Raw genomic sequence first — 72,089 nt, forward strand, 5'->3', positions numbered from 1 at the left:
TTCGTGCTGTTTAGGTTCTGCTTTAACTTTCACATGATTTCCCCAGAATTATATTGTAAAAGCAGCACTTTGTGTCAAAACGGTCTCACAGTGCGTTGTTTGCAGCTAATAATAAGTATTTTATTTCTTGTTAAATACCTACTTCCAGTTATGCCGTGTGAAAATCATGAACTCCAGCATTAAGCAGTGCTACTCAGCGGAAGTGCGCGTGTCATTATTTAGCGATATTCCAAATTCCATTGCCCTCAACTCAGACAACAATGTTTCATGCGAAACATGAGATGGCCCTCCCATTCCTAAATGATGGTGTGCACTGGTCGGAGCTGATCAAACGGCCCACTCTACCACCTGAGCCACTTGGGCATAGAAGAGTTGTAACCATCTCTTTCTCCACCTGCCTTTCCATGGATCCCTGCCCACGTTGACACACAGACTGGCGCTAACAGCCCGGCCCCCCCACCCGCCACACATTCACGCTTGTACCGCCATCATCAGTCACCGTCGTGGTAGATAGCCGCGGCCCGTCAGACAGATGAGTGAAGACTGGGCCTGCTCGGAGCGCCTGCATCACAATGGGCCTGTAGGCTGAGATAGAGAGACGAAGACCTGCCACAGAGAACAAGTGCTCGAGTAGTGTTGACGCGCATTACAACTTAAAGATGAATTATGTAACTTTGCTTTTGGGGGAATCCCGCACCTACTTGTCTATTGGCTTTTCTATGTTTACACTGGGACCGTATTTTCCGGACTATAAGTCACACTGGAGTATAAGTCGCACAAGTAAAAGAAAAAGCATAATAGAGAAGAAAAAAACATATATAAGTCACACTGGAGTATAAGTCGCACCAGAGTATAAGTTGCACAAGTCAAAAAAATATGCATAATAGAGAAGAAAAAACATATACAAGTCGCACTGGAGTATAAGTCGCACCGGAGTATAAGTTGCACAAGCCAAAAAAATGCATAATAGAGAAGAAAAAAACATGCAGTTGCAAGTGTGAAAATAACAAATAATATCACATATAAGTTGCTCCAGAGTATAAGTATATAAGTATAAATATAAGTATAAGTCGCACCCCGGCCAAAACTATGAAAAAATGTGCGACTTATAGTCCGGAAAATACGGTATTATTATTCCTTTACTGTACAAGATCGACTCTACTATTATGACTACAACATCTACTAAAACAAATACCGCCACTACAACTACATCTAGCGCCTCTACAACAGCTGCTACTATTTTTGATTGATCTGTTTTATCAAATAATACAAGTTACACAAAACGATTTAAATGACAAAAAATTTAAAGTACAAACAAATATCTACTTTCCACCAGTCACTATATCTCCACTTACTATACACACCCATGCTTTTCACTTGACTGTCTGCTTCACAATTAGCTCCTGTGTACGTGCTAAAGACGTGACATATCCTCGCTTACAAATGACTAAACACTGGCACTCTTGGTCTAAGCCAGCGTAATTACTGTACTGCACTGTCACTATGTTTAATGAGAAGACCCGGAACAGCTAAAATGCAGAGTAGTAAAACCGGGGGACTATATATCCATATGTCACCAGCATTAAAGCTTATTAAAATAAAAGCAACCAGCTGACATGATGACTTTATTGTATATGTCTCATCTGACAGCTCTGTGGGGTCAGCAGAATGTTCCCCTCAACTTCCCACAACACAAGAACGCACTCACGGGGGGAATCTTCTGCGCTTGAAGAAGAAAATAACAACAAATATGAATGAAGTGGTAACAGAAATGAATATGTGTGGCCGGGAATCTCACGTGGTTTATGAGGTTTGAGCACACATTGTATATTCAAAGATATACAATTTAAATGAGGAAATCTAGTGTTGTTTTATGAAGAAGTGTGTGTGTGAATTGTCTAGGTGTGATTACTGTTTTCAACCATGCAGGCAACTGTCCACTAATTAAGAGCTTAAGCTTAAGAATGATATTCACCTTATTCTGGACGTTGACTTGTTGGTCACATGAACATTGGACATTTTAGTCAAATCAATCTATTATATAGCATATTTTAGACGTGAGACTTTTCCCTCATTCTCTGTTTAAGTGAAAGGAGTTCCTGCCCGATCGGAAGTGCCAATCCGTGGGAAAAAGAGACAAAAAGAGGCAAAAATGGGCAGGGCAGAATAGTTGGGGTTTGCAGAACCGGCAGAAGAGGTTTTCACTACATCCAGCATTCTACATTTTCACTTTTATCTATATTTCTTGGCAGCTTTAACTTAATTCGCAGTTAGTGTAGAATTATTCTGTGAAGCATTTTATAGTCAAAACATTGTCATAATAAAAAATAGGGTATGTCTATTCTAATTTTATCTTCTTAAATTTCATAAACATGACCATGTCTGATGTGAGTTAAACATGTTAAAACCAAACATACTTTTCCTGAGAACAATTGCAATGTTGGCTTAATATTAATTACAAAAATGTCGTACATGATGGCCAGGTTGTTGTTTTTTATTTGGTGCGGATTGACCAATAAGAAAGCTTGATCTAAAAAACATTTAGGCACAGGCAACTTGCAACCCACCTAGCTTCAGTTGTGAGTGTAGCTCCTTAAATCAATAAAAACACAAGCTTCATGTTGTTGTTGTTTTTTTTCCTTCATCATTCAAGACCCTCAACAACAACAACAACAACAACAACAACAAAAACGCTCTTCAACCTCCAGCTCAACCATCAGTCTTTCCTTCACGTCCATGGCCTCTGACTATAAACTACAACATTGCTGCTCATGTATCCACCTTAAAAAAAACATTGTCCAAATAATTTTCATGCGCCTTTAAAATGAGCAGAACTCATTGGAAACACTCAGTTAGATAGATTCAGATTATTTAGCGTAGCGTAGCCAATAACAGCTCTTCCTATCATACTTGAGCAAATTCTCCTCAAAACTCAAACTGCAGGTCATGGGCCAAGATCTTAAACCTAGCGGGTTTACACAAGCAGATGTTGCATTTGTAGCTCACGTTAGCGCGCGCACACACAAACACACAGTCGCTATATTCGCTGTGCCACAAGATTTATAACAATAAACGTGTCTCCCCCCAAAAGGCAGTGAAACGCACCAACTGTTCCGCGTGCAGCCTTGAACTCTGGCTGATCTGCTATTTGTTACCTCGAGCGCTTGGCAAAACAAAAACAGCCCTAAAACACTTGAAAAAGGGCTTATTGCTCATGTTGCTCGCAAGTTTAGCACTAAAAAGAAATCATCACAGACCCCAAAATGCCGTGATCCAATTACAAGCTCAAGTATACTTGCAGGTGGATGTCAAACTACTTCAACCATGCAGACCCCTGTGGAGTCATTCAAAAGCAAGTGAGCACAATGGAGTAACTCAGTGGAGGGAGATGGAGTAGCTGAAAAAAGTATTTAGGAAATGTGTTGAATATTGGATATGACATATTAAAAAGGATGAATTAATGTGAAATAACAGAAAATATGGGCATTTTATATAGTGATTAGACAATGAACCTGTATATTTTGATGCTGCCTTGTATGGGCAGGAATAAACACCCTAATCAGGCATGTCCAAACTACGGCCCGGGGGCCAAATGCGGCCCGCAGACCAATTCTTGTTGGCCCTCCGACTTCCTGCTAAGTTGGTCCAAATAACAAAAGTAGTACTTTTTACTGTAAAATTGGACAAATTCAATCATTTTTATGTGATAACAACCTATTATTAATGTTCCAAGTATTATTAAAGGTGTGGATGCTCATCGAACAATGCCAAATGCAACATTTTTAAGTATTCACTTTCAAATTCAACATTGTCGACTTGTTTGTTGCCCTCTGCTCCATAGAAGTCTCAAAATGCGGCCTTCGCTGGAAAAAGTTTGGACATCCCTGCCCTAAATGATACAATTACCAATTACAAATGAAATGGTTCACTTTGTAACTCTTCTGGTGCAGGCTGGAATGTTCCATAGGCACTGCATTTATTTAAAGACACATTTTTATTCCTTCAGAAACCTGCATTTTTACTGTGATCAGCTTTCCACTTTAATTTAGACAAGACAAGACAAGTTTATTTGTAGAGCACATTTCATACACAAGGCAATTCAAAGTGCTTCACACAGCAGGACAAAAATGCATAAAAATCACAAAGACATGACAGAAATCACAAAACAGTTTAAGAGAAGAGTGCAAAGAAAATACTTTCAGTCACAAACACAGCTAAATAAAACTGTTTTTATTCTAGATTTGAACATTGTCAGAGTAGAACCTGTCTCACATCTTCAAGAAGACTGTTCCAGGTTTTAGCTGCATAAAACTGAAACACAGATTCCCCATGTTAAGTCCTGACTCTGGCACCAGCAGGAGGCCAGTCCATGTTTAGTCCTGACTCTGGCACCAGCAGGAGGCCGATCCATGTTTAGTCCTGACTCTGGCACCAGCAGGAGGCCGGTCCATGTTTAGTCCTGACTCTGGCACCAGCAGGAGGCCGATCCATGTTTAGTCCTGACTCTGGCACCAGCAGGAGGCCGATCCATGTTTAGTCCTGACTCTGGCACCAGCAGGAGGCCGATCCATGTTTAGTCCTGACTCTGACACCAGCAGGAGGCCGGTCCATGTTTAGTCCTGACTCTGGCACCAGCAGGAGGTCGGTCCATGTTTAGTCCTGACTCTGGCACCAGCAGGAGGCCGGTCCATGTTTAGTCCTGACTATGGCAGCAGCAGGAGGCCAGTCCATGTTTAGTCCGGACTCTGGCACCAGCAGGTGGCCGGTCCCTGAGGTCCCTGAGGTCCTCAGAGTCCGAGATGGTTCATATGGCACTAACATGTCTGAGATGTACTTTGGTGTTAGGCCATGGAGAGACTTGTACACAAACAGAGCTGCTTTAAAGTCTCTTCTCTGAGCCACAGGGGGCGGTACAGAGACCTGAGAACAGTACTAATCGTACTTCCTGGTTCTAGTCAGGACCCGAGCAGCAGCGTTCTGGATGTACTGCAGCTGTTTTACAGCTCGTTTGGAGAGGCCAGTGAGCAGACCGTTACAGTAGTCTAATCTACTGGAGACAAACGCATGGATAAGTCTCTCCAAGTCTGGTTTAGACAATATACTTTTGATTTTGGCAATGTTTCTTAGATGGTAAAAAACTGCTGATGTTAGTCATTTGACTTGGCTGTTGAAATTCAAGTCTGAGTCTGCTATTACCCCCAGATGTCTTAATTGATTTGTAGATTTTTTAAAGGTTTTAGAGCAAGAACACTTTCTCTTTGTTTCTGTGGGCCAAAGACGATGATTTCAGTCTTGTCTGAGCCAACTTGCCATGTGGCGTCTCCTCCTTGTATCCATAGAGATGGATACATTTGATTCTATAGATTAAAATATTAGGCAATAGGCAAAGAAAACCGCAAGGAGAACCCATAACATAACAAATATGAACTGGCGCATGAAATTTAGTTTCAGTAGAGTGTAACATTACACCCAAACTAAATAATTGTCTGTTTTAAATCCGGGTGTGGCTGCATAATTTACATATTCATTTGTGAAAGCAACTGACCTTATAAACCGCTCTAATCCGCCGCTGGGTTGTCTATATAAGTGGCTTACATGTACATTAAAAACACATCTCCACTTTGAGCACTTTAGCAGCCATACCACCTGTTCAACTCCTCTCCATCATATCAACAGAAGCCCCCAAGTCATGTGGACAATTAACTGTTGGCCATAGATCAACAGGAAAGAAATTATAGCAGCGTTTGGGGCAGAGGGGGGCGGTCCCAGTGTGGCGTGCATAAGAAAGCCGTTCTGATTGGTATTAAGTGGTGAGATTAAAAAGCCATCTCTCAGGTCGGGTCAGCTGGTCTACATTTGAATTACTAGGGTCCGAGGCTAGATAATTCTCTCATTAGCGCCAGTCAAACCCGCAGTGACAAGGCGGGTGAGAGGGGAGCATGTTGTACAACACTTAGCTGTAATTAGTTGGAGCGCTGTTGCTCTGTGGACTGCACTTCCGCTCTCGACGCTCCAACTCGTCTTCAAATGGAGATGAGGAATAGAGCGGAGGTGACGTGCCCTCATGGTTAAGAGTCAGGAGAGACTCACAGTATCTATGCATTTGTCTCCAGTAGGTTTACGAGCTGCAGTGCATCCAGAACTTACTTCATGTGGCTCGAAGAATAGACTATAAAAGGAGCTACTTCTGTACAATTCTCTCCATGGCCTAGCATCAAAGTACATCTTGGACATGTTAGTGCCATTTAAGCATCTGAGGACCACAGGGACCGGCCTCCTGCTGGTGCCAGAGTCAGGACTAAACATGGACCGGCCTCCTGCTGGTGCCAGAGTCAGGACTAAACATGGACCGGCCTCCTGCTGGTGCCAGAGTCTAGGACTAAACATGGACCGGCCTCCTGCTGGTGCCAGAGTCAGGACTAAACATGGACCGGCTCCTGCTGGTGCCAGAGTCAGGACTAAACATGGACCGGCCTCCTGCTGGTGCCAGAGTCAGGACTAAACATGGACCGGCCTCCTGCTGGTGCCAGAGTCAGGACTAAACATGGACCGGCTTCCTGCTGGTGCTAGAGTCAGGACTAAACATGGACCGGCTTCCTGCTGGTGCCAGAGTCAGGACTAAACATGGACCGGCCTCCTGCTGGTGCCAGAGTCAGGACTAAACTAAACATGGTCCGGCCTCCTGCTGGTGTTCAGAGTCAGGACTAAACATGGACTGGCCTCCTGCTGGTGCCAGAGTCAGGACTAAACTAAACATGGACCGGCCTCCTGCTGGTGCCAGAGTCAGGACTAAACATGGGGAATCTGCATTTCAGTTTTATGCAGCTAAAAGAAGAGTATTCCGAGACAGGCCTGTTCTCTGACAATGTCCTCATCCATGCTCAAAATAGTTAAGTTGTGCATATTACTCCAGGGATTTCTCTTCTTTAAAAAAAAAAATATATATAATTGTATAATAATGTTCGTTTTTATTGACTCGCTTGTATTGTGATTTTAATGTCTTTTCTTGTTCTGTAAAGCACTTTAAATTACATAATATAGCAATTGAGCGCTAACATACATTTTCCTTGCCAATTGTGCTAACCACTTTGCCGCTGTTATGCTAGATTGGGTCAATAGCTCTGGGCTGTTTATGGCAGTGGTTCTCAACCTGGGGCTCGGGGCACTCATGATTTCTGGGGGTCCCCAAATGATGCAGAGAAAAACTGTAAAATACATGCAATTGGGTCGACATCCTTGAAATGCAGCTGTAAATGGAGATTTTTGGCCCATCAAATGACGTTATTTAGTCCTTTGTCCTGAATATACAATCGAACATTAGATTTATGGGCGATTTCATCTTTTTGAGGGTAGCATTGTTTGTTTTTGGGAGTCGCGGATGCTAATGAGTGCGGCTCTAAAACTACCGGTTAATGGGACACACATTTGCTCCTGAAAACACTCGAGCAGAGCATTAGTGGACAATCAGTAAACATGTTTTCTCGCTGTGTGTGAGTCGAATTATGGACCAATGTGCTATTAAAACAAAATTACAACAACTGTAACTCTGACATGCGCTTGGATTCTACTTTAATCTTGTACAAAATTAGACGTGTATACATGCGTTTGCGGTGACGTCATACAGACTTCTCCATAGCGGCCATTTTAAAAGGGGCACGCGATGTATAAAAACCAACACGACTGCATCCTTTTCTACGGCATAATGAGCTACAAATACTTTGATTCTTTAGACGATAACGGCAAACTAAGTGCACGACAAAGCTATCATATCTTGGTCAGTCAACAGAGCGATGTCCTAACAGATTAAGCAGGTTTTAGGCATTTTGACCTCATATTTCCTGGATTTCGTATGTAGTAGACGTGCTGTTGTGCCCCTTCCAAAATGGCGGACTCGGTTGCCACTGCACAAGTTCCCGGATGTGCGAGCGCATGTAGGCAAGGCAAGGTTATTTGTAGAGCACATTTCATACACAAGGCAATTCAAAGTGCTTCACACGCATTGAAATCACAAAGAAATTACAGAATCAGAAATACAAGAAATACTGATTGTCTAAACTAACAAAATCACAAACAAAAGAGAAGAGTGCAAAGAAAAAATCCTTTCAGTCACAAACACAGCTAAACAAAACTGTTTTTAGCTTAGATTTGAACATTGTCAGAGTAGAACCTGTCTCACATCTTCAGGAAGACTGTTCCAGATTTTAGCTGCATAAAACTGAAACGCAGATTCCCCATGTTTAGTCCTGACTCTGGCACCAGCAGGAGGCCAGTCCATGTTTAGTCCTGACTCTGGCACCAGCAAGAGGCCGGTCCATGTTTAGTCCTGACTCTGGCACCAGCAGGAGGCCGGTCCATGTTTAGTCCTGACTCTGGCACCAGCAAGAGGCCGGTCCATGTTTAGTCCTGACTCTGGCACCAGCAGGAGGCCGGTCCATGTTTAGTCCTGACTCTGGCACCAGCAGGAGGCCGGTCCATGTTTAGTCCTGACTCTGGCACCAGCAGGAGGCCGGTCCATGTTTAGTCCTGACTCTGGCACCAGCAGGAGGCCAGTCCATGTTTAGTCCTAGACTCTGGCACCAGCAGGAGGCCGGTCCATGTTTAGTCCTGACACTGAACACAAGCAGGAGGCCGGTCCATGTTTAGTTTAGTCCTGACTCTGGCACCAGCAGGAGGCCGGACCATGTTTAGTTTAATCCTGACTCTGGCACCAGCAGGAGGCCGGTCCATGTTTAGTCCTGACTCTGGCACCAGCAGGAGGCCAGTCCATGTTTAGTCCTAGACTCTGGCACCAGCAGGAGGCCGGTCCATGTTTAGTCCTGACTCTGGCACCAGCAGGAGGCCGGTCCATGTTTAGTCCTGACTCTGGCACCAGCAGGAGGCCGGTCCATGTTTAGTCCTGACACTGAACACAAGCAGGAGGCCGGTCCATGTTTAGTTTAGTCCTGACTCTGGCACCAGCAGGAGGCCGGACCATGTTTAGTTTAATCCTGACTCTGGCACCAGCAGGAGGCCGGTCCATGTTTAGTCCTGACTCTGGCACCAGCAGGAGGCCAGTCCATGTTTAGTCCTAGACTCTGGCACCAGCAGGAGGCCGGTCCATGTTTAGTCCTGACTCTGGCACCAGCAGGAGGCCGGTCCATGTTTAGTCCTGACTCTGGCACCAGCAGAAGGCCGGTCCATGTTTAGTTTAGTCCTGACTCTGGCACCAGCAGGAGGCCGGTCCATGTTTAGTCTTGACTCTGGCACCAGCAGGAGGCCGATTCATGTTTAGTCCTGACTCTGGCACCAGCAGGAGGCCGGTCCATGTTTAGTCTTGACTCTGGCACCAGCAGGAGGCCGGTTCATGTTTAGTCCTGACTCTGGCACCAGCAGGAGGCCGGTCCATGTTTAGTCCTGACTCTAGCACCAGCAGGAGGCCGGTCCATGTTTAGTCCTGACTCTGGCACCAGCAGGAGGCCGGTCCATGTTTAGTCCTGACTCTGGCACCAGCAGGAGGCCGGTCCCTGAGGTCCTCAGAGTCCGAGATGGTTCATATGGCACTAACATATCCAAGATGTACTTTGGTGCTAGGCCATGGAGAGACTTGTACACAAGCAGAGCTGCTTTAAAGTCTCTTCTCTGAGCCACAGGGGCCAGTGCAGAGACCTGAGAACAGGACTAATGTGATGGTACTTCCTGTATCTATAGATACACTTTACTTGCGCTTTCAATCCTTTTCATGCTCTTGCAAACAGGCACGACCCACAGGTGGACACAGCCATCTGCCTGGAACGCACCTATGGACATCCTGAACCGACCAATTTCCATGTCTTTGTTGATGACATTGTGTTTGCATATTGGGAGTAAAAGGTTATGTCCACGTCATTAGTCTCTCTGCTTGGATCCAGGTCTGCTAAGTGTATTGTCCTTTTCATTCCATCTATTCTTATGGTTTCTATAAATTCCTTGTTTTTCCTTTTTTCCCCGCTCTCCCAGCACCGCTCCCACGAGACGACCGCCTCATTGGCCATCGCACACACTCGCATCGGGGGGTACTTCTCCTCCACCGCTGGGCTACCACACACATGCCAGCCGTGAATACCAATCTCGGCACTGCACGCCGGCACACGGGGTTAGCTGCATATTCGAAACGCTTTCAATTTTTCAGGCAGGTCTGTTAACCCACTCCCCATCAGACGGCGCCGAGGCACTCGCGGGAGCAGGCATCTTGACAGTCGTTAGCGGGGTCATCGCCGGTCCCTCGGGGGAACCAACTTAAAAGAAAAGATTTGAATTGCCTTCATTCCATGGTTCTCTCATAACTCCACTTCCTGTCTTCAAGGCCTTGGCAATATCCACCCTCCTCAATCTCTTTTGCCCGGGCGAAAATCATCAATCAAAGATGAGGCCATTCCGCGGCGCTTTTTATAAGTCCGATGTCACGCTGCTTAGGCCACTGTCAAAAGCAGGGGACAGAGGCTTTGAGAGGAGCTAGTTGTGTTAGCCACGGTAATGCATTTATCCACTTGTATAACGCTCAGGATCAGAAATGTGACCAAAATGACTCCGAGCTGCGAGAAGAGAAAAGGCGTGATGAAGATGGAGGACTGAGAAAACAGCTCTTTCCAATATAAAATGTCTGGCTAAGTAGGTCAACGGGATTTAGAAAGTTTGCTATGTTTTTTTCTTCTTTCTGTCTTGTCAATGGAATATGAGCAATGCGATTAGAAGAAGGGAGCAATTGGGAGATACATAAAGGAAGACAGAAGAGAAGGAACAGTGGTTTGGGGCCTCTCCCGGGTCCCACACCAGCTGACTGAGACACAAAAGACAAAGTTGGAAGGAGACGTGAGAGAGAGAGAAAGATAGATTTGTATCTCGGCTCTTAGGAGCAGCACAGTTGACGCGTTTTCATCTTGATGTAGAGGCAACAGTGTAATTATACCGTTACTCCGGGGAACGCGCATACGAGGGCAATTAGTAAATCGAAAACTGTAACTATTTGCTACAAGTCGGAGCCCCTTTGCACCTGTTTCGACACATAAGAATTTGTATGGCTAATCAATAATTTAGCCATTTTTTAGTGAGTCGATGAATTCCCTGGTTAATATTTCATAGTGCGTGTCAAACTGTAATGAGTCAAGTTGGGTCAAATGGGTCTCTCTTGGTAATTTGCCAGAATGTTCCCGCGGGTGAGTGTGCGTGATTGAGCGTTACAATTAAACGTACTAATTCATTGTCAAAAGCAACTTATCTATACACTTGATAGATTCGGCGCTTAATTGGAATGCACATTTAGAAGCGGTTTTCTTAGCGACTTCCTACATCACGGTCTAATCACAATAAATCCAAGCGCCACAGTAATGAATTGAAGTCGAATATTGGTAGTTGGGCTGTTAGACTGCTCGAGTGAATTATTTAAATGCTAATTAATGTTTTAAAGCTCTCCCAACTTGCAATGGGAACATATTTTCGAGACCTTTTTGACACAGACTTGATCCTCGGTCATATTAAAAGTAGTTGGATCTTTGAAATATGTTGTGGACGACCTCCAGCTTGAAATGTATCAATAAAATGCTCGAAAACCATTAGCGAGATCGACTGTTGGATGGGAATTCACGCTCCCATAGCTGTAAAATGATGAATCATGGGAAACGCAGTTCGGAGCGGTTTTGTCCCCAACACAGGTGGCACATATGTTCCGTAATCCTCAAACCGCAGCCTCACAAACTGCTTGTTGTACAACTTTACTAAGTGTTTAATGGTTTGCGATTTGTCACGAGCCGGCGTGTCAGAAGCAGAGATATTAGATCAACTTCATTAGGGCTGCAAAAGTATAAAATGTGGTTCTGCTTTGCGCTCCGAGCGGCCCAGAGAAGAACGCAAAAGGCAGTGGCATTATTCATGGTTGCACAAAAGCTTGTTATTCATCATAAGACAAAGGGGAATCTCGCCCGGCGTGACATAGATGGAGGAGGGCCGCGAGGGTATTACTCACATCTGTTGAAAACACTATGCACAGCCAACTGGATGGCACCATACACTGTGCTTATAAATGCAAACAAAGTCGCCCAGCACCCAATATAAATGACATTTGCCTTCACATCTCAGCATAAATATTAATTGTGCAAAATGTGTGATGTATTGTGGTCGGCTTGTACCACCAATAGGAGGCGTTTAGGAATCAAAGCAGCACATCATTTTTGCAACACAGTACCACACACAGTACAGTGGAGGTGGGTGTAGTGTTCGATTACACCACAAGATGACAGTGTTGGCCAAGTCTGAACAGAGTCTATTCATCCATTTTTCAGCTCATCCTGTCTGGCATGAACAGTAAATGTGATGTTAACTATTATCATTGCCCTTTTTAATGTTTTAGAGCTAGTTAAATCTTTCCCAGATGTTCACAGCACAGAAAAACAAACTAATCTTACTTTAATAGCAGCTCTAGGGTGGCTTCTCGTTCATTGGCCTCTTTTCTTCAAATAGCAGTTTGCACAGCTGTCCAAGTCATACAAATGGCATTAGCCCGTCTTCCTGTTGCGGGGCATCTGTTGCTTTCTGCCCCATATTTTTGCCATCTACAAAATGTGCTCTCCAAAGTCTGTGCCGAGATGACTTTTGTGCAGTAGTAGTAGTTTTACCGACGTGCGTTCGAGCTAAATGCATCCACTGAACATTAGATGGCCTTTTCTGCTGTAGATTTAGTGTTTTAGCATTGCTTTGTGTATTTCACGTTGGGATTGGTTTAACTTCCAAGTGAAAATAGAACTGCTGAAAATAGAACTGGTTGAAATTGCCTTTATTTGCGGATACGCTGAACAAATTAGCACCCATTTCACACAGTTAACTCGCTGTTGCTGCCTGATCTGGAAGCATTACAGCTACTTTAGGCCTATGACGGAGGAGCCTCACTCTGTACATCTCCAGGGAAGAATCGTGCAGGCTAGAATACTAATTTTACTTCCATTTAGCGGGACTGGAGTTTATCCATGTCCTTAGACGCACTGCTGGAGTTTGGGGAGGGAAACTGAACAAGTAACGCTAACTTTACATCATTTACATATGTAGTGTTTTTTGGAAAGTTGAATTTGGATGTGGACCAACATGTTTAGCACTGCGCCTTTTGAATAAGTTTGGCGTATTCTTTCCCCGAGTGGTAAATGGTGCGCGTTCGCTTCTCGTGGGAAAAGTCGACGTGGAACAGTCCAAATCGTGCGCTGTAGCCGTCGGCCCATTCAAAGTTGTCCATCAGCGACCAGGCAAAATACCCACAAACGTTGACTCCATCTTCTGTGATGGCTGAAAGGCAAAAGATGTTGTTATTTCACATATATGTTCTGTCCATTATACGTCTTGTGCGCCTAGAATGATTTGTACATAATATCTGACATGTTTTGTACCATTTTGACTACAATCTTATGCATTGATAACAGGCAATAAATCAGAATCAGAATAGGTTTATCGCCAATGAACAGAATAAATCACAAATATAGGAACTTGCTTTGGTGATAAAACAATGAACAATGATAAAAAAGGGTATATAAGTCAAAAAGAGAACCTCTGCTCTCATAACATGGCAGCGTTAAGGCCATATTCATGTGCATATAACTGATGTAAATAAGAGTGTTTACTTACCATTAGTATTAGTATTATTTAGTCTTATGCTAGCTATTTTTACTTTACTTTATTTTATTATTATTTACCTTATTTTATCATTATTTTAACATTATTTTATTTTATTTGTATCTTTTTATTGTATTTTATTTATTTACTTTCCTCCATTCCCTATTAAGATATGAGAGGAGTTTTGTTAATAAGAGTTTTTTGGTTTTGTTTATAAGAGTTCTTTTAATAAGAGTGTTTTTTATCTGTCCTTTCCCCCTGTATCTACTGCGTTGTAACACCGAAATTTTCCCATGTGTGGACAATAAAGGATTATCTTATCTTATAGTGCAGATAACTATTAATTCATATTTGTTGATGATAATTTCAGTAATCGGTGACTATAATCAGTTGTAGCAGCCCTAATACATTACCCATGTAGCACTGAAGCAGGCTGCAAGTCAACTGCCATCCATTGTTTTCCCCGACGCCGCTGTTTTTGCTAAACCACGAGCACATTTTCATAAGCGGCCTGATTGGGCACTGATTAAACTTCTTTACCTTTTGCCACCTCGCTGATTGTTTGCTTGTAGAACTCGGCTCGCTGAACATCCCGCATCTCTAACGGCCCCACCTGAGCGAACCCGTTTTCCGTGATGTAGATGGCTGGATCGCCGAAGTTTTTCTGGAAATAAATCAGTGGGACAAATGTTATCAACAAACAAGGCATATCACCTCACCTGCCACCTCCTACGGAAAGAAAGATTGGTCTACAGTGAGCCATTTAGCTCCGATTCAACGGTGGCGAGCTCGAGGTAATGGGCTGTGACAAGGCACAACAGCAGGAAATTGGTCGTTTGCAAAACACTTTTCAGCAAAGTAACTATTTCATTCAATGTGACAGCACTAATGAAGCATCAGTGTGTTTCTGGGGGTGTTAAAAAGGTGTTTGCCGCATACAAAATCAATGCAAGTTGCTAAACAAATGTCAGATGTTTTGCTCGTTTAGCTGAAGGCTACGCGTCTTCCTATTGATCAATGTAGTTTAACTGTGGGTGAGAGAGTGACTTTTAAGGAGAATGAATTTGTCAAATAAAGTGGTTTTGGTTGGATTTTTTTGTTAAAGGCAGTTTAGGACTATCATTTGGGTATTGAGTTTTACAATTAACACTTTAACGGAGGCTCATATGAACATGTATTATAAAACCAGACTTTTTTTGGGAGTATTTTGCACTTCAGACGTGATATACACTATAAATCAATTCTAAATTAGGTACATTTTCTTGAATTCAGGATGTTTGAAATGTTTTGCTGGTAAAGACATATTTATTAGCTTTTTGTTTCTTCATTTCTTCATTTATTCTATTCTATATACAAAAATAATTCAGTCAAAATATTTGGAAACCAGTGAAACACTTAAAAAATGAAATCTAAACCGATCCAACCACTTTATAGTAATATTCAGCATCATTTTAAACCATAGTTAGAATGTTGCAGTGTACCATAAGACCTACTAATTCCACTCATAAAGTTCATACAATGTTTCAAAAGGCTATTATTCAACATAATTCAACATTGATGTATTTGCTGTTCACCTTGATGTAGCTGAGAAGTTTCCTTAACCCGTCTGGCACCACTGCGAGCCAGGACACTCCACAAATCGGCCACGATGGATCCACGACCTCCTGTACGTCTACGTCGCTTTTCACACTCAGCGAATCCAACCGACCGCCCGCCGTCGTGACCTTGCGCGACGTGTAATAGTTGAGGGCGAAAAAGTCGGCCGTCCCCAAAACCGCCGGTTCGTCTTTGGAGAAAAAGGGCAGTCGCGATTCACCGGCGTAATTGTGTTTTCTGCCGTTGGCTTCAATACAGGTCCTCATTACTTCTGGATAGTCCCCGGTTACAAAGACGGGCCACGCGAACCAGCCGAGCGTAAAAGCGATACTGCGTTGGGCGGCGGCGATATCCTCCGCACGATCTCGATCTAACGGCTCTGACCAGTCACTATTGAGTCCGAGTGAGACCAATCCTTTCTGCTTCGGCCTGAAGATGGAGTGGTAGCTGTGCCACGCCGAGGCATGGGCCCTCAGCATGTTGTGGCCCGCTAAATACGCCGCCACGCCCGGTTCTTTCAACCCGGGAGCGTGAACGCCATCCTCGTGACCGAGCTTGGCGCACACGTACGGCTCGTTGATGGTGATCCAAAGTTTGACGCGGTCGCCGAAGGTCTGGAAGCAAAAGCGGGCGTAGCCGTCGAAAAGCGCGGCGATGTCGGGCGATTTCCAGCCGCCCCGGTCTTGGAGGGCTTGAGGCAGGTCGAAGTGGTAAAGCGTGACCATCGGCGTGACGCGAGCGGCCAGTAAACCGTCGATGAGCTTATTGTAGTACTGCACACCTGAAGACGAAAGAAGACACATTGTTATATTTATGAATCTGAAAACATAATAGCAGTTAGATTTTAATCATGTGCAAATAGTTGTGTTTTAAAAATAATGGTGTGTAAATATAGAATGATTATTTATTACATTATTTATTTATCTTTTTTTTTAACTTAAAGGCTTTGTTGGACAGGACAAATGCAGTGGGAAAAGGGAGAGAGAGAGAGGGTAAAGACACTCAACAAAGTCTGGACCAATGGCGAGCACACATTTTTATGTTTTTTGTTTGTTTGGGAGTTTAACAATATAGATGTTTTGGCAATCCAACAGAAATGTGCCAAAATATATAATTAAATGTATGTTGAGGTTCAATGGTAATGTATGGAGAATTTGTATTTTGTATTTTTCCCCAATTTTTTAAAGATCAAACATGAAACACAGAACAGACACAGAATATGACCAGGGAGTGAAATGTATAATAAAAATACAAAAACATCATGGCACAATCAAATCAAAATGGAAATCCCATTTAGTTCAAAGTCGGTCAATTTTTTTTCCTTTTTAAATTAATTCTGAATGTAATTTTTTCCATATGTCTGATGTATGTTACAATGTCATGTCAAATTTGACAAACATTGCTCTTACTGAACAATGATTTTATGTAACACTGATTTATTTTTAATTACAGAAAACATTGGAAATGATGGGCAAGTTGCTCATTTGATGTTTTGGTTTGAAGCTTATTATCCAATCAGAAAGCAGTAAGAGCCTCACATGAGTCTCTCATTTGGGTTGCCAAAATCCTACGACTAAAAGCAATCATGAATCAGTGCTAGTGCAGCCTCTGCAGCTCAGTGCGGGGATTCTGAAGGTTCTGAACTTTCACATAAGGATTTGACTGTTCATATACCGCATTTTCCCCACTATAGGGTGCACTGGATTATTAGGCGCACTGTCAATTAATGGTCTATTTTTGATCATTTTTCATTAATCAGGACTATTGGCGCATTAAGCAAAACAAAACGTGTACCACACAAAATCGCTTCGAGGTCAGTAAGCACAACCAGAATTAATCCAAAAGGCGCATGGTCGTTTTTTAAAGGTGTAATGGACAATTTTTCGCCGATTTGAGAACTCAAGCGGAAGTGCGCATGCGCACTCCCCCCGTGCAGAAGTACACAACAATCTCACTTCTACACGTGCGTTTGTTTATTAGCGCGACGGATCGCATCGCATCTCTCGTCTTGGTAGATTTCCGTCTCTTATGAGTCATCTCGAACAGTCTTTCTCCGTCTTCATTTTGTCCCGTACACTGAGGGAACTATATTAGGACAGATCAATGCAATTAGAGCCGACGCGGCTGCAGGTGAGCGGTAGGTGCGTTCTATGATTGATACGTGGCAGGACTAATCGGCAGTCCACGCCACGAGGAAGAAATGAGACTTAGATTTGGGCCTTTAAGAAAATGAAAGGCTTTTAAGTGTGCCTTATAGTGCAGAAAATACGGTACAAAGAATAAGCAGGGGGAAAATATTTGTGTTCAATATGCAAGACACTGACATCCCAGGTTCAGTTGTGTTATTGCAGTTGCCTTTTTAAAATCAGTCAGAGCTACATACACTACCTTAAGTATCAGATACATGTGTAAAGAAGGTACAAAGCTTTTACTGTATTACTGAATTGTACTTGCTTTTCTCTAGTAATAAAAGGACCGGTAGTTATCAGTTTCCATCACAGAGATTACGTTTAAAGTATTTGTCCCAATTTGAACTTTACTTTACAAAACAGTATTGTAAAGTCAATTATACTAGTTGATAGCATTTGCCCTTGCCATAAATTCGTAGACAGCGCTCAATGACTCAACCACAGATGAATCGCGGGGCATGGAAACACCTTTATGATTGACACGTTGCGTGGTCCCTTCGGGCAGGAGCCGGGCCCACGAGACGGACAAGCGGTAATGCGTCAGTCCAAGCCGCAGGATGCACTTGAGGTCCTCTTCCCAGAGCTCGTAGCTGTTACAAGACACATCTCCGTTCTGATCGCCCCACACTCTGCCGGTCCCGTGACAAAACGTGTCCCAGATACTGGCTCCCCTGCCATCTGCCTGCCAGCCACCTTAACACACGCAAATTGTTTCATTGAGAAGGATAATTACAAAGACTAATCAGGATTTCATTTGGGACTTTTAAACGAGTCCCCGGAGTAAATTAATTGACTTTGCAGTGTAGTTAAGAAAAAGTGCATGCAACTTTTCCCCCAGTTAGATAAAGACACTGGCACAGGTTGTAGAGTGTAGGGATGGGTGATTTATCGGCTCATATTTGTGTTTTATTTTGTTTTATTATTGGTGGGTGTCCCATTGATTCGATATTTTGACAACATTTTACACTATTTTACATTTTACAATATTTTTCTCCTCAACAAAACAGAGGATAAACTGGGAATGACAAAAACTAATGAGGAAAAATGTTGGAAAAATTAGGCTTACAACGTGGCTTCATGCTTACACGATCATGCATATTATTTTAAATCCCTGATAATTAATTGGTGTTAATATTGTTTTACAGTCACTTAACATAATTGTGTGGCTTTGCAATATTAAAATATGAATAGGTCTATTGGTGTCGACAAATATTAGTTATTGGCCACAACCGCAAGGCAATTTGGTATCACCTAAAAAAGAAAAATAGAAATTAAGTTAAGTAGAAATTAAGGTAAAAATAATAATAAAAAGGTTAAAAAAGCTTTACAAATTGGTTGTATTCAATGACGTGTATGGTATTGACTTTATTTTAAGATAAGATAAGATATTCCTTTATTGTCCGCAAATGGGGAAATTTCATTGTTGCAACGCAGGTAGATACAGAGAAGGACAGATAACTTATAGGAAGTTTAAAAAACACTCTTAATAGAAGAACTCTTATAAACAAAACTCTTGTAAAAACACTCTTAATTGTGCATACACTGAATTGTGCATCTATTTCTTTTAGTACTTGTGCAACTAGGCTACTGCTTGCTCCCCACTTTAATACCAATATGAAGGTCAAAAGTTGAGAAAATCAGTCTGCACTTTCTGTCTGAAAAGAGCTGCATGATCTTTTAATTGTATTTACAATGCATACCTTCAATTTGATACGCTGCAGTCGCTGCTCCCCACGCGAAACCGCGCGGAAACATCCTTAAACTACAACTGCAGAGTTTGCATCGTTATGTCGACTGGAACTGTTGTGGATCAGTAGTAAAACCGTGTAAATATAATATAATGTAATACATCCATGAGTAAAACAGTTGTACAACCCCGGATATTTACTCCATCAAGCCCCACTCATAGTACCACATGATGAACCAAACAGGAAGTGCGATAAATTAAACTTCCCATTGTTTGGAAAGTTGTTCAAACAATTAAACTCGACACCGGCGCGAACAAAGTAACATCGTTAAGCTTTTACGTCACACATTTTTTGATAAACGCGCTGAAAAATAATGATTAAGTTTCCAGAAAGTGGCAGAAGCTTATACGTGCATTGTTACGCCTCTTTTTACGCTCTTTTATTCTGAAAAGCACAGCGGAAGTGTATCGGAAGAACACGGGGAAACAACAGCGAGCTTCCGACGAGGGGACCACAGGGCAGTAGCAGGACAGGACAGGACCGGGGGGGAAGAGGACTACTCAATGAACACAGAGGAGCTTGTGGATGTCTTTGCGGGGTGAAAAAAGCGGGATACAGAAGCAAACTCTGCATTCGTTTAGCCGCAGCGCTTCATAAAGTTACCCGTGTTGTTTTTTGTTGTTGTCCCCCCGGTGGTCCCGGAGTAATTTCCTGTTAGTTCCCACGGCAGAAAGTTGCAGGCGCCCGCGCGGCGTTCGTCCATCAAAAATGCAGCAAAAGAAACGAAAATGCGCTTTATTCCAAACGCTACCGTCGATCACTGTTTGTTGTGAAAATGCCGTGGATTACAGACGCGTTTTGTGACGAGATCGAGCCTCCGGAGCCACGCTTTTCCCCGCAACAAAGAAGCTCTCTCTCTCCCGACAACCGGGCAACTTGAGTCGGACGCGAACTCCGCTTTCTCTGGATTATTACTGACAAACTGCACTAAAGTATTGGAAAAAACATAGATATCGATACTTCTGGTGAATCAAAGCAAGTCGAGCATGAGTGTCGTCAATGCTGTGCAAGAATGGAGGACTTTGGACATCTCGATCTTGTTTTTGTGGGAGTTTAACGCCTTTTTGGACACGTTTGTCGGACCAAACAGAGCCCAAAGTGTGTTGATGTGTCTCTAAATGTTGCTGCACGTTGTTGTTGTTGTTGTTGTTGTTGTGTGAAAATGAGAGCGGTTGTGTGGCAGTTGTGTGTGGGTTTGCTGCTGCTCGCTGGCGCCGGGGACTCGGCTCTATCATCTGATTGCAAATCATATGATGAACGCACCAAAGGCAGTGGGAAGAGCCTCCAGAGTGACCGGAAGGTGGTCTGCAGCAACATGGAGCTGCATCAGGTGCTACCGCCGGAGAGCTTCCCCAACAGGACGGTCACGCTGTGAGTATGAGGATTCTGCACTGGCAAAACACGCACATAAATGTTTAAAAGTGTTCTCAAAGACATGGTTATTATTCAAGCTGGGGGGGCAAAATATTACCCCTAGTATGTGTGACTTTCAGGGATGTCAAAACTTCTAATTAATCGATAATCAGAAGTATTCAGGGCACAGTAGAGTCATTAAGAATCAAACAAATAGGCAAGACAATGCACATTTCATACACAAGGCAATTCAAAGTGCTTCACACAGCAGGAAAAATGCATTAAGATCACAAAGAAATGACAGAAACAGAAATTAATTAATTAAATTAACTGATTAAAAACAATTTAAGTCATTAAAGAGAGCATATTGATATTAATCGTGACAACTTTAGACGCAGAATTTAATCTTTTTAATCAACAAAAAATACCTTCATGTAACTTTTATGCGGCTGTTTTGGTCATATTTAAGTTTATTTAGTCTTTCTGAAAGTTTGATTTTGTAAAGATTGGCAAAAACTTGAGGAAAAGTAACATGTTATACAACGAGAATGGAAGAAAAGCAAATATGTTGTTTTATCAGTCTCAATAATCATGATTAATCGTGATGGGATGAATGACATGTAAGTTGCTACTACAAAGTATGTTTTTTCTCTCTTCCTGTTCAATAGCATGAGAAAATAATAGTATTTTTGAGGGTTTACATAGAAAAGTTCTTGTTTTCAACACTTTTTTGGCACTTATTGCTCTTCCAATTTCTCCATAATGGTATGATAAGAAGGATAAAACTTAAATCAAATGGTGCTATTGCAGTTATTATATACAAGATTAAATTCCCCACGTCTTTTTTTCTATTTTTCTCAAATTGAGGTGGTCACCCGACTGGCAGCACGCACAAAATCAATCACTGCCTTCTGAGCACATACCTCATCACTTTCTGACAGGCCGACCCTCTTTTTGTCGACGGGGCCCGAGTCGAAAGTTTATAGAATTTGACATTTGTGTTCAACTGTTAGCGCCTATCTCTCACAAAACTAAACTAGTGTCAGCGCCATGACAGCCATCCATCATTCCCCCACAGCTGCACACTGGAACACTGTAAAGGCAGACCTCGTGTAACTGTATCCTTCCTGTTGTGGTACGCTTCACACACAAGATATTTCAGTATTCTGTACTCTTGCCTAGGTTTGACCCACTTAGAAACAAGCCGGAAGAATTGCCACACTTTTTAGAGCGTTTCCTGTTCAAATAGTTAGCGGTACCAAGATTTTAAACCAGAAAATACTCTTTAACAGGTTTAACCAAAGGGCATTTACAGAACAAGAACGTGCACGGTGTAACTTTTCTCGTGGGGGGTTTCCATGGACATTATTGCTTTGCTTGCAGTGTTTCGCAGCTTGGCATTAGCCTTTTCCATCACCATGGAGTCAAGCAGCTTGGTGACACCAGGCCAAATTACAGGTCAGATCTGTGGCGAGGCTACCCTGCTCCCAGCCAGAATGCACATCTCAAGATCTAGTTTGTTTTTAGCAATAACACTGCAAATAATCTAAATAAATGCTATGTTTCATGACGTAGGGTGGATCATTCCAATGGTACACCCTTCACCACAAAGTGACATAGTGCACCTTTTAATTACATTTGGTGTAGCTTGTCAATAGTGAGCGGAATCCACCTTTTTCCCCTTTAATGTGCCTCAACATTGTGTCCTCCTGAGCGCCTCTGACAGTGATGGGTTAAAGATTGATCCCTCTCACTCTTTGTTCGGTGGAGTTCCCCCCAGAGTTCAGATGATGCAATTCGGGAGAAAAGACTGGCGACTCTTTAGGATTCCTCTGTCTCCATCTTGGCCTTTATCTATTGTTGGATAAAGCCAGCCCGCCTCAATCACTGGCCCTCCTATGTTTCCCTGTGGACACGAATGGCACTGGGGCAGCAGTTTATGTTGGCGGGACTGTTTGGGTGTTAATTTACCGCTTGTAAATCCCTCTGGAGGCCTAGTTTTATGGTTGTCCTCTTGCTCTAGATTGGGGTTGACCGTGGCCGGGACCTCCCTGAACTCGAACATGGTGGTCAGTTTGGGCTGAATAATATTTGATGTCGTTCAGAAATTTTTAAAGCGTTAACCACTCAATAAAGGAGAACACTTAATGCAATTGGATTTGAAGAGTTTGTTGGCGTATTGAACTTTGAAAATGTTAAAAACTTTATCCAGTGAACCCTGAAAAAACAAATGGCTCATTAAATAAAGTTATCCCAACATTTTGATCAGATTAGCTTTTCAAAAATAGTCTACCGTATTTTCCGGACTATAAGTCGCACCTTTTTTCATAGTTTTGGCTGGGGTGCGACTTGTACTTATGTATTTATACTTATATACTTATACTCCGGAGTGACTTCTATGTGATATTATTTGTTATTTTCACACTTGCAACCGCATTTCATACTCCAATGGAACTTATATATGTTTTTTTTCTTCTCTATTATGCATTATTTTTGGCTGGTGCGACTTGTACTCCGGTGCGACTTATAGTCCAGAAAATACGGTACTTGTTTTGCACTTTTACCCCGTTTCCTGCATGTTATCTATGGGGTCAACACATCCTTATAGTTTTTCAAAATTCATGAACCTAATTGTGAATGTCAATTGCTATCTTCTAGCACAGGACCTGTTTTTACTTGGGTCTTTCTTGTAATTTCAATAATCCATGAATGACATCCGTGTGTTGAAAAATACTCTCATTTGCTGAACTTACTGAACCACTGTGGTAGTTCTCTTTCTTGTTGCCAGATATGAAGCATAACCACATATTTCCATTTTCTTGGATCTGATATTGGTTCACCCCAAGTTTCTACATGACTCATCTTGAGAAATTACATTAAATAGTGGTTACAACTTTGCAAAATGTTGGATGCACGTTTGACCGGGCAGCAGCGAGTGAAGTGCATTCCCTGCATTTGTTCTCTCCCAGTGATACTGCATGCCTTAGTAATCTGAGAGGAAATGACACAAATGTGTTTACAGCTGCCCCTGGCCTCTCTGTTGGAGTTGGATAAACTTGAGTTCTCGCATTAACCTTGATGGGATTTCTATTGCAAATGGAACTACAATGTTATGTTTTCACGTGCTTGTGGTCTGAACCTTTAAATTGAAAAAGGTGTAGTTGAAGTTTAGATGAAAAACATGAATGTGCACAGAACATTGATTGGATCCTGGAAGTTTCGAAAGGTTTATTTTCCAGCAAGTCCAGCAACATTCGAAAACAAGTAAAAGAAAAAGAATAATCTAGTGGGATAATTCAGTGGGTGTCTTGTGCTGGTCATGTTGCAAGTTTATTTACCTGTTGATGCTCCCCTCAACATTGCCATGCAGACAGGAACTGATTGTAGTTGAGCTTTTTGTGCTCCCCCGCTCGTGTTTCTTTTAGCATTTGTTTGGTGTAATTCGGTTGCATTCAGAGGAGCACCTGGTTTGGACGGTGCAGAGATGAGCGCCTGGTTTGGACGGTGCAGAGATGAGCGCCTGGTTTGGACGGTGCAGAGATGAGCGCCTGGTTTGGACGGTGCAGAGATGAGCGCCTGGTTTGGACGGTGCAGAGATGAGCGCCTGGTTTGGACGGTGCAGAGATGAGCGCCTGGTTTGGACGGTGCAGAGATGAGCGCCTGGTTTGGACGGTGCAGAGATGAGCGCCTGGTTTGGACGGTGCAGAGATGAGCATCTGGTTTGGACGGTGCAGAGATGAGCGCCTGGTTTGGACGGTGCAGAGATGAGCGCCTGGTTTGGACGGTGCAGAGATGAGCGCCTGGTTTGGACGGTGCAGAGATGAGCGCCTGGTTTGGACGATGCAGAGATGAGCACGTGGTTTGGCCTCAGAGAAAGCGATGCGGGATTGGATCGCTGAAAGAAAGCAGGGATTTCCCTTGCGTCACTCAATACTTTGACACATGTAGAAAGTAGTCAAATGGAGTCTTGAACTTGAAAAAAAGGCATGTTCTTGCTGGTATTGGTTAGTTTTTCATATTTTAATAACATTTTCAGGTGAATTGTTTGGACAATGGACCAAGCGACAAGCTTTTAATGTGCTTCTGAATGATATTTTCCAGCAAATATTGTATACAACATTTGACCCTCCCTTCAATTCCGATTGGCAATCCTGTCTGGTGCAATGGGGCAAACATAGTGTAGCTCCTGGGGATCCATCACCAAATCAATGGCAATAGCTGGAGGATTTGTCGTCATGTTTTTTTGTTGATGGGGCCCTACTAAAGCATCCGTGCTTATGTTTCACTCTGAACCAAATATTTAGAGAGTTCAGTCCCCCCCCCCCTCAAACCAAGTAAACATGTTTAGATGGCATTAAATCCTTGTGGAATGACGATAATCTCATTTGTTTACTTTCCCTGACCTGTAAGTGTCGTCTCTGAAATTCTCAAACAAGTAAAACGCAGGTGCTGGCTGTCATGCATGTCCACAAGAGGATTTGTTTTTGCTGCTTTCCAAACCGTGGCTCTAAAAGGAATGCTTTTCAAAGTAGTTTGGCAGTGTTTGCAGAACGCGGCAACAATCCCAAAGGCGAGCCTCCGGCAGATGTAGAACGAGTCAGTTCGCAGCCTTTAATTTAGCAGACCTGTCGGGGTTGTGCTCTGCCCCCCTGAGTCCTGCTTAATCCCAGACATGTACTTTAGTTTTGGAGACGTTAGCTAAGGCAGCGCATCGTGGTTGAACAATGAATTACTTCTCATCTGTTTTATCGTACTTGTGGAAACACTGTGGCATTTCGTGATAATACCTGTGCACCCTTCCATGCGTGACGTCATGGTGAAAGACTTTCTATTTCCTTTTTACGAGAAAGAAGCAAATGCAGATGTTAAAAAAGTCTGACTTTAGTGTCTGCATCTTCGGGAATAGATTTGTATCGCAAACTCAGAAGTAAGTGCCGTAAGCAGCGCTAGATTGACTTTGCTTTGGCGGTTTGCCCCGGTGTCACTTCATTCTAAAGCCTTGAAAAATCACACATCTTACTATTAGTGATGTGCCAAAGAGCTATTTTGTGCCTAGTGCAAGTTTCCCAGTAGAGTTTGCATTGAGAAATCGATTGCAAGGTTGCTGCGTGCTTGTAATCCTTGATTTATGATGCGATTTTACCAAAAACCTCTTTGAAAATGGGATATATTTGCGAATAGTGTTTAATTGTTTAAGCCAGAAGTTTTTGGAGAGAACATTACTTGGCGTTGTCGTGTGCGGGGATTTTGCATTGTTCACCTCTCTGCACAACTATGACTCCCTGAAGGCGTCCGTCCACTCAAAAAAATAAAATTAAAAAAAAGAACCGTAGTGTCGAATTCCCTGACTTCTTCAAGCTGCAGGAAATCTAGGTCATCACATTTCATATTATTAGCTACAACTGCAAGCAGATATTCTGGTTTTACCCGGAGCTTTTCCATAAACGTCGAGGAGATTTATGGCTTGTGTATCAGGAGACAGGATGTACAGTAGGATTCCCCCGCAGCTCGCTCCTGGCCTGAACTCAAACAGCTCTTATCTATGCATCAAGATAAGCCCTGGCTGCCCCTCTCTACCCCAGTCTATTCAGGAGTAGCCCCAAGACATTGTGTAGACGTGCTCATTTGGGTTAGACACGACAGACCGGGGAAGGAGAATACAAATGTCCAGAGGGGAAGGAGATGAATTTGTAATGGTCCCAATTTAAACTGAAGCGAATACGCCATAGGTATTTGGCACTGTTACGGCGGAATTTGTTTACAGTACCATTTACAGATGTCGTAATAATATAGATTTATTTTCTCACCATGTGTTTTTAACTTCACATGTTCTGATGCAAACTAAACCGATTTTATAGTGAGAGCAGAAACACGACTCCCTTGGTTGAGGTCTCCCCCGGCAAACTGGGAGGTTCTTGGAAGAGAAAGAAGTCGGATTGCAATGAAAACGGGTCAAGAACTCATGACTCCCTGGAGAATGCCATTAGACACATTTATTTTTATGGCCGTCAGAGACACAAGTTAAGATATGCACAGTGCACTTGTTGCTCACATTCAGTCAAGAACCTCTTGAACCATGATAGAAAGGAGTGCGAGGGTCAGTTCAAACTACTGTTGGCCATCATAGGAACATCAGTAAATACCGTATATTCCGGACTATAAATCGCACCGGAGTAAGTCGCACCAGCCAAAAAATGCAGAGTAGAGAAGAAAAAAAAACATAACTTGTATTTTTTGGGGATATTTATTTTTTTAACAGACATTTAATCTTGAAATTAAATTTAAAATAATAACAGATAGAGAACATGGTGAATAGGTGTACGTATGCTAACGCTAACACCTTCAGCTACATGAGGCACAGACAGAACTGTTGTAAGTGTCTGGTATGTTAATGTAACATATGAACAGTTATTCAGATAACTATAGCATAAAGAACATGCTAACAAGTTTACCAAAGCATCAGTATTACCCCAAATTACTAAATCCAATCAAATCTAATCCAACTTTATTTGTATAGCGCATTTTACCAACACAAAGTCTCCAAAGTGCTGCACACAAAATATGTTATAGAAAAAAAAATAAAAATCAACATGTGACATGTGGTTGCCAGTGTGAAAATAACGAATAATATCACACATAAATCGCTCTGGAGTATAAGTCCCCGGCCAAAACTAGGAAAAAAGCAACTTGTAATCCGGGAAATACGGTAATACGTTTGACTGTTGCCGACCCTGATGATCACTATTTATATTTCCTGTGGATTTTGTGGGTTGTGTGTGGGAGAATGGTACGAGGAGATCTTTTTTGATTGGATGCATCTATAAGATATGTCATGCCAAATCATTTTGAGGGCAAATCCCCTATTTGTAACCATATGTTTTCTGGCGGTGACAGAATTTGTAGCTTTGCACATTTCCATATGTCCGTCCAACGCCGGCGATGCACAAAGTGGTGGCTTTGTGTGCACTCTCTCCCCAAGCAGCGGGGAGCCAAGTTCCAATTCTCGGCTGTCCAACCCTGTAATAAAAGAACTGCTCAACACCCCATAATGACTCCAATGTGGCCCTGGTTTGTGGGTGCCACCAGCGTGTATGTCACCCACCACATCCCCTCGCTGCCGGCCAACAACAAATGCTCACCAGAGTCTTTTCCTGAGGGGATTAAACAGTGGTGTGGAGCTCTACAGCTGTGCAGGGCATAGTAGATTTTAAATATAGCTCATTTTTGTGGATTTTATGTTGTTTCAATTCCCCACATAGTTATCGCTTGTTTTAATAAGATCGTGGCACAGGACTGACTGTAATCAATCTTGGTTTAGTCTAACAAGCAAGCACTAAAACTCAAATTTGGACATGACCAAATCTGGACTTGAGTTTCCTTCCTACTGTAACCAAGTGTTTTCAACAGTGTAGCCATATGAAAAATATCCTAACTGGTGTTGAGTGCCCAGCACAGTCTGCACAAGTCATTACTGGCTCGATTTCAGCTCTTCTTTTCCCAGTGGCATGACACATTAAAGACTGCTAAATTACAGCCAAACAAAGACATAATGTTACAATCTGCACTGCAAAACACAAGCAGCTATTCAGTCTGTTGTCTCCTGCTAAGATTTGAGGACTTATGCATTTGCTGTTCTTTGTTTTCACAGAATTCTGAACAACAACAAGATTCAAGAACTCAAAAATGGCTCCTTCTATGGATTGTCCACACTGGAAAAACTGTAAGTATTTATATTTAGTTTTTTTATTTACGTAGATCACTTTTCTACTCACTTTTAACAATGTATTATGGTACCGTATTTTCCGGACTATAAGTCGCACAGGAGTATAAATCGCACCATCCAAAAAATGCATAATATAAAATAAAAAAACATATATAAGTCGCACTGGAGTATGAAATGCGGTTGCAAGTGTGAAAATAACAAATAATATCACATATAAGTCGCTCGGGAGTATATAAGAATAAATATAAGTATAAGTCGCACCCCGGCCAAAATTATGAAAAAAGGTGCGACTTATAGTCCAGAAAATACGGTAACTTCTTATGGATTTTATTGCATAAAGATTGTTGTACAATACGTCTTGTCATTCATGACTGATTTGGAATTGAACAAAATGCAATAGCAAAAGAATATACTCGCTTCCGCTGTGAGCCAACTTTGCAACATTCACCCAGTCTTTGAAAAAAAAATCACATTATCTATGTATGTTCCCTTAAAATAATTGCCGTCTTCCTTTTGTACCGACTATTTATCTCCCCCTCAGTGGAACATTTAGGCCAAAACACTTCCTAATAGTACTTGGCCCTACTTAACAGGCTGAAGGAGCGCTGAAGATGGCACGGGAACAGGCTAATTATAGGTATAGCCTCGGGGGCTATTTTGTTTGTCTGCCTGGTGACATAATCGCAGCACAGCATTCTGGGATACTATGCGTGAAGGCAGTGGTCTGGCCCAGCCTCGTTGCATTAGTAAAACATGTTATTTCAGCAAGACGCCCGCTTGAGGTTGGGCTTGTCATCGCGCACACTTCCTTCCGACATGAACATGGTGGGAAGTTGCTTATTGGTTGCACACATGGCCCACGGGATGATTTATCAGCGCCAAAGGATTCACGCAGATAAAATAACCAGAGCATTAAGGGCTGTGCTTTTCCTCAAGGCTACGATAACACATGACTGCATTGGTATGGAATTCAAGGGGCAAATTCCCTGTCATTCTCCTTGGAATAGAATCACATGGAGGATTAACAAACATGAATTGCGCTGATTTGCTGCTGTTGTTGTGGTTTGTGATGTCTTGTGAACCGTCACGTGCTTCTTAAAGACTGTCCTTTTCTTCGTAAAGGTGCACTATGTAACTTTTCTGCTTTAGAAACATTTAAAACGTGGAGAATACTCAATTTGAACGAATGACAGGTTAATGCTTAATGTGCTTGATCATATCGCAAAAGCAAAATACTAGTTTGTTTGTTGTTGAAGTTCGCTCACTGACGATGGCGATGAAACTTTCGCCGATACTTCACCTAGTCCAGGGGTGTCCAAACTGTTTCCACTGAGGGACGCATTTTGAAACTTATATGGAGCAAAGGGCCACAAACAACCCGACAATGTCAAATTTGAAAAGTGATTAATTTGAAGTTTTGCATTTGACATAGTTTTGATGCCTCCACACCTTTCATAAGACTTGGAACATTATTATTAGGTTGGTATAACATCAAAATGCTTGATTTTTTTCCAATTTTACAGTAAAAGTACTACTATTTGTTGGTTGGGCCAACTTAGCGGCCAACAAAAATTGGTCTACGGGCCGCATTTGGCCCCCGGGCCGTAGTTTGGACATGCCCGACCTAGTCCAAAGTACTTCTAAAATGAGTCCGATATCTGTACTGTTCCCCAAGTCTACAGAGGGAACATGTGCTGAATACGAATGGAGCTTCACGCTTTCATCTCTCCACAACAAGAAAGGCTAAGCATCTGACTCATCCCACATTTTACACCATGTTTACCTCCAAGATCAGGCCCATAGACTCTTCCCCGGCCATTCAAGAGAAGCCGGGCTCTGTTAGACTGCCAACTTTTGTCATTGTAATGACTCCAGGCCAAGGCCAAGAGGTGTCAAGCCTGTGTTTTTTAGGGTTAATGCCTCACCCTCCCCAAAATGTCCCTGCGCACCCCTCCCCCTCCTCTTTTTCAATCACACTACAAACTCTCGCTCTCTCTCTCCGAAGTCCAAAATTCCCCACAAGTCTATGCACTCAATCTTGGCTCCGACCCCCCTCTTCCTGTTGCTTTCACCGCTCTTTTCCCTTTTTCGAGTCCACAAAGAGCGACCGCCTCATTTAGACTCGCCTATATGCAGTCACAGAGGCAGCAGCTGGCCGAGCGTTGCATGCCGGAGAAAAGGGGGCTCCAGAATCGATTACGCCCATCCAAGAGCGCAGCGTGAAATTGCAAAGTAACTGTGGAGACCGCTGTGTTTTGTCAAGGGCCAAAGGTGTCCCGCTTGGAAATAAGCCACAACAGAATCCCCATTATCACTATCCCGCTCATAGAAACCGGAGAGCCGAGCGAGGCAACTGTCACATGCTAATTCCTGGCTAAATCCACCGCGGGAGAGGAATGCTTATTGTGGAAAACACGGCGCGTATAACCACTGTAGTGTCTGCTTTCTCAAGAATGCAACGTCTCAATGAATAGGGCAATTTGTTAGGAAGAAGGTTAATAACGCCAAAAAAAATGCCTCACTATTTTGGGATTTATTTAGATCACACTCTTGGTTCTTGACTCGTAAATGTGGATTTCTTTTTTGTATGCTATAATTGCTTCTATCTACTTGTTGACTTCTATGTTGTGTTCACAGAAAGAAATAAAGGCTCGATTTACCCGCGTCATTATAGGAATGAAGAGAAGCGGATGCTAACATTGTGTTTGTGTTCATATGTGTCAGGCCATTGCTATAATTGCTAAAATGGCTGCCCCCGCAAAACACACGCAGTTATATGATGTTTGCAAAATACTTTTCTATCATTATTGTTACTGAGTAGGCTTTATGTGGTGTTGTGCTGGCAATTAAGGCAAGAAAATTTATCTTTTTTTTTACGCGTGTGCTCATATGGGATCTCATTATATACAGCTTATACTTTTTTAACTCTAGGTTTCGTATACATAAACAAGACCAATATTAAGTCAGTGCTATTTGACGTGAAAATAGACTGGCACGATAAATGATTTTTAATATTTAGTCAGTTATCATTACATGCCCTTGTGATGACAATGATGAATGTGTTATTTATATTGCACTGTACATGTCACCTCAAATCCCACAGTGCCACAAAGCAAAATCAAATAAAAGGGTAGGTCTTTAATCCTTTTTTAAAAACATCGGGCTGGATTTGGGCCTAAATATTGAGTCATCGTGGCCCATATTCAGTATACAGTTCCAAGTTCCACCCATACGGCCCTTTTATACGTGTCAATCTCATTCCTCGGACAAACAACAATACTGAACCTAACCTCTTTGGAAGCGTGAATAAAAATAGCCCCACAAGCCCCAACCCAAACGTTTGCGCTCCTAATAAACACTCTAAAAGTAGCTCTCGCTGAATCTTCTTAGGGACAATTTTCTCTGCCCTGCCACCTCATTCCTCTCTCATCGGGGTTGCGCACATCAAAAGTCCCGACCAGCAAATAGATTCCTGCCTGCGTTCTCTGTAGCCGCGCCGAGATGACAGCTCGTCCACATCAAACGGGCAGAGTTACGCTGAAGGCTTTGTGTGGGTTCAGGTGGTTCAGAAAGCCTCTTGGACTGGAGTGTAATGAGTGACTAGGCAGTGCCAGCGCAGGTGAGCGCCACAGGAATCCTGCGACGGCGATCCTTTGAACCCGCGGGGGGAGACGGGTCGCGTGTTTGTGTGTCTCTGTGGGCGTGTGCACATAAATCCTCCTTCAAATAGGCTGAGATATCAAAGGCCACTTCTTTTCAATTGGTTCTGGGAGAATGTTGGGTTGTATAATAGGGCTTAGTGCATTATATTGAATGTTGATGGGTTTCATCGTACTGATACAAGCACCATATTTTGTTAATTACTATAGCTTTTATATGTATGTAAACGTCATCATAATGGTTTGATGTCTGTTGAGATATATCTAGGTAGTGTATAGAGAGATTAATGGGTTTGTCATTGTTTTTTTAGCTTTTTATGGTGGATTATTTAACTTTTCTGATGGAGGGTTCACCACTTTGTCTTGAAATGAGATGTTATGGCTTTGCCTGGAAGGTTCCACAGTGTGACATTAAGAGTAGAGAATCTTTATTTTCAGTGTTGCCACGAAAAGAGCAAGAAATGTAGAAAATAATGCTGTAAAAATAAAGGTAAAATTATAACTAAAACTTAAATCTTACCGTTAAGAACTTAAACTTAACTACAACCGATACTACCATGTCAAGCCACAGGTCAGTTCTGTGAGGATGCATCCAGTTTACAGTAAAAAATATATATTTTCTAAGCAATAAAAACACAGAATAAATTGAATGAATGTGAGATAGAAGTTATTACATAATTCTACAAGAGACAAACGTGAGACAAAAAAGTTGCATAGTGTACTTTTTTTAAGAAGAGAGCAAAAATACACAAGTTGTGCTACAATATACATATAATATAATATGCACACACAGACACATGTTTAAGTGTGATTTAAAATGTTCTTGATTCTGTGACTTGTGAATTTGAATGTGTTTAGAGAGCAGGGTTTTCCCATATTTATGCTTTATTAAACCCCCAAGATGAACCTAAACCTTTACTTCTTTCTTCTGACAGAGACCTGCGGAGTAACATGATCAGTCACATCGAACCAGGCGCTTTCCTTGGATTGGCATCACTCAAAAGACTGTAAGTGTATTAAGGCCTCTGCAGCTTTCCTGGCTCTCTTAATGTGACTTCTGAATCTCTTTGTACACTCAGCCTTTGCACGCGAGCTTCACAGGGACTTTTCAAACCAATTTAATACATCGCACGGATCCAAATTCTTCCATCACACTATGTTAAGTATGCACTCTCATTACTGAGAAGCTAATTGCCTGAAATTTAGTGACTAAAGCTGCTTTTTTAATAGTAGGTTTGCAAATTCAAAATGATTGTGCGGTAATTTGCTTCTCGACTCTTCTGAGCTGAAAAGTGGCCGTTTCATTTCATACGTGCTTTTTGCTTTACCTTTCTTTACCCCATTTTAATTGTTCACTAGTAATTATTCATTTTACAGCAAACTGTATTTGCTGTGGTTTACAGTTTACCGTATTTTTTGGACTATAAGTTGCACCTTTTTTCATAGTTTTAGCCGAGATGCGACTTATTCTCCAGGTCGATTTATATGTGATATTATTCGTTATTTTCACACGGACAAACACAAGAGGGCGCACTAGGCTCTAAGCGACCCAGAAGAAGGATCAGCACTTCCTCTTCCTCTGGAGTTTGTGGAGTTGTTTAGAAGTGACACAGAGGAAGAAGAATTCAATGGATTTAGTGATTTGGGGTAATACTGATGCTTTGGTAAACTTGTTAGCATGTTCTTTATGCTATAGTTATCTGAATAACTGTTCATATGTTACGTTAACATACCAGACACTTACCACAGTTCTGTCTGTGCCTCATGTAGCTGAAGGTGTTAGCGTTAGCATACGGACACCTATTCACCATGTTCTCTAAACTGTTATTATTTTAAATTGCATTTCAAGATTAAATGTCTGTTCTTGGTCTTGGATTTTATCAAATACATTTCCCCAAAACATGCGACTTCTACTCCGGTGCGACTTATAGAAGTAGCATTATGAAGTTTGGGATTACCTTTATCATTTTGCTAATTAACTCTCACTTATGATTGTATGTAAAGCAGTTGTCGCTCCATCCTTACACCAGTTTAGCTTGTATCCAGTGTCCATAAGAGAGCACAGTCAGTCTCACACCAATCTATTTCTACCGCCTTGTTTTGTCTGGACCAGTGCCAGGGACCACAGCAGACACCATGAAGCCCTATGTACATTCACGCGCCACAAAAAAACACAAAAAAAGACTGGAATATACTTAGTCTCTGGACATATTTGCTGATCGTTTTGGAAAGCCCGGTTTTGAATTTAGAAGCACGTGGGGGGACCAGAAACTATAGATAATTGTGGAAGAGAGCAGGAACATAGTATGAATCGGAATCATCAGAGCGTGCCAACATAAACTGGAGCGTGGCGACTGCAGGGGAGTGGAGGGAAAACGCAGTCAGATCGTTGGCTCCAACCTTCCCCCTCGTCTTGTATTCATGCCACACTCAAGTCTGTCCATACATCTGAGTGGGAAGAAGTACTCAAGTTTGTGCTGAAGTAGACGCTGAACTTGTGAAACTTTTCCTCCTTAATAAAGTGCAAGTTAATAACACAGTTGGCGTTTAAAAAATAAAAATAAAAAAATTCTAAAACTTGTACTGAAACTAGATACTCATTTTAACTGTCAGGCATCAATACTGGAAAAAAAAACATTTTATTTTGTGAATTGTTTGAAAACCTTTTGTGAATAGTTTGAGAAACATACAAATAAAAACAAGAAATAAGACCAGAGAGTTGGACAAATACATAAATAAATAATTATGATAGAAATAATGAAAAATAATCATAATGGTACAATTAACCGCCACCAAATGTATGTTCCAAAGGTATCCATTTATTGTGGCCATGGCAGGAGTCTTGAGGCCCAAGTTGTGAATTGTTTTTCAATGCTCTTTATCAACTAGTATTAGGCCACATAATATCAAGATTATCAGATTGTCCAAAACTTTTTGTATTTTTATTAATCATTCTTTCAATATTGGTTATACATTGAGCCCATTTTCTTTTGTGATCACCGGTACAACAGACGATGCTTTTCTGTTCTTCCTGTTGTCGCTTTTACTACCACCACAATTGCCAACATACATTTCTTTGCAGTGTTAAACTAATATTTCATGGACAGATCCCCTGTTTGTGTAAATGTAAAGGTTGTGTCTCTGAAAGGCGTGCGCAGAAAAGACGACGAGCAAAGGAGACAATGAAGGAATCCTGACAGCAAATATACACAAAGGATCTCATCAAAAGTTATCCGCTTAGCTAACAAACAAACAATGTATCTAGCTCGCGTTATCTGAGGCCTATGAATATACCATGATTAAATACTGTTGTTTATCCCTTCATTAATCAGTGATACGTAGGATTCAGCAGCGTCACATTTAAGTCTGCATGGTCCGTCAGCGGGACACTTAGTCATGAAGGTGTTTACGATGACACACTGCAACGGGACAGGTGGAAAAAACTTGTTTTAGAGCAGCATTGCAATTTAAAATGTGCAAAATGTATTATGATGAAGATCCACAGGTGTCTTAGAGTATCACTATATAACAGGCAAAAATGTATATAACCTTTAACCATGAATAATCAATGGCTGACACAGTTTGTCTAAGGCTTTATTGTACATAATAGAACCATTTTTGCATAGATTTCTAATTAACTTTACTATTGACATGATAAACTAAGCGGTCAATGTTAAAATATAGCGCCGTGTCTCGGTTCTCACCCTTTTGACTTCCCATTCCCTAAACAGCTGAATCGTCCCTTGCAGGAATCTAATCACATCACGCTATTTTTGCCTCGTGTCCCGAAGTCTGGACACTCCGACAACAACTGGAGCGCTGCCCTCCGCTCTGCGCCTTTTGCGAGAAGAGATGTTTTAGAATAAGCGTTTTCAAAGTGTTTGAGTCCGACACGCTCTGAAGAATAAGCAGATGGGAAAATGTGGGCGGTGCTAATGGGGATTATGGGGGTGTTTTTTTAACTTGATCTTTTTGTCGCATATTGTCGACGCTGTCACTTGTAGATCACGGTGGGACGGGGAATCGACAGTTTTACGCTTTTACTTCACAGAAAATATTACTCGAGAAGAAGTAAAAGTATGAAAAAGTCAGAACATTTCTTGAAATACCGTATTTTCTGGACTATAAGTCGCACTAGTTTTGGCCAGGGTTCGACTTCAACTTCTACTTCTACTCCGGAGCGACTTATATGTGATATTATTTGTTATTTTCACACTTGCAACCGCATTTCATCCTCCAGTGCGACTTATATATGATTTTTTCTTCTCCATTACGCATTTTTTGAGCTGGTGCGACTTATAGTCCGGAAAATACGGTAGTTAATGTAACCGAGCACTACTTACATTAAAAGGCCAAATACATCCAGAGAATTGACTTTGAGCAACACACAGATTTCTCACAACCTCTGCACAAACGAACCTCCCCATGAAACAAAAGACGTGCCAAAAAACTGCCAAAGTGTCTCTCAGCGGACTGAGGACAGGAGCTCCAAAATCTGTCTCCAAAATGTCTAATCCAGCCCATACATGTTTGCTTTAAATGTGCTATTAGATTCCCGTGTAAAGAGGGGGTCCTTGGTTTACCCTTCACTTCTTTATCCCACACACAGTGCTCTTGCAAATTATAACGTTCCATCTTCTTCTTCTACGTCTTCCTCCAAAGTGGTCTCCCCCCAGCTGCTGCTATAAGACCCATGCGCTGATAATTACATAAATGCTCGAGCGTTAGCATATGCTTCGGAGACATTTTCCAGGTGAAGGTTTTTTTTGCGTAGCGATCCTGTTTCTGCATTACCGCGGGACGGCTGAGGTAATGATGTGTCATTCCAGACCGCCTCTAGTTTCCTCACTTGGCACTTTGAAGCGATTAGCTCATTCTGAAAAGGCTATCATTTACAGCTTTTATTAAGGTATTTTTGGGCTGAAATTGGACACCCCGCAACTTTTAATTAAGTTAGACAAGTTTTATTAACATCCAGGGTAGTCGCAGTTAGGAAATTAAAACGAGATTAGCCGCGACTTGTGACGGAGAGGGGCAAAAAGAATCCTCCAGTGGATATTTGAAGCTAAATGTTTGCACTCTTCTGCGGTCGTTTCCATTTAAGGCCTAAAACCTCATGTGATTTTTCATGAAACGTCAGGGAAACTTTAGCTTCATGCCGGGTCTAACAAACGGGAGGAGCGCTTCGACTTCTGACAATGCAAAGAGTAGATTAATCTCGTCCTGTTTATGTTGCACTTTGTCTTTGAAGTACGGCATCCCCAGAGGGCCACACAAACCAGACAAAATCACCTTGAAAGTTGCAGAGCTGTCGACTGACTTGCTTTTTGGCTTTCGTTCCAGCTCCAGTCAAACTTACACAAGCCGTCTACAGCAAATCTGTTTTCTTTTAGTAAAACGTTTGGCTGGATATGGGTATAAATGAGTCGTGTGACATATCGTAAGGCTGTAAAGTAATGAAAACATATCGTGTCTTACAGAGACTTGTCAAACAACAGCATCGGGTGTCTAAACGTGGACATTTTTAAAGGACTCAACAATCTGGTTCGACTGTAAGTAACACTTTATTGTCAAATCATTTCTGCTGTTGACGGTGATGAGTTTAACTAAGATTTGACTGTAGAAACACAAACACACACAGACTATTTGCAACAGTTTAGTTAGACGGCACATTAAACATTGCAAGTAGCCCTTTTTTTGGCTTGATTTAAATGTTTTTGTACAATATTTAATCATGTTTGATCAATGAATATGATGCAGTTTAATGATATAACCATTTGTTTACTTTCTTTCTCACTTTACATACAACTTTTTAGAATGGGATTTATACATATTCATCATATTTTTGTTGGTCAGGGGCGTACGTTGTTATGAACAGTACACAAAGGACATCACAATAATGCAAATACAGTGATTATTTGATGATTATTGTGATTATTATAACTTATTAGACTTGGACAAACTATAACAACAGTTGAATTAACGTGTAAAACAAATGCATAATACGAGAGACAATATACAGATGCGTGTATGTTCATGTGAAGTATTTATAAATATGTCTTCTGTCTTTTATTTTGACAGGAATCTTTCAGGGAACATGTTTTCGTCGCTGGCTCAGGGGACCTTCGACAGCCTGTTGTCTTTGAAGTCGCTGTAAGTTTGATGGGGAGACGACCCGCTGAGCGCTGACATCACGGCGGTGGAATGATGAAGTCTTCCTTCTCACCTTTTGTCTCTCTCTCATCCGTCACTTCTCAGGGAGTTTCAGACGCCGTACCTGCTGTGCGACTGCAACCTTCTGTGGCTGCTGCGCTGGATCAAGGACCGAAACGTGGTCGTCAAAAGTACAAAGTGCTCCTACCCGCAGTCGCTCCAGGGCCAGACCATGACCTCCACGAGGCCTGAGCTCCTGACCTGCGGTAGGGACATGATATGGGGGTTTTTACGGTGTATTTATCCCTGTTGGATGTATGCACTATAGTTTTACACCAATCAAGTAGGTATTTTTTGGAGAAAATGTTGAAAAATCTGTAGAAAATGACAGGAAGTGACATCACACTAGGGATACTCGTTCTTCATTTTCGAGTTAATGCTTAATTTACATTGACTCTCTAAAAGTAATTCAACAAAATAAAGCGTCTCTCATATGTTTATTTGTCAAACTAAACTTTTTTTGACATTAGATGAGTTTTTTGCCCAATTTGCTGGGTAATTTCCTGGTGTGATGTCATCAATTACAAACAGGAAGTGAAATTATAAACCTAGAAAATGTGATATTCTAGGATAAAATTCTTATAATATTTAGTTAAATTCAAAATATATTTATCTTAACTGCATTTTAGTTGCATAAGTGGTCCAACCTGTCAGAGGCACTTTAAAGGTGCATAACCTTTCTAAAGGAGGGTCCAGCACCTGCTCGTCTCCATGCAGGTATTATTGCTTTGCCTAGAATGTCCACAGTATGACATTAAATGTGTATATCCAGATATCTATCTAAACCTTGACGGCGTAGTCACCTCTCCACAGATCTCACCTGTAACTTTGCCCATGGCTCCACTGAGATCTAAGTTTAGTGCCGCACTGTGGATCATTCCAGTAACAAGCAGGTGGAAAACCAGAGCCACCACCAGAGATTTCTCACAGTGCACATTTATGGACTTACTTTAGTATAATGTGTACGATTGTGAATTATGAAACTACATCAGGATGAAGGGCAGAGTATATTATGGTAAACAGGAAGTGGTTTGATCAAAGGGAGGGCAGTACTGGCAGAAGGAAGGCGGGAGACACTAAACATGTCTCCAGCGCTGCAAGTATGTTTTATAATACATGATAACTAACTCTGAAAAAACACTTGAATAAATCTCCGTCCTCATTAGTTAGCTTTGGTTTAATTATTAGTTGGCTAGTTATGCTAGATGAGGTGTTTCGTGTTTGGTCTCAGTCTGCCCATCGCAGTCGACTTGAAATCGCAGTTGGAGTCGGCGCACTTATACATTTGTCAAGACTGTAACTGTTTATTTTAGCTAAATAATGTCTCTGCAAAGAACAAACTGTATGTGAGTCTTGTGTTGTTTCGTTCATGAGTTCATATTTGAGTCTTTTTCTCAAATATTAAGGCTCCTGGAGTTGTTTACAATGTGCAGTCTGAACCGAATCCTACTTTTTAATCACAAAACACAAATGTAATCGCAATTAGAAAAAAAATTAAATTTGCTCTGTTATAATTTCCAACTACAGCTATATCGACTGTCTCCACAACTGTGATGAAAGTGTACAAATGTTACTTTGTATGGGTCTAAAGTTTACACAGTTTACACAGTTCTGACAGGCTAAAGTGTGGCAGCGTTTAGCTTTGACACAGATTGTTAAAGCCAGCGCTGGCTCTTTAATTTTTCTGTTAGTATCAGTGCGCCTCGTGTTTGGGGAACAGGGGCTTGTGCAGTGACACTAGAGATAAGGAGAGGGGCTGCTCGGGCCAGACCAGCCGTGTGTTTATACTCGCTCACGTCTTATCATCCTCCCGGCACTCATCACACCACAGGATTATGAAACGCACACAGCGACAACAGAGAAGCGATAAATGGCCTTCAAATACAAGCACCATTTTTTAAGTTGTTCCACCATCTCCTAAGTGCAAGCTCCGGATACTTACGGTAGTTGTGAAGTGAACACGTCTCGACAAAAGCTGGATTTTTCTGATAACAATGACTATATTGATTCGTTCACACACAAAATGTGAAGCGGAGGTGTTCACAGTGTGGCTGCGCAATCTGTTACAATCGATTCAAAATGGCTATTTGTGTTGGAGCAATTATCAACTTGCAAAGGCTGCAATTACTTAGATAATAGAATGTCCTCCGCAAAGAGAAAAATATCCTGTCTTTTTATAGCGAGTAAGAATCTTGTATTAATTTAAAGTTCATATATTAGTCTCAGATATTTCTTTATTTATTCATTTAGGTTTATGTGATGGGGACAACAGGCTTTTAGATAGGATTTGAAAACACCCTGTCCAAATACTTTTGTTTGAGGTACAAGGCCCGACTAGGTGAAAAAACGAGTAGCTTTGGACCACGGCTCGGCAGCCAATCAGAGCCAAGTACACAAAGTTCGTTGACCAATCAGCGCGCAGCATGCACATTTTCACTTGTAAACGGTAAACTCAATTGCGGACTATTGCCAATACCCGATTGAATGATAATATTCCCTTTTTTTCTAAGATTTATTACTAAAATGGCCGTCCCTACACTCGAAAATGCCCGTCCACATTTTAAAATACCCCGTCCAAAATACGGGAAGACAGGTCTCCATCTAAAAGCCTGGGGGACAAGTGTGTTTCATGGGTTCGGGTTTAGGGTTACAACATTTTAGCCGGGACTACTTCTCGTTGTCCGTCCTTAGTTGGGCTTTTTACATTTTTAGACAAAAAAGACCGTCAACAACAATGGAACAATGTAACACAAAGCCTGTTGTTGTTTACAATGAACATGCTGTACAAAGTCCTACTTTTTAAACATCACAGATCTAATCCCATTTGCAAAACCTCTCAGAAAAATCATAATTCGATTGATTTTCCCAAAATTGTGCAGCTGTAGTTCACAATAATGACAGTTAAAGGCATTACCAGTTTGAGTTTGCGTCTATTCTTTTGTTTTCTCCAGTCACAGTGAATATTACAGCTACTACATGAAACGTTTTGGTGAAAATGCATTCATTGTAATCAAAATGTTGTCAGAAATAATTGCTAAAACACCTAAATCAACTACTGCTGTACATTTACTACTCGATACCTACAACTTTACTTTTCCAAAACCCAGTAGTTTCTCTCCACCGCGTCTCCAAAAGGAAGATCCCATTCCGTTGTGTCACATACCTGGTTTAATCACATCTCCAAATATAGTGACCACATTCCTTTTGCTTTGCTCAGATGCGCCTCTCGAGCTGCCCTCCTTCCAGCTCACCCCGTCCCAGCGGCAGGTGGTCTTCCAGGGGGACAGCCTGCCGTTCCAGTGCCAGGCCTCGTTTGTGGCCGAGGACATGCAGGTGCTGTGGTACCAGAACGGGCGCATGGTCAAGCCGGACGCCGCGCAGGGCATCGTCATCGAGAAGCGCATGGTCCAGAACTGCTCTCTCATCGCAAGGTACAGGATGTTCAAGAGTAACGCACAAGACGGGGTTTAAATAAGTATGAAAAAGGTTTGAAAATGATCACATAACCAAATTGATTCCCTAATTCCCAATATCCATAACCAGTGCTGATTGGGCATTGAAAGTTTATCAGAACTTTCTCCTATTCTTTAGATAATTTCAAGTTTTTTTGTGATTTCAACTATTCCATCCATCCAATATAATATTCAAAGTCTTAATATCATAATCACCACTGATGTATAACTGCAAAACAATACACAATAATGTTTAAACTACTTTATGATACTGACAATAAAACAAACAAATGCAGGATAATGCCATTAAACCTGTTTAATGAACAATATCACAAAAACACATAGTTATTAGTTTGTATCAATAGTGCATTATACATTATTTGTGAAATTATAGACCCTCTTGAGCTCAAATGTTAATAAATGTCCAAAATGTTTCCTTGTAAAAGTACACACAATATGTTGAGCCCCAAAAATACTGTCCCAGCTTTCATTTCATTTCATTCATTCACTAGAAGTCAATGTAAGTGACTGATTATCACGACACACATGGATTCATTCAGTTGTTCTTCCTCCACCAGTGCCTTAACCATTTCAAACATCCATCCTGGTTTCACTGGGAACTGGGAGTGTCGCGTCTGGACAAGCCGAGGCAACACCACCCGGACCGTCCACATTGTGGTTTTAGAAACGACAGCCAAATACTGCACTCCTGAACGAGTCTCCAACAACAAGGGGGACTTTAGGTGAGTGCTCTCTACTTTAGTCATGGTTTGAACACATTTCTACTTGCAGCATGGTCTACAGCAGCATCGCCTTTGTAACTACTACCCTCTTGTGGTCGTATTGTGTAATTGCATTGTAGTTCTGTAAAGATTTTAAGATATTAGATAATCCTTTATTGTCCACACATGGGGAAATTCCATTGTTGCAACGCAGGTAGATACAGAGGAAAAGAGCAGATAACTTATAGGAAGTTTAAAAACACTCTCAATAGAAGAACTCTTATAAACAAAAACTCGTATAGACAAAACCTCCCATTTCCCAACAAGGGATGGAGGGGGAAAATAAATAAAGATTAAAATAGAATAGAATAGAATAAAATAAAATAAAATAGAATAAAATAAAATAAAATAAAATAAAATAGAAAAGAATAAAAAAGAATAGAATAGAATAGAATAGAATAGAATATGAAATGAAATGAAATGAAATGAAATGAACAGCTAGCGTAGATAATACTAATAATAATGGAAAAATGAACACTCTATTCTCATCAGTTATATGCACATGAATGCTGAGTTCATGCTAAGAATTTTGTGCTTCTAAACATTTTTATTTGATCTTATTCTCTCTTCTAGGTGGCCTCGCACTCTGGCGGGGATCAGAGCGTACCTCCCGTGCAGCAGACAGTCTTCATCCACATACAGCAGCTCCGAGGACCAGCGCGCCTGGCGTTACTGCAGCAGGGACGGACAGTGGGCGGAGGAGGACTACTCCCAATGCCAGTTTCAGAAAGACGTCACGAGGTTTCTGCACGTCATCAACCAGGTGTGTGATTCAGACCAGAGCGTTCATCAGGAGGAAACGTGCATTGTTTTGGGCTTAAAGCGGTTTTGTTATTGTTTTTTTAAGATTCCTCTCAATGAAAGCACTGTGGTCCCAAGTGCTCGGCGTTTGTTGGTCTACACGGTTGAGGCGGCCAACTATTCAGACAAGATGGATATTATCTTTGTTGCTGAGATGATTGAGAAGATTGGGAAGTTTGTTGAGAAATTCAAAGATGTAAGTACTTTTTTAAATCATATTTAAGATTCAATAATGGGAGAAATTGGAGTGTTCTGCAGTTTGTGTTTTGGGGCTGAACACTTGGAAATGGGATTTATTTTTTCATGTTTTATTGTTGGATAATCGCTGTAGAGGTTTAGGAATATAAAGTTTCTCATTCAGTTTAGTATGTGACTACTCCACAATGAAAATAAAGTATAGAGGGTGATCTGACAACTCTGAATCCACCATATTTAATGCAGATTTACGGCAGTTTATTGCTCTCATTAGTCTGCAATCTTGTTTTCCCAGTGTTGACTATTGTTCAAGAGGTTTCTGGTCCCTTGTCTGACACTTCTTTGCTCCGTCTTTAGCTGGGGGAGGTGATGTTGAGCATGGCGAGTAACTTGATGCTGGCGGATGAGAAGGTGCTGTGGATGGCCCAGCGTGAAGCCCATGCCTGCTCTCGCATCATCACCTGCATCCAGAAGATCGCAGTGCATCGCCTGGCAACAGCTCAAGCTTTCTCACTTGTAAGCAACAAATGGTCTTTTTAAGCTGCTTTTTTGGTTGAAATTGGTCTTTGTTTTGAATATTTAGATTTTTTTCATTTTTTTCCTTCTGGGTATATTACTTTTTTATAATTCAACTAAAATAAAATAATAACATGTTTCCATTTGCTCTTATACTAGTTCTGATAAAGCTCAAGATCATTTTTAAACTATTCAGGAAAGGTCAAATTTTGTCCTGTAAACTTCATATATGTATATTTATAAAGCATAAATACATGTTCAAATGAGAATCTAGTTTTGATACGTGTTTTAGTATTTGATTTTTGCCCACTCTACTACTTATTACAGTATTACTCATTCTTTTACCTCCAAAACAAAGCAAAACTACTGAAAATGAGATGAATATTCAAGCCATTTTAACTCCAAGAAAGCGTCTGTCGTGTAAGAATAAAAAGTATACTATTTGTATATTCCAGACCTCTTTAAATATCGCCATGGAGGCTCACGCTGTCAGGCTGAATGAGTGGAACGGCATGACCTGCATGTTGTTCCAGAGGCCGAGCCCTGAACGCACCCCCGGCCAGGACCGCCAGCTCACCTTCAAATGCAACACCACCAGCTCATTTTCCAGCATCCTCTACAAGGTGAGAGAAACGTCCTTCCCATATCACGTTACGTCTGTTTATTCATGTTAAAAGTACGATGAACTGAATGTATTTTTCACAGAGCACGGTCATAGAGGCGTCGCTGCAGCTTCCCCAGTCCCTTCTGGCTCAGGCCGCCCCCCCGCTGCAGCCAGAGGACACGGTTTACAAACTGTATCTTCTGGGATTCCGAAATGGTAAATTCTTCCCGTCCACTGGAAACTCGTCTCAACTCGCTGACGGCGGGAAGAGGAGGACCGTGACCACGCCCGTCATCATGGCCGTGATTGGTGAGCCGTTTTGTTTTCTTCAGTGTTTTCCTCTGTACAGTACTGTTTAAGATATTCCTTTATTGTCCACACATGGGGAAATGTTGTTGTTACAACGCAGTAGATACAGAGGGAAAGGACAGATAACTTATAGGAAGTTAAAAAAAAAAACACTCTTAATAGAAGAACTCTTAGAAACAAAACAATAAACTCTTAACAACACTCCTCTCATATCTTAAAAGGGAATGGAGGAAAATAAATAAATAAAATATAAAGATAAAAATTTGATTAAATAATAATAAAATAAAGTAAAGTAAAAATAGCTAGCATAAGACTAAATAATACTAATACTAATGGTAAGTAAACAAAACATCAGTACAAACAAGTGCATTTACATCAGTTGTATGCACATGAATATGGCCTTAATTGCTCGTGAGTACGACAGTAATTGCACATGAATATGACGGTATTGCACATGGTTAAGTCAGTATTGCACATGGTTAAGTCAGTGTTGCACATGGGTAATTCAGTATTGCACATGAATATGACGTATTGCACATGATTAAGTCAGTCAAGTATTGCACGTGTTCAGGGTGTTCAGTGTTTGTCATGATTTTTGTTGTTTTTATCTTGCTAATTTTAGTTTGAGCTTCTTTTTAGAGTAATTTTTAACAAACTAGATTAAGAAAAAAATACTGTTACAAGACTATCTGTGCATCGAGTAATTGCAGTTCAAACATCATATTCCACTGACACATATTTCCCCAATAATAATACAAAAACATCCATTGAAAAAAGTTCATTCTAGCCATTTTGATCATTACAGAATAGTCATTTCTTCCCGTTCTTTCCCGCGTTTATTCCTAGACGGTGCGTCGCTTCGTAACCTGCGCACTCCCGTGAACATCACCCTGAGGCGTCTTGCCCGTGGATCGGATCCCGTCTCCGCCCAGTGGAACTACAGTCTGGGCGGAGGCCAGGGCGGATGGCAGAGCGAAGGCTGCAGGATACTGGGGCACCACGACAACTTCACCACCATCTCCTGCAACTCCCTCGGCAACTACGGCCTCTTAATGGTAATTGTTATTTCAGACTTTACGCCGTGTAAATGTGATTAATATTGAAGAACAAAGACATGGCAGGTGGTAATAAACCTTAACTTAAAGAATAAACGAATGCTTCCCACTCCATTGCCCAACTAGTCCACAATTTGAGCAATTACCGTATTTTCCGGACTATAAGTCGCACTGGAGTATAAGTCGCGCCAGCCAAAAAATGCATAACAGAGAAGAAAAAAACATAAGTCGAAGTGTAAGTATAAATATAAGTATAAGTCGCACCCAGGCCAAAACTATGAAAAAAGGTACGACTTATAGTCCGGAAAATACGGTATGTGCATTTACTCACAGATTTGGCTGTAGAGCTGTTCATTCAAAAGCACCAAGCGAACACGCACAATGTTCAAACGATAAAATTTCATTTCAGATTAAAATGGAACGAACTGCCCAGCGCTCGTTCAAAATGTGAACGAACACAACGGCCTGTTTATTCCTGACGTAAATCTGTTAGTTTTGGTACGAAGCGCTAATGTTTGGCAGGGGGGAAAAAATTGAGAATCATATGCTTAACCATGACATATGTTTCCAGGACCTTAACAAGATGGATTATTCCACTCCGAGCATCCAGCTGCACCCAGTCAGCTACGCCACATCGGTCATCCTCCTCCTCTGCCTGCTCACAATTATAATCAGCTACATCTACCACCACAAGTAAGAAACACCGCTTTACCTTCCTCCACTTGCATTGCAGTATTTTTCGTCCGTTTGATTCCTGATTGTCTTTGGGGTCCATCTCATTTCTTAATAGTTTTAATCCATTCCTTCAGGTCAGTTCGAGTGAGCAAAAAATCCTGGCACATGCTGGTCAACCTCTGCCTGCACATCGCTCTCACCTGCGGCGTGTTCATAGGAGGCATCAACCAGACGGCCCACGCGAGCGTCTGTCAAGCGGTGAGTGTCATGCCTTAAGCTCCAAAGTTCAACCGAGAAAGGAAGTGAGATTTAGAAGGAAAACTTTTTAGACTTCCCTTTGGCTAAACTCACTCCTCCATCTTAAAGATGCTCGCACCGATATATTGGGTCGCTCCCGTGCTTTGAGGCGATGCTGTTTCACTGTGATGTATTATTTATTTGTTACCATTATCCAACATTCCTGTGTTCAAACAGATAGAGCAAAGCAATTCACTTGTTTGTCAGAATTGTACTTGCAATGCATGACTAAATATTCAAATAATAAGATAAAATAAGATAAGATAATCCTTTAATGTCCACACATGGGCGAATTTTGGTGTTACAACGCAGGTAGATACAGGGGGAAAAGACAGATAACTTATAGGAATTAACAAAACTCCTGTAAACAGGTTCTCTCATAATAGGGAATGGAGGGAAGAAGATAAAAATAAAGATAAAATAATAATAATAAAAATTGCTGGCATAAGACAAATAATAATAATAATGGTAAGGTAAACACTCTTATTTACATCAGTTATATGCACATGAATATGACATTGATTGTGTGTGAGTATGACAGTAATTGCACATGAATATGACGGTATTGCATATGGTTAAAGGCGGTATGGACAATTTTTTCGGCGATTTGAGAACGCAGGCGGAAGTGCGCATGCGCCCTCCCCCGTGTGGACTGATGCAACACACACGTGCGTTTGTTTATTAGCGCAACGGAGCGCATCGCATTGCTCGTCTCCCGTAGATTTCTGTCCACTTCTGCGTCAGCTCGAACTGTCTTTCTCCGTCTTCATTTTGCCCCGTACACTGAGGGAACTATATTATGATAGATCCATGCGCTTATGCACGCGGAAACGTGGGCACGAACTGCACGCGGCTGCAGGTGAGCGGTAGGTGCGTTTTATGATTGATACGTGGCAGGACAAATGATTTATACACGCCACGAGGAAATATGATAAAAAATTTGCTGAAAAAAATTGTCCATACCACCTTTAAGTCAATTATAAACTACTTTTTAGGTGGGCATCTTGCTGCACTATTCAACGCTGGCGACGGCTCTGTGGGTGGGAGTGACCGCACGTAACATCTACAAACAGGTGACGCGCAAAGCCAAGCGCTATGAGGAGCTGGACGAGCCGCCGCCTCCTCCAAGACCAATGCTCAGGTAAATGCAGCTGCACTTCAAACATACTGCTACTCAATAGTCCTATTATGCAGTATCCCAAAATGTATATAATTTAGCCTTAATATAAAGAAGATACACAGTTAGTTTTTTGTTGTTGTACTACATGGCATAAAACATGTCTTGTATTAAGAGTTTGCTTCCACCAGGTGTCAGTGTAGAACCCCAGCGTACTAGAGCTTCTTCCATTTACATGTTTTATATTTCTCTGAAGGTTTTACCTCATTGGTGGAGGGATTCCAATCATTGTCTGTGGAATCACTGCTGCAGCCAACATCAAGAACTACGGGAGCCGGACAAATGCACCTTAGTAAGTACTGATCAAACAGTATGTTATTATTAATACCGATAAAATTATATAACATTTATTTTTTATAATTAGCTTGGCTGGTTCAGTAAATGAATCATAACTTTGAAGTAAAATCTTACCTAAAGGGATGAATACAGAGGCTTTTAATCTGTGCAGCAGCAAGAGCCTCTTCACATTCACAGCAGCAACTGTTTAGATTATATTACACTGCTCCCTAATTGAGAAATCTGGATCTGTCTGAAGTCTTTGGTGTGTGATTTATATATTTTATTATGTTTGAGTCTGTTTAATGCTTTGGGTTTGTAACTGTAAATAGACTTTTATAAATTTTAATAACAAGAGCCTAACAGGCATTTTCACGATGTAGTATATTTGTTATTCCTGCTGAATCAGACTTTTTTATTCAAATTACTATGTCTGTGTGTACCTAAAAGTTGGGTTTATGAATTGTAATTTAAATTTGATATGACGAGTTAAAAGTTACCAAAGTAACCATGGCTCTATGAAACCCAAGTGTGCATTTAGTTGGGATGAAATGGAACTCTTTGTCACATTTTAGTTCCAGTTTCCTTATCTTATTCTTCTTCTGTCTTGTAGTTGCTGGATGGCCTGGGAGCCGAGCATTGGTGCGTTTTATGGTCCTGTCGGGTTCATCGTCTTCGTGGACTGCATGTACTTCCTGAGCATCCTGCTGCAGCTGCGCCGTCACCCCGAGCGCCGCTACGAGTTCAAGGAGCTGACGGAGGAGCAGCAGCATCTGGAGACCGTCCACGCCGACTCCAACCCAGACAGGAGTCCCACCACGCAGCCCCTCACCCTCCAACTGCAACCCCACGACGGCTCGCCCTCCGCTGGCCCCTCCCCTCACACCGTGCCCATGTCCGCCCTGGAGAACGAGTACACCTTCGCGGTGCAGTTACTGGGCACTGCTGGGGCTTTGGGTTTGTACGGCGCTCTGTGGGTGTTCGGTGCGCTCGCCGTCTCCCAGGACCACCCGTTTGACTTGGCTTTCACCTGTCTGTACGGCGTGGCTGCACTGGCGTTAGGGGCCTTTATGATCGCCCATCACTGCGTCAACAGGCAGGACATGAGGCGCTACTGGTCGCAGGCTTGTTGCTCCGGGAGACGGTCCTATTCCGGTGTGGACGCACTTTTGTCCACACCGGGTGAAACGGCATCGGCGACAGGAGGCGCTGCGAGCAAAGCGGATGGAGAATCTGTCAAATGTGGGCATAGCAGCGCCGACTCGTCCCATACAAATAAAACCGCACAAAGTATGCGCAACTCTGGACAAGGAAGCAAGCTAACAAATCTACAAGCAGAAGCAGCTCAGTGTAAGCTAGCATCCCCTTCAGCGGCGGCTAACGGAGCAGCCATTTTGGACAACAGCCTCACCGAACACTCGATAGACAATGAGATTAAAATCAACATGCACGTGTCGCCGGTCGAGGTGCAATTCCAACCGATGAACAACATCAACAGCCCGACTCCGCCCGCAAACGGACACGCAAGCAGGCATCACAAAAACCGGGCGCGCGCACACAGGGCGAGTCGGCTAACGGTGCTGAGGGAGTACGCCTACGACGTGCCCACCAGCGTCGAGGGCAGCGTGCAGAGCGCCCCGAACAAGAGGCACTATTACGACATGGCCGCCCGCAACCACCGGCGAGCGGCGTACATGGCGTACAGGGAGCGGCACATGCAGCAGGACAGCAGCGACAGTGCCAGCCTCCCGCGGCGCTCGCGATACGCCGACAAGGGAGGGGGCAACTCTCTGCCCAACGGTTCTGTAAAAACTGTGGAGGCGGTTGTGTCTTGCTCCAGTAAAGACTCGACGACTGGGAAGCAGAGCAATAGCACGGAACTGGAGAGCCAACCCAAGTCGTACGGGCTGAATCTGGTCACTCAGAATGGTACGCTCAAAGACAATGGCCAAGCAGTGCCTTTAATAAACACTGAGAACACAGCCAGCATTAAGACTGGTCTCTGGAAACATGAAACTACTGTGTAGCAACTGTTTCCGCTCTTAAGGACTCTTGTAACTGCTCAATCACTGTGAATTTTCACCTTTTAAAAGAAAATATACAATCAGAAATAATTGCTAAGCAGCTAGCCAAATTACTGCCACTGTTTTGTAGATATGTTTTGTATTGTAAATGGTTTATTTTTATAACTTTTATTCCAACCATTTTATACAATACGAGTTGAACACAGTTGCATGGTTTGGACTTGAAATGGTTTATATTGTTAAGGGACTGTTTTCCATTCTCTAGTTTGTCCCAATATTAAAACACATGTTTGTAAAGTGTGTCATGTTGCTTTTTCTGGTTCTGTTGAGGGATTATTTGGAATTCACTTGCCGCGCTACCCAGTTTGACACACTTTTCTTGGAGCATCATATCAAATCGTCCCTATTTTAGTGTTGAATTAGTGTTTTTTGTTGAGATTCAATTTCGGGCCAGTCTGCTTGGCACTAGCTCAAAGTAAAATGGGGCAAATGCGTCTCAAAATATTGCCAACCAATCTGACTGGCACAGATACTCCATCACATCATGTTTTACTCTAGATTTGAGCTCCTGCAATGCCAATACTGCTCTACTTTTAGCTCTCATCAAAATGGGTCCCAAGAAGTACCGGTACTTTAGCTGACAATCCATGACAAGTAATTGGGGTTTCGTTGACCTCCTCGTGGCCTGTGGTACCTTTCCCAACAGCGGAGCTACAGTGTAATTGCCAGTGCTCGTGGCTCCAGTGGTGCTTTCTCCCTGACTCCCCTCTGCTAAATTTGATGAGTGCCCGGCTACAGTTGGGGCTCGGCTGATGTGATGGCTGGGATATGATTGACAGTTCAGAATCCACCATGACTGGAAACGGTAATGAGGATTGAGGTTTTGTGCATGTCTCATGTAGGACTGTATTGTATTACGATTATTGTAACAAGAAACGTCTTTTCTTCACAATTATTGACACCATGACTAAACAATAGAGAACATCCAGTATTTTTTTCATGGTCGCTAATGTTTGGTCATAATCCAGAGTAACCGATGGTCATTAAGCTATTTTTGGGCTGATATGCAGGGCCAATTTTGACCTATTTCCCCAAATGTTGTAATTTAAATTTTACTACAAACTCGCCCACATCCCTGTTGTACCACAAACCTTTAAGTGCAGTGGAGATACGTTTTATGCAGTGCTGTCTCTGCACTAAAGTTTGGAAATAAAGTTTTATGTGTATTATTTAGTCTGCAGGTCGGCTATAAGAAATTGGCTTATGCTGGTGAAATGTGATAATCTCTCCTTAAGAAACAAAAAGATAAAAAATCCTTTTCTTACATTCACTTTGTCTTATATATTACCTTTTAATATCAGACTAGCTTTATGAAAGTATTACACATTAAACCGCCAGATAAAAAGGAACATTACATTTATGTTTACTTTTAAACGCCTGGATTGACAAGAAATTGCTTAATTTTGCTTCTTACGATTATTACGAATAATCACAATTACTGATCACCAAATAATCTTGCTATTACTTGTCCTATGGGAACACGACAGGAACTAAACGTAAGCTATAATATTGTTATTAATGACAAACTTGCGACTTGTAGTCCATATTCAAAGTTGTAACAAAATGACAACCTGTGTTAATGACCTTTCCTGTCCAAATATGACAAATTTTGTTTGATGAACCGGCAAAAAACCCTTTCATTTTGCTCTCGATACTGGAGTCATTTTGTAAACTCAGCCGGGGAAACCAATGCATAGCTTCAGTAGGTCCAATTTTTCATTAACGACACATTAATAAAACACATCTCTCCAGCAAAGATGTATTGCCAAACCTTTCAGATATGACAAATTATAACAGCAGTTTTGAATTATGTAGAGCGCAGTTATGACTTGATTAGTGGCAGCCTCTGATTCCCCCGAGAGACACGAGAGCGATCTTCAAATAACCGCGGTGGTTCTTTCCCATCTGTTACAAAGTGCACGTGAGGTCGTCATTGTCAAGGAAATCACATCAGTCAGTTTGTTTGGGACAAGGCTCCACTGGGGCAAATAAACTGATAAGATGGATGCTTTACGTTGACAGGGACACCTTGAGAAGAATCGATAACGAATTTGGACGATATAAGTGAATCATCTTTGTTCTAACCTGTGCAAAGTTCACATCCTCTTTGGATAAGCAGTCTGGATTTAGAAAAGCTTGATGAGAATGTAGAGCTTTTTTAGATGGTGCAGAGTCTATAATTGTTCTAGTCCCAGTTCATTATAACAAGCCACTGATACAGCTATTACTGCTTATATACAGTATATACACCATTTCAAATACATTCAGGGTCAACATGGTCAAAGTAAAAAAAACATAATTTTACTTAAAAAAACAAACAAAAAACGTCTAGATTAGGGATGTCACAATTGAATGATTACCGTATTTTCTGGAGAATAAGTCGCACCAGCCAAAAAATGCACAATAGAGAATTAAAAAATCATATATAAGTTGCACTGGAGTATGAAATGCGGTTGCAAGTGTGAAAATAACAAATAATATCACAGAAGTCGCTCCGGAGTATAAGTATATAAGTATAAATATAAGTAAAAAACTATGAAAAAAGGTGCAACTTATAGTCCGGAAAATATGGTATTAATTATTACTGAGAACAACATCTTTACATTGTAGTTTAATAAGTTACTATTCCTCAGTGACCTGCTTTTATGACATTAAACTTTCTGAATAATGAAAATAATGTTAATGTGACAAAAAAGAGTCATAAAAAGAACTTTTCATTTAGATGTACAAGAAAGATTGACCTGAATAATCACTATTATTGATTAATCTGTGTTTTCAAAGGAGTACCTCAGGGCTCCATTTTAGGCCCAGTTTTATTCTCTTTATCAATAACCTTTGTGTTGATCTGTTAATGGCAAGTACCATACCAATTCAATCAAATTAACTTATATTGGCATCCTTACTCTAGAATATTGGCAATTAATGATGATTGTATGTAAAATAATACATCATTTCTCATTTGGCATAGCAACTTAACTGGTGCAAGAAATCCAAAACATGCTTTACTTAAGTTAGTCTTGCCGAAGCTCAAACAACATTGAAGTTTGGGTCAAATGCAGAGGATACACTTCCCAACACCAAGGCCCATGATTCACTGTTAATCTAATCACATTGTTCCCACTGAGCGCTTCTTCTTAATTCTTCTGCAGGAGGCTCAGGCATGACCATCAGACACGTTTACGTTCTCCAGTGACTGCTCATGACGCCTGAAAGAAGCATCTGGCTCCACAAACCTGCCGCCCAAAATGAAAATGGATACTTGATGTGGAGTGGATCCGTCTGAACGCTCATTGCAATTAGACGGTTTTGTCCGGAACAACAAAGCAAAGTTTTTAATTGACAGTTGAGCCGTGGAGATGCTGTGGGTGGGACCACATCGGTTTGTTTTTGTGGTTGTTATAGATCGTGAAGAATTGTTCTAAAACGTTGACTTCTGTCGGTGAAAATTGCCATGTTATTAATATTAATACATCATTTATCTTTCGCCTTCAATTTTGCATATTTTCTCACACAAACAATGAGAGATGCACATGGCGAAACATTTTTCATGCCAAAAATGCTGAAGAGGACATTTAATGGAAAGTCATTTGATACAGAAAGTTTCCAAAATATCATTTATGTGATTTGAATAGATACTAGTGCTCATGACTCAAAGTAATGGTGCTTGTAAAGACCTCAATTTGGGGAAATAATGACTCTTTCTGTGAGTGAACTATAAATACAGATTATGATAAAGGTAGAGAAAATGAGAGCTTTTAGTACAGATGTAAATTTTCAATTAATTGTGCCACAAAATTCTTCTTTTGGCTTCAACTGACTGACCTTATACTTTGCCTTATCTCGCAATGATACAGACGACCCCTTTTTCGAAGCCAACACTACTAATACTCTGATCTCATGTTCTCCCTGAAACAAATAAGTTGTATCACCTATTTTTTATCAATCCCATTAAAAAAAGTTTGATTGACTTTGGTGAAGAAGTCTTAATAAATTGCATATCAAACTTAAAAGGTTTCAAAATGTGTTATAATTGGAAGTATTGCTATTAAACTTAATAGTACGGGCGGGGCTTTTTCCTCTCAGAACAGTGTGAAGTCGAGTTTCTCCAGTGTCCATTACACAGACTTGTTTCTAAGACTTAATAGTGAACATTCTTCTTAATTGTACATTGCAGTATTGGTAAGGTTAAAAATACAAGTACAAGTAATGAAAATCTGTGACACAAACAATGAGAAAGAGCTCAGAGACAAAGTATTTGCTGACTAACTTGAAGGATTTGTTTGTGACTTATCCTCTCTCCCACGTCATTTATTGTCAGGATTCTAACCCAACAGTTATTTCCAAACTCCCCCGTGACATGGGTTTTCTAATATCACCGTGCTCCTGATTGAATACAGTGCGGAGACCTTGCGCAAACCCAAATACATCACGATTAAACTTCTGGTGCCATTTGCTGTGAGACAGAAATAGATTCTCATTTGGAGGTCTCAGGAGGGACAGAGTTTTGAGATTATCATCAGATCAAACTCATGTCCAATGTGTGCATGGATCGGCCGCTAGTCAAACTTTCAGGCCTTTACAGAAGATTACACAATTACAGACCTTTGATTCCGATACAAACCCAATTTGCTTTCATCTGTTGTGTACTGTACTGTAATGTGAGTAGTGTGTGTGTAGAAAGTACTCACAACACCTGTATATGTCTGCAGTGCGTCTGTGTTACGTTAGACATTCTGCAGCAGTCTATCGTTTTGTAGTCACCAATGTGGTTCGGGGGAAAAAATACAGACAACCGTCGTCTCTTTGGTCTGAGGGAAAAAGCAACACTACTGACCATTTATTGCGCATGCTCATTACAACACAACAACACATTCACTGATCACGCAGGTAACACATGGCTTTGCTCCATCTGCAAGTATGCTCAACACTCCCACTCAAAGACATGTGTATAGTTCTCATATAGTAAACAAAAATATATAACCCCAAAATAAAACACTTGGCATACTGGCAAAGTTCTAAACATTTCAAAACAACTTTAAAATAAAACATTTGGTATATTAGCAATGTTCAACATTACTTCCCAAACAAATATCCCTTAAAACTTTCAAACTTAGCTTTTGTCAAAGGCTTGGTAAGGACATCAGCTACCATGTTTGCAGTAGGGCAATATTCTATACATATTTTACCTTCTGCGTGTGCAGACCGTACAAAATGGTACTTTATGTCTATATGTTTGCTTCTCTGTTCTTCCATGATATAACTGGACCATTCTCAGTTAAGCTGAAACAGTATCCAGTTGTGCTCCTCCTGTCATCCATATCGGCTGCCCAATCAGCATCACTGTATCCCTCCAGCTGTAATGGGCTTTCCTCACATTTCTGGTAGTGTAGTTCTTGATCCATAGTACCCTTTAAGTACCTCAGTATGTGTTTCGCTGTAGCCCAATGCTGTTGCTTTGGTTCTGCTAGGTATTGAGATAGTTTACTAACAGCCCAGCTCAGGTCAGGTCTTGTACATGTCATAATGTATATCAAGCTACCTACTATCTCTCTGTATCCTGTTGAATCAATAACTTCACCCTCACTGTCAAAGTTTAACTTTTGCTCACATGGGGTGGATCTCGGTTTGCATTCGGACATTCCAAATTTCGCTAATATCTTCTCTATGTGTCTCTTTTGGGTCATTTTGATTTCTCCATCACTCTGTCTGAAATCTATACCCAGGAAGTATTTAAGTGGACCCATATCCTTCATCTTAAATCTTCTCTTCAACATTTCCTTCACATCACTGAGTAAGGTGTTGTTACTCGCTGCTATGATTAAATCATCCACCCATACTAACAAAATCACTTTCTCATTCTCAGATTTTCTGCTGTAGACACAATGATCAGCATCATTTTGTACAAAACCGTTCTCTGTAAGGTGATCATGTAGTAACATATTCCAGTTACGCCCGGACTGTTTTAAACCATACAATGACTTGTTGAGTTTACACACTAAGTGTTCCCCTGTCTTTGATTTGATTTCAAAACCTTCCGGCTGTTCCATATATACCTCACAGTCCATTGGAGCATGGAGGTAAGCAGTCTTCACATCCATTTGGTGTAAAATAAGATCCTCCTGTACAGCCACCTGCATTAATGCTCGTACAGAGGTCATGTTGGCTGTTGGTGAAAAAGTCTCTGTATAGTCAATTCCTTCCACTTGACCATAGCCCTTTGCAACATATCTGGCTTTACAAGTCTCAGATCCATCTGGGCTCTCTTTCACTGCATATACCCAGCGACCTCCCACTGCTTGCTTGCCTCTTGGCAGTGGGGTCAGAGTGAAAGTTTCATTCTCTGTCAAAGAGTTCATCTCCTCTTTCATCGCATCAGCCCACATTTTTGACTTTTTAGAGTCCATTGCCTCTCTAAGTGTTTTAGGAACATCATAAGCTACTCTGTAGAAATAATCTACATTCTCACTTTCGTCATTGTTACACTCAACTTTACACTGGTACTCCTTAAAGTATTCTGGAGCCTTTCTCTGTCTTGTAGGGTATCTCCTTTCTCCCTCTTCTTTCTGAGTACTATCTGTCTGGGTCGGACCTGTCTCAGCAGCCTCTTCAACAATGGACCCTTTACTCTCTTCAGGCTGTCTCTGTCTCTGACCCTGGTTGACTCTCTTCTGAGGTGTATTTACATAACTCTCAATGTCTTCCCCCATGTCACAATCTGTCTGGGTCTGGTTATCTGTGCCACCTTTGGTGATACATTTTACCAGCCTATGTTTTAGGACTTTTCCTGTCTCAGGATAATACACATTATATGCTGGACTATATTTGTCATAGCCTACAAGGATCCCCTTGTTGCATCTAGAGTCTAGCTTTTTCTTATCCTGCTTGTAAACATAGCATTCAGAGCCAAATATCTGCATGTTGGATAGGTTAGGTGTTTTTCCTGTAAAAACACGGTAAGGTGTCTGCTCTAGCCGCTTACTGTAGCACCTGTTGCGGATTTGGGCTGCTGTTTGTACAGCATATGTCCATAATTGCTTTGGGAGGTTACTCTCCAATAGCATGCATCGTGACATCTCAAATAAGGTTCTCCACCCTCTTTCGGCAGTCCCATTCTGATGAGGTGAGTAGGGTGCACTCTTCTCGTGCCTTATCCCATTACAGAAATTCTGAAAGAGGAGTCAAGGAAGCTATTTTTGTTAAAAAAGAAAGACCTTCTTTAAACAGAAATGGAGGGCTAAGGTTTAATCTTCCTGGTATCTATAATGGTTTACTGAACCCCTGGAAAGGTAGAGGACCAGGACCAGGACATTCAGATGCTAATCAGGTACTCAGGGTGGTTGAGCCAGGGTCTCACAAAGACAAAGAGGTTTCTAATAGCCCATTAAGATTCTGAATAGGCTCGGTAGATACAAGGGGGGAGTTTCTGTTGAAACAAACAACTCTTTCTACTTCAGGAAGGCTCCTCCCAATGGGCGGGTCTTACCACAGAACAGTATTAATATCGGAGTTCTCGATCTAAATTCTTTTATTGACAATGACTCTTGGATGAGAGTCGAAACGTCTACTTTTTCAAACTGAGTCCAGATGACTACAACTGAAGCTTTTTCTACTATGGAACACGCCTGGACGAATGAGGGATTACACCGACATATTTCCAAGAATTTTGGGCCTAAAACCTTGGATTTAGTTCGGGAACTCGAATCTGTAGCCAGGAAACTAGCAGACAACAGGAATCACTTGAGGTTCAATCTTAGATGCAGACAGAACAACATGATCCCGAAGAGCCTGCAGATCAAATCACCGGTCAGAGGACACAGAGCAGAGAAGATTTGGAGAAGGAGCCTTATGCAGATGCTCAGTGAAAGGATCCAAGAAAACAACGTCAGAATTGATAAATTGAAAGACAGAACAGGAACTTTACAGGAGAAATTAACCAGCATACTCCCTGAAGAAGCTTTCAAAAGAGTGCTGGATTTTACACAGACAGCACAAGAAGCACAGCACAGGAAGAGCAAAGAACGCCAAATCAAGAAGTTCAACATTCTTTTGAACAAAAAGAATGCAGGTGAGGTCGAGCTAGACATTAGGACTGAGACAGACAAATTAGCGACCAGCAAAAACAATTGGATTAAGAACCTGTCAGATCGTGTTCTGACACAGGCAGAAAAGGAGGTGCTCTCTAAAGGGCTCAACTTTTCTGTCACCTCTAAACACATCCCTACAGAGGACTACATCACAGCCACTGAAACGGCAATTAGGAACAACAAAATGACTGAATCGGAGGCTACAGACCTGAGGTTACGTGTCACAGCGACCCTGAAGAGTGGCAAACCACCGCCTTCAAATATCACATCTGAAGAGAGAAAAGCACTTTCAGCACTGGAAAAAGATCATAGCATCAACATCCTCCCAGCAGACAAGGGACGTTGCACTGTGATTCTCAACGCAGCTGATTACGAAGCCAAAGTCCACACCCTCCTCGAGGACACGACCACATACGAGCGCTTGAAAAGAGATCCGACCAGTGGCTACAAGAAGAAAGTGATAGACTGTTTACAAAGGCTGGAAAAAGAGGAAGCGATAGACCGGCCTCTGTATTACAGACTATATCCTGGTGAAGCCATGCCTTGCATTTATGGCCTTCCAAAAATACACAAAAAGGAGGTTCCACTCAGACCCATAGTGTGCAGCACAGATTCCATCACCTACAATGTGGCCAAGCATTTAACAACTATATTGGCTCCGCTTGTGGGGAATTCGGAACATCATGTGGAAAACACGCACAACTTTGTGGATAAAGTGAAACATCTCCAACTGCACCCAGATGACCTCATGGTTTCATATGATGTTGTGTCCCTGTTCACCTGCATCCCGACCACTGATGCAGTAGCAGCAGTGAGGATCAGACTGCAGGAAGACACCACCCTACAGGAAAGGACCAAACTGACACCTGAACACATATGTAAACTGTTGGACATCTGTCTGAACACCACTTACTTTCAATTCCGGGGACAATTTTACAGACAGATTCATGGCTGTGCCATGGGCTCGCCCGTCTCTCCCATAGTGGCCAACCTGTACATGGAGCACTTTGAGAAGAAGGCACTGGCCTCATTCTCAGGCATAGCCCCAAAACTGTGGCTCCGCTATGTCGATGATACTTTTGTAACAATCAAGAAACAAGAGCTGGAAACCTTCTCTGATCACATCAATGCGGTGGACCCACATATCAGGTTCACAAGAGAAGACGCTAAGGAGAATCGCTTGGCCTTTCTTGATTGTTCCACGATCAGAGGAGAGGACGGGAAACTCCAAATAGAAGTATATAGGAAACCTACACACACGGACCAGTATCTGCTCTTTGGCTCCAACCACCCACTACAGCACAAGCTGGGTGTGATCAGAACCTTACAACACAGAGCTCAAGGTGTGCCCACCAGCTCAGAGGGCAAGAAGAAAGAGGAAAAACATGTCCGAAATGCCCTCTCAGCCTGTGGTTACCCCGCTTGGGCTCTCAACAGAGTGAAGAGAACCAAGAAGCAGGACAAAAGGGAAACTGAACAGAGAAGGAAGGGTGTTTCTATCCCTTATGTGTCTGGCCTGTCGGAAAAACTGCAGAGAATTTTTAGACAACACGAAGTCCCTGTTTATTTTAAACCAGGAAACACTTTAAGACAAAAACTGGTTCACCCTAAGGACAAGTTGCCGACTCAAAAACAGAGCAATGTAGTTTATTCGATCCAATGCAGTGAAGAAAGTTGTAAAGAACGGTACATAGGTGAGACGAAACAGCCTCTACACAAGAGGCTCTATCAGCACAGAAGAAATACAAGTTCAGGACCTCAGAGTGCCGTGCATCTCCATCTTGAAGCCTCTAATCACTCGTTTGAAGACGGTGAGGTGAAGGTTTTAAGCAGGGAGAAAAGATGGTTTGAAAGAGGAGTCAAGGAAGCTATTTTTGTTAAAAAAGAAAGACCTTCTTTAAACAGAAATGGAGGGCTAAGGTTTAATCTTCCTGTTATTTATAATGGTATACTGAACCCCTGGAAAGGTAAAGGACATTCAGATGCTAATCAGGTACTCAGGGTGGTTGAGCCAGGGTCTCACAAAGACAAAGAGGATTCTAATAGCCCATTAAGATTCTGAATAGGCTCGGTAGATACAAGGGGGGAGTTTCTGTTGAAACAAACAACTCTTTCTACTTCAGGAAGGCTCCGCCCAATGGGCGGGTCTTACCACAGAACAGTATTAATATCGGAGTTCTCGATCTAAATTCTTTTATTGACAATGACTCTTGGATGAGAGTCGAAACGTCTATTTTTTCAAACTGAGTCCAGATGACTACAACTGAAGCTTTTTCTACTATTTCTGATAAACAGTATCTCAGTAAAGTCATGTGTTTATTTGGTGGTATGCAGAATGTAGTTACTCTTCTAATACCAAAGGGATATACTGTACATTGTCACCCAATTAAGGCTTCAAACGGCACCGTATTATAGAGAGAAAAATAGAAAACACTTCTCTTGTTGTTTGTGTATGAACGATTTTCCGTCTCTAATTAGGCGCAACACATAAAGCTGTTTTCTTCCTCTGCGTTTTTCTAAACTTTAATATAATGCAACTTCAACGTGAGGAATACAGTTCTCAGATTGGACCACAGAACATTTCAATGCAGTTCAGAACTCTTTAACCAGACCACTGCTCATAGGAAACACATACCGTATTTTCCGGACTATAAGTCGCACCTTTTTTCATCGTTTTGGCCGGGGTGCGACTTACACTTATATTTATACTTATATACTTATACTCCGAAGCGACTTATATATGATATTATTTGTTATTTTCACACTTGCAACCGCATTTCATACTCCAGTGCGACTTATATATGTTTTTTTCTTCTCTATTATGCATTTTTTGTCTGGTGCAACTTATAGTCCAGAAAATACGGTATCATAATACATTGTTAAAAGTGAGTCAAAGTGATAAATGCAAATGAAAAACTAAATATAAATACTCACAGTTTTTCCAGTGTGGACAATCCATAGAAGGAGCCATTTTTGAGTTCTTGAATCTTGTTGTTGTTCAGAATTCTGTGAGAAAAAAAGAACAGAAAATGCATAAATCCTCAAATCTTATATTTATACTATATACTTACACTCCGGAGCGACTTATATGTGATATTATTTGTTATTTTCACACTTGCAACCGCATTTTATACTCCAGTGCAACTTATATATGTTTTTTTCTTCTCTATTATGCATTTTTTGGCTGGTGCGACTTATACTCTAGTGCGACTTATAGTCCAGAAAATACGGTATTTTAAATAAACGTGACAAGAGGCTTTAACAATATACAAATAGAGCGTGAAAACATAATGATACTATGTAAAAGTGCATTTATAACTGTCCTCTTCTGTCCTTTGTTCCATATGGGTGACATCAGGCCGTCTGTGGAGCCCTCCTCCCCATGTGCTGCTGGACCTCATTATTGCCCTCAAATTGCCGTCTATGTGCCATTCCAACTGAGAACATTTTGGCTTCGACTTTCTGTCCAGGTGCAAAGTTATTTATAGCCCACAACTCCAAATCCGTCATTGTTTTTCGGTGTCAAGTTTGAGACGGTGGCCCTCCTCTTCCACATGTCAGAGAACTGGAAGGTATGGAGAAGTGTGCCCCTGACATGTCTGCCAACTCATGTCCCAGGACGAGTGAACCGAAGATTTACAAAATGTGAAGGGAAAAAAAAGATTCCTAAACTAGTTTGCCCCACTCACTCAAAACACAGGCTAACTGTGATATGTATGTGATGAAATTGTGCCGAAAATGTTGTAATAAGTTATTAGTTTGACACAGTTTTTAAGTTAGTTCAATTATTTGTTTGGTCTGAAAGTTTGAAAATGATTATGATATTCCAATTTCTCTCAATTATTGATACAATTTACAATTGAATTCACTTTCATTTACATTGTCTGGATGACACTCCTCTGATTATGAAATAAAATTGTCTTAATGATAAAGTCATTTTTATATAAAGTATATATACTGCTGGATAAAAAGCACTATATTGTATATTTTTTTCTTTTTTTGGGTAAGTTATAGATTAACTTGAAATCGCTATATTTTTTGCCTCTGCAGTTCCCACAATTTAAATTTCTCTACTTCAGGAGTTGATGAAACTCCTGCAAAAAACAGTTTTTTTATTATATATATTATTTGTGATTTTCCTTTGTTGACCTGAATCAAACACGACAATAGAGAGGCTTAATGTGGCTTAATAAATGAAGTATTTACTCCTGAAGAAAAGTAACATTGTAGTGTAAATTGGTTTGGTACATACAGTAAATATACAAGAAAAGACACGGCAGGTGAAAAGGAAAAAAGCTTAAATTTAAAGGAATCAATTTGAAACTTCTCCTGTAGTTTACTCACATAATGAAGATAAGTTTGTTATCTTAAGTCAGGGAGCAGGACCACACCCCTTTCACGCCCCTTCCTGCGCCTACACTATTTAAGCATCAAAGTCACACACATCGGTGTTCGTGACTTTCATGCCCCTCCCTACGACCCGTTTCTAATTGTTATTCTATTTTATTTCCTAGTTGGGGGTTCGGAGGCCCGGGAGCCACAGCCCTCATCGCAAGAAGCCCCAAAACTGCATCTATTTCTGAACATTTGTGTTTTTCATGATTCTCGTATGTCAATAAACACTTTGCATCTTTTGTTGGGTTGTGGTCCTTACTAGTGAAATGTAAGAACAAAATGCAAAAAGAAATAAGGCATTTTATGTGTAAAAACTGATGGAACCAGGTTAAAATATTCATTTAGTTCATATATTAGACACAAAAAAATGTACAGAGGGGATTTTAAATATATTATCTCCTGTTTGAGTAAACCAGTGCTGACTGATTATTTGCCTGAAAATACATTTTTTTCATTTTTTTGACTTAAAACTCTAATAAATCAGTATGAAACTTAGAAATCAACATATCTTTCATTAGGTTCTGTCAAAATATTATTAAGTTGTAGATTGTAAAGTTTTGTGTGCGTAGGTGCTACTGTAAGTGATAATCTCTATGTCTCTGTGAGAAAAAAGGAATTTAAGAGATCAGCAATTTACACTGTCCCAGATACATCTATGTATGAAAGTGAGAATGAAAGATTCAATGAAATAAAACAACATTTTGTGTTGTTGTTGCAGTTTCCACATGAAAACCTATATGTTGAGAGAGCAAACTTACCAAACAACTGTCTCGTCTTAATTCACTCATATAAAAATGTGTCCTAATATAATCTTCACAGGTGAAGACTATACGCTTTCCTCCTCCAAACGCAGCTGAATAATTTAAGTCATACTATGTGTCTGTGATGTCTCGACTCTTTCAAACGCTTGATCATTTGTCAACTGCAGAGTGTGAACAAAGTGAGTGTTTCCTTTGTGGTATTTTTGTGAGACAGCCGCACAATAGCTGAAAACAGACTGTTTTTTAAGGTTTCCACGCATGCTATGCTGTTTAAAATCTTCTAATCTGCAAAAATAGACAAATCGCTCGCTTTTAGTCCTATTTTGGGACTCTATTTTTGGCATTGTCAGATGCTGGAATGCTTTATTATGCGGTCCAGCATTTGGACAATGATGCTTTTCTGTGCACGCTTCATCCACTCTGCAGGAACATATAGTGCATTCAGTTTATCTGTATGCTTTTGTGAACCTGTTTGGACTTTGGGAATTGTCTGAGCTTGTGTGCTGTGAATGTGAGAGAATGTGTGCTGAAAATACAAAACTCTAGGTGTTCCTTCCCTGAATCCCGCTTCCAGAGGTAATTCTTCAAAGTTTAATGTTGCCCGTGGCGTGCCAGATAGCCTGCATCATTATTTTACTTTATTTTAGGAGATAAAAATTCTACAGTACTAGGAGGACATTCTACAGTACTAAGAGGAAAGTCTTAAAAAGAAAGTTCTGGTTTTGCAGCATTGATTTATATTATGAATTGTACTCTTGTTTTCATGAGTAGGCCACTATGAAAAAACAGTTCACCTTTGTATGGTAGAGTAGGTAACTATTATGTTATAAATAAACCCCAATCTCTTTCTCTATGTCAGTTTGCTGTCTAAACATGTAATCTTTCACCTAAACCCTCCCAAAAACCAAAAACATTGTCCAACATTGTGTGTGTTTTTTTTTAACTTGAAACTTCAAAGGTTGTTTTCTCAAATTGCATGTTTTCCCCATGAAGAGAGACCACACCTTAAAGTAGCTCCTAGATACACCAACATTTCCCATCAAGATTTTGTCATTGATCGTACCGAAGGATCTGATCATATCTAAGATGGAGAAGATTTAAGTTTTATCTCCGAATGAAAACATATGAGTGAGGAAGAATGAGCTGTGTAGATGTTTACATTTACCACAGATTTATTTATAATAATGGAAATGTGCTTTAATGTGTTTTATATCTGTGGGAGATTTAGAAAAGCCCAACCAGGGACGGAAGTTGAAAATCAGCACTGGCTATAAACTTTGTATGCTGCACATCAGCTACAAGCTTTGTTTTGTAACTATGTATGATGCATTGTCCCTGTCAAATAAATAAATAAATGAGAAAAAAAATGAAGAAAAAAATGAAGAAAAAATGAAGAAAAAAATGAAGAAAAAATGAAGAAAAAAATGAAGAAAAAAGTAATTTTCAGTAAGAAATAGTTTCCTCAAATTCTAAATTCAATACTCAAAATCCTATCCGTATTTTTTATTTTCTTTAATCAAATATGTCATCAAAATGTAGCAACACGCAATTTAAACCTGGTTCTCTCCAGTTTCAAATTGATGGGATTTTTATTTTATTTTAATTTTTGTTCCAATTCCACAATAAAAGTACCAGAGGGATTTAATTTAGTTCAGTCTTTTGTTTTAGCTTGTGAACAGGTGAATCACAATCATATTTCTGCCATAATGTTCATATCTGTGACCGTGACAGCACCCGCGCGCGCTCCCGCCCCCTCCTCTCCGCGCACGCGCCTCGCTCTTCCCGCCTCGTGTCTCACTCCAAACTCTGGAGCAGCAGCAAGTTCCAGTCACGCCACCGTCTGAAAACACCTCCAAACCGGACTCCCGTCACCAGCACGAGTCCGTCACGACCGAATCGCTCCGAATTTTCCCACAAAATCATGGACGGGAAGCGAGTGGACACGATCTCCGGCCGCGTGGACGCCGCGGCGAACTCTACGCCTGGTAGGACCGCGCGCATGTTTTTTCGCGCCTTTTTCCTAATTGAAAGGAATGTGGAGTTTTGCTCGAGCATGAAAACAACAACCTGGTATTTGACGAATGTAAAGATTCTAATTTAATTTTGCCAGATTTTACGTTCAATTTCGACTATTTATTTTTTATCAAGCCTAGTTATTGTTAGATGACTGGAATGTATACATTTTAAGGCGAGACTACTTTGCTACTACTAGGATTAGCTTGATTAGCTAAATTAATTGGCCATACATATTAATTTGATTTGAGTTGAAGTAAGTGCTAGTTTGGCAACACGCAGAACTTGTTGTTTGGAAGGAATTAAAGGTGAACTTTGTAACTTTTATGGGGCTTGCCACCTTCTTCCAGATGTTTTGATGCCTGGAATGTTCCATACTATGGCATTACATATGTAGGGTATATCTGAGTGTTTTTATATTATTGGTGGAGAAAACATACTGAAAAAATATGAATTCCTACCTATGATTCCTACAGCTCTGACCTGAAACGTGGACAGTTGGCATGACAGTCACTTACTTGCCTATATGGAGGTACATATAAACAAGCAAGTGTATATATGTTAGATAAGTTTAATGTCATACTGTGGAACATTCTACGCAAAGCAATGACATTTGCATGGAGACAAACAGCTGGCCCTCAACAAGATAAGTCACATAGTACAACTTTGATAAGAACATACACAAATATCGTCTACACTTTCACGATAACCTTTTTAGACAAAAATATGCAACTTCAATTTCGATCAAAAATTATGGCAAAATTAAATTATTCTAGCAAATGTTGTTTTTGCATGAGATTTGGCACCAAACCGTTGTTGTGTGTCGAGTTATGTCCAGACTTTTGCCTTTCTTGAAAAACAATGCAGTGATTTTCAAGCCGTATTTATTCCTCTACTTCCTGTATTTCTACTTTCTGCCTGAATAGCTTCCTCCATCTACAGAAAAAACTAAAAAATACCACATTTAAGCTGTGAAAGTTGAATCCTCTGTGGAATAGTTGCCTCCACTCTTCACCTAAGCTAACTAATGAGCCCCTTGTTGCAGTGGAATTAGCCTATCACTACTTGTGCATTTGGTCCTTAATAAAACGCTGCTTTACTGAGCCAGAAACGCCGTCTCCTGAACGATACGTCGTGCTTTGCCGCCGTCCAGAATAATGATGGCGTGCTTATTTCTATAGGATTACTCCCATGCAGCCTGTTATTGCCTAAAGGAGCTAGGAAACATGCTCAGGTTAATGTTTGTTTACACAGCTAATTGACTTCTAATTATCTTTTTTGTTAAGGATGCAAGTCATACCTTCAAGGATTTAAATGATCTTGAGCTGCTGGTGTGTTCCTATTATCTTTATCTTCCCTTTCAGTAAATGTTACGCTTGGTACATTGATCAAAATAAATGGATTAGTCTAAGAAGGATAAGTCTGCTGCAGTTTATGTTGCGTTAAGTTGGGAAGTTTGCAAACTATTAAACTAATGCACAAATCGGTCTGTGAGTAATTGAGTATGCATATTACAGTAGTTCAAAGCTGTGTTGAATGTCTCTTGAATGATGCTGATTGCTTTAAATGCCGTTTAGACAGATCTTTAAAGCAGTGACTTACCAGAACCTTGTCAGAAGTGAAGAAGTTACTGGTAAAAACGTTATCACTCTTAAAAACCTTTGTCCAGTTGACAGAATTCATGTTTCTTTCACTGTGGCTCAAATGCGATTTGTACTGGTTATTGGTAACATATAGCAACTAGCGAGTTTCCAAATAGGGCTGCAATGATTAATTGTGACTAGTCGACTAAAGAAATATTAATTATCAAATTTCAATAATCTTAATAGGGTTGTAGTCGGAACACTGGCAAAAACATGTATCTAATGCTCTTTGACCATGATGTGGACTGACAATATCTCAAGACTGTAAGAGCAGTACAAATATGATAAATATTCATACAGGAAACCGTCAACAGTATATTTATCAGTAAAAAGATTCACAGATTCACACCCAAATCTTGAGATGATCCCCATGCTTTCTCCTTTCTGAATATAAATCCTTTAAAATCCACTCAAATAATTAGACAACTAATAGAAATTGTGATCGATCAAGGCTCCACCGTCCGATTTATCAATGAAACAACTAAAAATCTACAGCCATATATCATACTTGTGCAAAAAGACATTTTCTCATAATAAACTACAGCAAATGTTCATAAATAATACACTTTATTCATAAATATTCTCAATCTAGAGGCCAGCATATTTCAACATTTATTTGGTTAAAAATGTATGTAAAAAGTGTCAATAGAAAGAATCTCAGACTAGTCGACTTCTGAAATAGTTAGTTGCAGCTCTATTTCCAAACATTCTGTCCAATTATTTGAATATTTCTATTTTGTGGAGCTTAATGTCCATTTATATTGTCCACAAATGATTTTTAATGAGTCATATAACTCTTGCAGAGTGGCTTGACCCTTTAACTTAAATCTAGGATGCATGGACTACACCAAAGACCCTCTTCAGCCTTTACAATATTCAATCCATAATGTGACTTATTATCCGTCATCAAGGCCTGTTTCTCTTTTTCTCTCGCTTTAAAATTCTCTCAGCCCTTCTCACTGGGCACCACATCATCACCTCCTCCTCCCCAGAGACGTTCCAGAATAAAAGACTCGAGCCACCCATCCACGAGCCGTTCGTCATGGGAGCACTTCCTCCTCAGGGCCGGGGGGCGCTCTCTGATCGCCGCCGCTCCTTCTAACCCTCTTCCAGTCGTGCATTCTGTGTGATGAAGCTCGTGTGATGTGCAAAAGAGCTGCTAGAAATGGCTGAATCACAGGGATTTCTTGTTTTAAGTTTCAGCACCACGGATAGCGCACACGAACGCTTTCGGTGATGAATGGCCTCTCATACATTGTGTCGGCACAAATGACCATAACGATTACACCTCGGCTACGTGCAGAGCTAAACAATATCAAGTAACAAATGGCTTAACGTTAATATGTTTGATTATTTCATAGCAGCTCAGTCAATGCCTCATTTAAGCCCATTTGTGTCTTATTACTCTATACATCAAACCACAGCACAAGTTTGTAGCAACGTTTTTTATATTCTTTTCAACACTTAAAGTATTTTTCCTGCATTTGAAGGATGACAGCAGAGGTGGACATGCAAAGGTCAGGCTAAGTCTGAATATTCAAAGGTAAACACCACCGGATCAATATTAGATCTGACTCAGGGCTCAAGACGAAACCGCTTTTTCTTACCAGACCAAATATTTTCACAAAAAATCTCATTTGATGGCATGATAGATGTGAAATGTTATTTAGCATTCATCATGATCTCGTAAACGGTCTAAATCTGCAGATATTAGATCAATACAATAACTTATTTGTGCATTTATTGAGTTATTGCCTCTTGATCTTGAGTTTTTGTTCAGCCTTTAAAATATAAGTACTTGCAAGTTGATTTGTTTTCATTTTAAAACATGATACGCAGCATTTTTGATATTGACGTCCTTTCTTTGTTCTTTGATTTTGTTGCTTCACTGAAAATGTTGATTTGGCTTTTAGTTTGGGCTCTTTTAATTCAGCAACTGTTTGGGTCGGCTTTTTGCTTTGTGTTGATTGTTTCACTGAAGCGTCATTCATCGATAATGTTTAGTCATGCAAGAAAAATCATGTTTTTGTGGTCGTTAATTGGACGTTGGTGTATTTGTTCAGATTTTTTATTAACCGACTACGTGCAGCAGCAGAACAGCAGCGTCCCATGGCGTTTGTTAGCTGGAGTTTTGGTAGTGTCAGGACAGGACAATCTGTCTTTTCACTTACAAAGATTATATTTAGGGTTACTTTTCTGTATACTTGTGTGTTATCCTTATATATCCTTATCCTTATACTTTTGTTACTCCCATTTTGGAAAAAATATCGAATCGCAATTTTTCTTACCACCATTGCGATTGCCATTTGATTCACGATTCACGTTTTGATTGTAGGATTCTGTTAAAAATAGATATTAACCGTTATTAACTGTTACGATTCCAATTTTAATCAATCAAAATTTAAATCACTGCCACTGGTGTTCTCTAGAGAAGCTCATGACATTTTACTACGCCTGCTATTTATAAAGCTGATAATGCCTATGGGCTTATAGTCTATTTTAGTTAATTGTCAATTGCAGTAGCGCGCGGTGACTTTCATGGATGGGCGAGCAGACGTGGGGTGTTCAATATTTAGTGGGTAACATAATAGTGAAAAAATTAAATAAAAAATCGAATATGGGGCTTTGATCCCCAGTTTCTTCTATGACAGGCACAAGAAACTGATCCTACTGAGCTGAACTTGCATACCGGAGCTACATTTATTTCTAACTAATAGTTTATTCTGCGTGGTTTGAGCTCAGATCTTTGGGTTTGAGGCTGTGTGGTCCTCATGTGCAGAGCTCTAAAAGAAGCTGCTCTCCGCTCTGGTTCTAAAAGCTCATGTTAGAGAGCGGAGCATGAACGGGCCTCTGAACACGGCCACAGACTGAGCAGCTGTTGGAAAATAAGAATCACGCTTCCCGCGCAGTATCGCTCAGCGGCCTGTAGTGGCCACCATAAGACACTGTGACTTATGTTAAGGCTGAGCAAAATATCTCATGTCTATGTCTGTTTGCCGTAACCCGACAGACCCGGTATAAAACTTGGTATAAAAAAAAAAAAATCAGCATGTTGTCAAAAATGACGCCAAATTCTTTTATTTTTCTAATATTTTGCCGACTCACCAACCGTTCTTTTCAAAAGCGCCGTGTAGAGTAATTTTATTGCGCTGGTCAACTTGTGTTACATCCCAAGGGACAAATAACGCATTGCCCGACGCATTGATGTAAACATTGTCGGTAACCCTTATATTTCTGCATTGAACAGATCATGTAGGATTGAACCTGTACTTTCCTTTTGTTTTGTTGGTTTGCCTCTGTCTGTGGTCTGTTCACTGCTCACATCGTTCTGCATCATGGTGTGGATTTCATATTGAATTTGACATGCGCACTTTCGCGCTTTGCATGCTGGGACAGAAACACACCCAGCAACGTCATCACGACAAACATGGCGGCGCCCGTGTCCCCCGCATTGTTCCCCCCGCTCGCCTTCGCTACCAAAATAAAGGATAACTGCGTACAAAAGGTCGATTGAAATATCTTAAAATCGGGTTGATCGAGACGTTTTCCGTCATTGACTGTTGAAGCCTGACCCCTGGACTGTTGAAGCCCGACCCCTGGACTGTTGAAGCCTGACCCCTGGACTGTTGAAGCCCGACCCCTGGACTGTTGAAGCCTGACCCCCTGGACTGTTGAAGCCTGACCCCTGGACTGTTGAAGCCTGACCCCTGGACTGTTGAAGCCTGACCCCTGGACTGTTGAAGCCTGACCCCTGGACTGTTGAAGCCTGACCCCTGGCCCTCACTCCGAGTCGAAAATTTACGATTTGGATCTTTTTTTTTTGCCTTCAAAGTAAAAAAAATAAGAATTTACCTACCGACCGACCCACTTGAAAAATGTTGGGTCGGGTTACAGCAAACAGAAAATGTATTTGGGGCAGCCTAAGCTTCAGCAGTAGAATTGAGGGGCTTGTATTAACGGGCTTATTTGAATATATTTTCGAACAATTTATATATAGTTGTGGCGATTGTAATTTTTGATTTTATTGGTCAATCATCGCTTGCCTTGATTGCTCTGACCGCACCCCACTGCTTAATTGGTGATAGTCGGCTATAAGCTTGTTACATGGTCATCTATTAACATTTGCTTGTTTTATTTGATCTTACTTGAGTCTTTCTGTGAATCCTTTATTGACTTGACTTTTGTCTCAGTCCAGTTCATGTTGACCTCACTGTCCCGTCTCCTGTCCTCTGCACAATGTTACTGTCAGGAGTAAACTCGTCTCACTGCCGCACGTCATATCTAGCGTTGTCATAGATACTCGCACCCAGGGGAAAAGGGGCGGAGCTGGAGTGGGGATACTGCTTTTTCTTTCCTCATCGCAGACAAAATGCAAACAGCAGAAAACATGACTGTTCACTCACAAAGCACAGGCTCTTGTAACGTGGTAAAAGCTCGTCACAAAGATGTTCGATTGTTCGCTGGACTCATCCTGAAAATATAAACGTGGCCAAGTGGAAGTAAAAGAAGCTGCAATTTCCCACACTCTAGGTCCTCGTAGGAACCATAAAGTTTCACAGATAAAACTACTTTAGGCTCGTCAAAGATGCAATTCATGACTCTAATTAAGAAATAAAGGCTTGTTAAACGTGCGCTGGGCTTTAGTTTGTTCTTTCTTTGAAAATAGTCAAGAGGGAGAAGTGTTAAAAGCGATGTTTGTCCACTCTGTGCGCACGGCTGGACACGGCGTTAAGTGCCCTCGATTGAAAGATGGGGTTTCTGGCTCTCAAAGACTCTTAAGCACATTGTTAAAATCCCCTGCTTTTATTTTCAGGCGTAAGAGCAGCTTTTTTGAGCAGGCGAAGTGAAAGTCGTGCGGACCGCCCCAAGCACAGCCAATCA

At 41.2% G+C, this 72,089-nt stretch overlaps 3 protein-coding genes across 4 annotated transcripts in view; 2 read left to right on the top strand and 1 right to left on the bottom strand.

Annotated features, from left to right (window-relative positions):
* Positions 1-12,769: 12,769 nt before the first annotated feature.
* On the bottom strand, positions 12,770-19,219 carry gba3 (glucosidase, beta, acid 3). Its single transcript, XM_072439578.1, has 5 exons — positions 19,094-19,219; positions 17,862-18,086; positions 15,183-15,985; positions 14,149-14,272; positions 12,770-13,284 (listed from the first exon to the last, which is right to left on the bottom strand). The coding sequence occupies exons 1-5, from the start codon at positions 19,146-19,148 to the stop codon at positions 13,094-13,096; spliced, it is 1,398 nt and encodes a 465-aa protein (XP_072295679.1). The 5' UTR covers positions 19,149-19,219; the 3' UTR covers positions 12,770-13,093.
* A 1,059-nt stretch (positions 19,220-20,278) lies between these two features.
* On the top strand, positions 20,279-50,549 carry adgra3 (adhesion G protein-coupled receptor A3). The gene is made up of 19 exons (XM_072439575.1): positions 20,279-20,512; positions 28,143-28,214; positions 32,812-32,883; positions 37,357-37,428; positions 37,958-38,029; positions 38,135-38,295; positions 41,307-41,520; positions 42,120-42,284; positions 42,897-43,086; positions 43,171-43,320; positions 43,677-43,835; positions 44,291-44,458; positions 44,541-44,748; positions 45,595-45,803; positions 46,375-46,496; positions 46,613-46,736; positions 47,771-47,916; positions 48,149-48,244; positions 48,842-50,549. Exons 1-19 carry the CDS (start codon positions 20,304-20,306, stop codon positions 50,253-50,255), a joined length of 4,023 nt encoding a protein of 1,340 aa, XP_072295676.1. The 5' UTR covers positions 20,279-20,303; the 3' UTR covers positions 50,256-50,549.
* Positions 50,550-65,403: 14,854 nt separating this feature from the next.
* Positions 65,404-72,089, top strand: part of kcnip4a (potassium voltage-gated channel interacting protein 4a) — a 189,954-nt gene continuing 183,268 nt past the window's right edge. For both annotated transcript variants that reach the window (XM_072439580.1, XM_072439585.1), the window contains exon 1: positions 65,404-65,537. In XM_072439580.1, coding sequence (XP_072295681.1) covers positions 65,474-65,537 — 64 coding nt within the window. In that variant the 5' untranslated portion in view covers positions 65,404-65,473. The remainder of the gene's footprint in view (positions 65,538-72,089) is intronic.

The sequence above is a fragment of the Eucyclogobius newberryi genome, unplaced genomic scaffold (assembly GCF_026437365.1).
Source record: "Eucyclogobius newberryi isolate DKJ021-1_F unplaced genomic scaffold, fEucNew1.0.hap1 SCAF_97, whole genome shotgun sequence".
Classification (NCBI taxonomy): domain Eukaryota; kingdom Metazoa; phylum Chordata; class Actinopteri; order Gobiiformes; family Gobiidae; genus Eucyclogobius; species Eucyclogobius newberryi.

What these genes read in the sequence shown, in the direction of transcription:
- gba3 (XM_072439578.1), bottom strand. Translation starts at nt 19,148, where the DNA reads ATGTTTCCGCGCGGTTTCGCGTGGGGAGCAGCGACTGCAGCGTATCAA. An exon ending in GCAACGTGTCAATCATAAAG is followed by an intron (nt 15,986 to 17,861) that starts GTGTTTCCATGC and finishes TTTCGTCTTCAG; the next exon opens with GTGTGCAGTACTACAATAAG. An exon ending in AACTTCTCAGCTACATCAAG is followed by an intron (nt 14,273 to 15,182) that starts GTGAACAGCAAA and finishes ATTTATTTCCAG; the next exon opens with AAAAACTTCGGCGATCCAGC.
- adgra3 (XM_072439575.1), top strand. Translation starts at nt 20,304, where the DNA reads ATGAGAGCGGTTGTGTGGCAGTTGTGTGTGGGTTTGCTGCTGCTCGCT. An exon ending in TTGTCCACACTGGAAAAACT is followed by an intron (nt 28,215 to 32,811) that starts GTAAGTATTTAT and finishes TTCTTCTGACAG; the next exon opens with AGACCTGCGGAGTAACATGA. An exon ending in GCAACTACGGCCTCTTAATG is followed by an intron (nt 45,804 to 46,374) that starts GTAATTGTTATT and finishes ATATGTTTCCAG; the next exon opens with GACCTTAACAAGATGGATTA.